The following is a 72,089-nucleotide window of genomic DNA, read 5'->3' on the forward strand; positions in this document are numbered from 1 at the left end:
CTAGAGGAGAAAAGCTCCGAAGTACTACAAAACATTTTAAGAACAATAATTTTAGTCTTTAAAAATAATACAAAAACCAAAGACATATAATACAAATAATTATACCAAATTAGACATAATATGAAAACACATAAATACAAGTCACATGACAATGATTTAATAGTTAGAGAAATTTTAGCCATTTTATACAGACATTAAAGGTAAGTTAGTACAATACGAACAGGAATTGCAATACAAAGAAGAGAAAAGCAGACTTATGGTATATTTAGAGAGAAAGCCAGGAGAGAGAGATTGATAAAAATAAGAACGTGAGTGAAGAAGGAAGAATAAGGAGATGTAAGGTATGAAGAGGTACTTGTCTACATAGAGGGATCTAGTTTATCCTGGTGTTGCAAGAACAGAGCCAACTTTTGGTTAGGAAGTCTATCACAGTGATTTTGAAGGATGGGAGGGTGGATATTGACCTGATATAAGGAGTTCTCCTTCACCTTGAAAAATCTTACTCACTTGTTATGCTACCAAAGTACACATCATTCAAATACTCATTTGTAATCTGTAAATACCACTTTCTGTATCAATTTTGGACCTGCACTTTCTCTTTTCATGTATACACAAATTTTTTCTTTACTAATCTTCACTGTCCTTCTCTCTCATCTCTGACATTCTTTGATGTCTTTTCTCAACCAGCCATTGTCTTTTTTATCTCTTTTGAATTAATGTATTTCCCTATTTATCTCACCTTTGCTTCTGTTTTTCTTTCTCTTCACCTCTCCTAATCTAAATAAATGAAATTTAGTTCTCTTACTAGACAATCTTTCTATTTCTAAGGTTACTCTGTATTATATTGTATTTTACTTGTAAAAAATGAGAACTATTACAATTTTGTTATATAATAGTGCAGTTATAAAAATGACAATCCATATCAAATGTTCATATTTGCTATATTATACTGTTTTGTTTTCATCTTAAAACGGGTTATTGCCCACTTGGACTTTCCTGGTAAATAAATGTCAGTAAATAAATAAATAATTTCTTCAACAAATTGGTTGTCACAGGATTGAATAACTCTCCAACAAGTTATCTAATACATGCCCACTTGGTCTGGTCAGAGGACAGGGGTGATATCGGATTACTTACACCCAGGAGACTCAATGTATCTGTCTTCCTATATTGCCTTTCCAACTGCCTCAAGCACATCAGCTCTGCCTGGAGTCTTTTATAATGTTTCTGCGCTAATTAAAAATATCTAATAAACAATAAAAACATTCCTGAACCAACCCAAGGCAGAACAAATACATCCACAAATCAGTCCAAAAGCATTTAAACGTTTATTGTGTGAGCGTTTTCACAGTTCCTTAAACCTGCTTCATCAGGCAACATTCTACTAATACTAATATTTAATATCCACCCTCCCATCCTTCATTAGTAGAACAATAGCCTATATAAAAGAAAAGTCAACCAATAAAAATACTTACACAATTAATCAATCTACAAATTACATCGCTAGTTCTCAATCTAAAAATAAACTTGCATCTAAAAATGTAGCATCAGAAAGTATTGAATGAAGATTTAAAACATCATAAAAACTGTGTATAAACACTTATAAAATTCCATCTTTACCTATCCTATTGCACTTCCAGATAAATATATATGAAGAATGTAAAAAAGTAAGTAAATAAATATACATGGGAAAACACACAAAGGCACATAAAAATAAAAAATATATGGTTAAAACATGTTGCATTCAGGATTTAGGTAGGGGCCTATTCTTAAGTACTGGCTTAATGTATATTTTATCATTTAGCCCTTTACCTTTATTGGCTCTCAGGACAAGTGAGGGGGAGATTTAAGAAATAAGGTAGATACTTGTGAGCTTAACTGGATCATATGCATTAAGCCAGTACTTAAGAATAGGCCCCTACCTAAATCCTGAATGCAACATGCTTTAACCATATATTTTGTGTGTTTTCATATGTATATTTTTTTACTTGCGTTTTACATTCTTCATCTATATATTTATCTGGAAGTGCAATAGGACAGGTAATGATGTATTTGTTCTGCCTTGGGTTGGTTCAGCAATTTTTTATTGTTTATTGGCTTATCCGTGTGTTAGCACTGTGTTTTGCAGCACTGCTTTTTGAACCACTTAGTGCTCTTGCCAAGTCTGTTTCTTGGGATTATCTGCATAAAAATATCTAATGATTGCATAAATGCAATCTGACCCCCCCCCCCCATCAATATAGTTGAAACTATGATTGATGTCATTGTCTCCCATAGGAGTAATTTGTGAATTATAATAGCATGAGACGTGAAGTTAAACTGGTATATCAGGCTCCAGATCCTGTTCCAGATCTTTCCTTTATTTACTTCAGTTTCATACCTGAAAACTGATTTGTACTAGATGTGTTAGTAACTACCATACAAAATTAAATCGATTATGTCCTTAACCCAGCACTCTGAGACTAGTATTTACTGCTTATATGGCTAACAGTGAAAGATGACATCAACCAAAATAAATCATCCAAATTGTTTATCTTTGGGTATGACCCCCCCCCCACACACACACACACACACACACACACACTCGTTAAACTAAGGAAACATTTGAAAACACACATTCCCCATTCCAAGATATTAATACTGCATTATATTACATCTTAATTAATCTTCACCTCAGAGAATGAATCATTCATGCCAAAACTAGTATTCTCTGAGTGATATCAATAGGGATGTTCAATGAATTTGAATCACAGCGATGTTCAGCTTAGCCTCTTGGACAAAATAAAAGCAACTCCTTGATCCAGGTGACCATATAAATTACACCACTAACAGAATCAAACAAAAAAATGGTCAAAGTAGCCATCTCTAATTTTCTGAACAAAAGTAATGCAACACTGTTACCAATCTCTGGAATCAAACTAACACCCTCCCTAGTAGGAAAAGCACCCATAACAAATGTATTGCTATTTTATTAAAAGCTCAGTGTATCAGTGATCCTTACTTGTCATACTATTATGGAAACCCAGCTTTGACATTCCCTCTGACATTAACTTCACAGACAATATACAGACTTAAACTGAGGACATAGTGGAACCACAACCAATAACTAGGGTTGCCACCTTTTCAAATGGGCAAAGTGGGACATTTGCAGGAAAAACATCAGATTTTATAGGCCAACACATACCCATGGCCAGTACAAAGGACATAACTTCACTTTTTTTGCCTAAATAAACACTTATTATTGTAGCATTTTAGTTGCTTATTCTGTTTCTTATAACATTTAGGTATTTTAGATACAGAATAACTGTTTTATGCAACTATTACATAGAATATAGGACATAATTATGTCCTACCATCTCAGGACATTTGCCATTTTTAATATTTTTTGTCAGAACACAACTGCCCAGAGAGGGACTGTCCCTCGCAAAGTGGGACAGGTGGTAACCCTACCAATAACAAAGTTAATATCCAGTACTTAAACTGGTATCTCAGTATTCAGTATACTAGATGAACTAAGGTTTCAAAATATTCTTAAATCTTAAGTAAATAATGTTTAATTATCCAGTCCATCCAATGCTAAGAAAAATAAGTTCTTTAATTTTAAATAAATATAGTTTAATTACTCAGCCAGTCTGGTGTTAAGAAAAACTAGGATAAAATCTATTATTTTCTCAAAGCAGCAAAGATGTAAGGGGGCAAATTACTGCTGTTGCCTGGGAAGGGGCAGGGTATGAAATTTAATAATAACCTTAGCTTTCTTTCACAATAATTTGAAGGTCTGCAGGTATAATCCAGGATGAGTAATCATGTATACATACAAAGGCAAAAATAAGCTAACCACACCGCTAAAGGAGGCTCACAAGCAAAACAACCAAACTGAGAAAATAATTGTGAGTCAACCAACACAGTCCAGGCAGGATAAACGTCTGTAGAACACCAAGAATGTATAAAAAAATGTTTTATTTAAGAAGGTTAACGCTTTTGCAGGGTTACCGCTTCATCAGACCAAATACAAAAGTATTTAAAAACACAGAAATATTTCAAACATAGCACAACCAATCAACTAAAACTAATTAAAAAAGACCAATCAAACAAAAGTGATGTAACCCATATCACTGCCTACTCAGTAGGGCTGGTTTAAGAAAGACACCACTATTAAGTCCTGGGTATTCATATGCATGCAAAGAAACAATCCATTTTAGCTCACACATTTCAACAACATTATTAAAATCACCTCTCCTAATATGGAAATGCAAACATTGTAAAACTGAATTTAAAAGAATTATGTCCTGGAAACAATAAGGCGTGATTAGCTAAAGCATTTGATGTTACATGGTTACATATGCTGCCTAGGTGCTCAAGTACCCTCTCTCTAAGTTGTTGTGTGGTTTTGCCCACATAGAAAGTATCACAGGAGCAGCAGGTAGCCAAATATACCAAACTGCTGCTCCTGCATGTCGCCACAAATCTGGGTGTAAATATGCGCCCTGTAATGGGATGTGTGAAACAAAGTTCAGTGGGTATGGAAGAGCATGCCTTGTAACTGTGGCAAGGAAGCATACCAACTTTCCCTGTAGGTATATTGGGTGGAGGCCTTGGTGCATAACATAAAAGTCTTTTGATAGGCATATTATTCCTATAGGTGAAGGAGGGGTACTCACCCACTATTTGTCTCACCTTATGATCAGCTAAAAGGACAGGCCAATTCTTTCTTATAATATTGCAGTAATGCTGTATATCACTAGAATATTTTAGAAATACCCTAGGGTGTTGGGCCTCTCCGAACCTTCGGTTACTGTTCACAGTCCTTCTACTAGAGGAAAAATATGGGGTCCCTCTGCCTTGTCATTGTTGCTGAGTGGTATTCCCAGCATTAACTATGTGTGCCTGTGAGTAATCTCTCTCAGAGAAACCATTGATCAATCTTTTAATTAAATTTCACAACATGTAAGTATGCCTTGAAATGCTAAAGTTCAGACAGAAAGTTGTAAACTAACACAAAAAGAAAGTGCATTAATAAATACAATGAAAGGTAAGGAGTTATGCTCTCAAAAACATAATATTAAAAAGGTAGAAGTACCTAAACAGTACGATTCCAGGGAAACATCTGAGCAAGCTGCTTATATAGTCTTGATTGCAATATTTCAGGAAGATTCATACAAATTGTCTGCTTTTTAGTGGCCATTGTTTCATTGAACAGCCAGGATGAAAGAACAGGAAGATCAAGGTAACATACCAAGGCATACCATGACCAACATGTTTAGTCTACCAGACAGATGAAGATGCTGGTTCAAGTAAGAAAAACCCTGTAAGGTACACTTTGGTGAAATGTGGTATACAAATACAATTCATTTAGTAAGTTATTTTCTATTAACAGAAAAAAAAAATACTAATATATGCTGCACAGCCAGCCTCAAAGACCTATAACTACAGGTGATCTCTCGAAAACTGCCCAGAGGTGACCTGTGTCTAACATGCATGGCATCCTCTGACCTAGTACCAATGGACTTACTTCACATCCTCATGTTAAATGGTATCAGAAATACTTGATCCAGGGACCTAAACCTTTTCTGCAGTATTAACATAACCATTTAGAGGGACAGAAGACAACAGTAGCATTGACCATTGAAATCGCCACACCCAGTGACTACAGTGCCCTACGCACAGAAAGACATAAAGTTATAAAATATTAGAATCTGCAAGCAGAAACAAGAGCAATGTGGAAGAAAGATAACAAAACAGTTTCAATAGTAGTAGGAGCAATGGGTCTTATAAAGAAAGAGTCTAAAATCTTATTTAGATACATTACCAGTACATGTAACTCCGTACGAACTGCAGAAGGAATCCTTACTGGGCACATTGCCGGTGCTGCGAGGAGCACGTTTGGCTGACATCAAAGACTGAAACAATACTAATTTCATGAACTTTAATCGCATTTTGACTTAGGAATGGGGTCCATTCCCATCATGGTACCCCCCCTCCCCCATATTACTAATGGGCAGAGGCAGCTCTAAAATGATTTTTATCCCAGCATGAGTCCCCTTCAAATATCTATGTTTTGATCCAGTAATTGTCACTAGAATGATATATAAATGTAGATCTTGGAAAGGGATAGATTAGTCTAAACTCCAATGGGATAGGTTAATTTTCAGCACCAAATGGGATAGTTTGCTAGGCTTAAGATGGTCTGCAAGAGCAGTTAGTCAAGTACTAACCTATGAACTTTTAAGAAGAAAATCATTGTGGATGAAGAAAATCCAATATTTATATGCATCCATCCAAACTAGTCATGATTTATAATAAAATAAAATTATTTTAAGTTTTTAAATGAAGTGATCTTGAACTTTCACACTTTAAAGAAAAGTTAGTGATATGAATAAGCATCTTTTCGTCTCGTAAAGTCCAGTGAAAATGATTACCATAATCAGACTAATCCTGTTTATACTGTTAATGTGTGCGGTTGTGTGTGTGTGTCTGTATATATGTGTGTGTGTGTGTGTGTGTGTGTGTGTGTGTGTGTGTGTGTGTGTGTGTGTGTGTGTGTGTGTGTGTGTGTGTGTGTGTGTGTGTGTGTGTGTGTGTGTGTGTGTTTCTAGGTGGGGGTGGGTGAAAATAACATTAAAAATAAACTGCGAGCAGCACAACCCTAATTCATTAAACTTCACTCTCTTTAACAAAATATCAATAGATTAAGTCACAATAATAAATGGATTTCCATCGAGGCATAATAAAACATGATATGACCTACTCCAATAACTTGAAATATAGCTGGCTGAAACACAATCACACACACTCAAATGAATGAAATGTAAGCGACAACAGAAACAATCTTCAGAGTACACTCAAATTAACCAAAAAGATGAAGAGCTGCTTTATTAAATTGTAACAAAAAGGTGCGGATATCCTCTAATATGGACCACCTTCGACATCCAGCAACGTCTGCCTCTTTTTGCAAACTATTTATTTATGTATGTATGTATGTATTTATGTATTTATTTATTGCCTTTTGTTTTTTGGGCTGGTCTGATGGGGCACTCAAGCCTATTTTTAGAGGAGGCCCAGGAGAAAAGCTCCATTAGAGTTACAAAAATTTACAAATAATTAAAAAGAAAAAAGCATCAGTTTTTAACAATAGAAATGGGGTTTTATAATCGTCTAATGAGTAATATGATCAAGACAGAGGTTATTACAATTTGATTTCTGTAGGAGTGTTATACAATAATAAACAGATTAAATTTACATATAAAGCAAAACAGAAATTTAATTTACAAAGGAGCGATGAAAAGCAGTATTGTAGCATTGCAAAGTATATTGTACTAAGGTGGAAAGTTTGTGCAGGTTGTTTCTGAATATATTGAAAAGTACTGGGCCTAGAATTGACCTTTGTGGTGCACCAACAGAAACATGGAGGAAGGAGGCTCGGTCCTGATTCCATTTTGTGACCTGTTATCTGTTGGAGAGAGAGCTACAGAACCAAGCAATAGCTAAATGGAACAGTGATAGGGACGACAGTTCATTGATTAGGAGTTGGTGGGATACCGTGTCAAATGTTTTTGACAGATCCAGGAAAGGGAGTATTGTTTCTGTTGGTATTTATGGTTTCTGAAAAACTAAGTAGAGCTGTTGCTGTGCTATGGTGTGGTTGAAAGGCATGATGTGTGAGGTAGAGTAGTTTGTTGTTTATGACATGGGCTAGGAGTTGGGAGTGTATGCATCTTATTAAGTGGTGAGTATGGTAGGATGCATTAGTGTTAAACAGTGTGTGAGTACGGTAGGATGCATTAGTGTTAAACAGTGTGTGAGTACTGTAGGATGCATTAGTGTTAAACAGTGTGTGAGTACGGAAGGATGCATTAGTGTTAAACAGTGTGTGAGTACGGTAGGATGCATTAGTGTTAAACAGTGTGTGAGTATGGTAGGATGCATTAGTGTTAAACAGTGTGTGAGTACGGTAGGATGCATTAGTGTTAAACTGTGTGAGTACGGTAGGATGCATTAGTGTTAAACAGTGTGTGAGTACGGTAGGATGCATTAGTGTTAAACAGTGTGTGAGTACGGTAGGATGCATTAGTGTTAAACAGTGTGTGAGTACGGTAGGATGCATTAGTGTTAAACAGTGTGTGAGTACGGTAGGATGCATTAGTGTTAAACAGAGTGTGAGTACGGTAGGATGCATTAGTGTTAAACAGTGTGTGTGTACGGTAGGATGCATTAGTGTTAAACAGTGTGTGAGTACGGTAGGATGCATTAGTGTTAGGCAGTGGTGGGTACAGTAGGATGTATTAGTGTTAAACAGTGGTGCATACAGTAAGATGCATTAGTGTTAAGCAGTGGTGTGTACGGTAGGATACATTAGTGTTAAACAGTGATGTGTACAGTAGGATACATTAGTGTTAAGCAGTGGTGCATATGGTAGGATACATTAGTGTTAAACAGTGGTGTGTAAGGTAGGATGCATTAGTGTTTAGCAGTGGTGTGTAAGGTAGGATGCATTAGGGTTAAACAGTGATGTGTAACAGGATACATTAGTGTTAAGCAGTGGTGGGTATGGTAGGATGCATTAGTGTTAAACAGTGGTGTGTACAATAGGATGCATTAGTGTTAAGCAGTGCTGTGTATGGTAGGATACATTAGTATTAAGCAGTTCAGTGGCGTGTACGTTAGGATGCATTAGTGTTAAACAGTGGTGTGTACAGTAGGCTGCATTAGTGTTTACCAGTGGTGTGTACAGTAGGATGCAGTGGTGGGTATTGTCGGATACATTAGTCTTAAGCAGTGGTGTGTACAGTAGGATGCATTAGTGTTAAAGAGTGGTATGTACAGTAGGATGCATTAGTGTTAAGCAGTGGTGTGTACAGTAGGATGTATTAGTGTTAAGCAGTGCTGGGTACGGTAGAATGCATTACTGTTAAGCAGGGATGTGTACAGTAGGATGCATTAGTGTTAAACAGTGGTGTGTATGGTAGGATGCATTAGTGTTAAACAGTGGTGTGTACATTAGGATGCATTAGAGTTAAACAGTGGTGTGTGTGGTAGGATGGATTAGTGTTAAGCAGTGCTGTGTATGGTAGGATACATTAGTGTTAAGCAGTAGTGTGGATGGTAGGATACATTAGTGTTGAGCAGTGTTCTGTACAGTAGGATACATTAATGTTAAGCAGTGGTGTGTATGGTAGGATGCATTATTGTTAAACAGTGGTGTGTATATTCAGATGCATTAGGGTTAAACAGTGGTGTGTAAGGTAGGATGCATTAGTGTTTAGCAGTGGTGTGTAAGGTAGAATGCATTAGGGTTAAACAGTGATGTGTAAGGCAGGATATATTAGTGTTAAACAGTGGAGTGTATGGTAGGATGCATTTGTGTTAAGCAGTGGTGTGTAGAGTAGGATGCATTAGTGTTAAACAGTGTGTGTGTGTGTGTGTGTGTGTGTGTGTGTGTGTGTGTGTGTGTGTGTGTGTGTGTGGAATGCATTAGTGTTAAGCAGTGGTGTGTACGGTAGGATGCATTAGTGTTAAGCAGTGCTGTGTATGGTAGCATGCATTTGCATTAAGCAGTGGTGTGTATTGTAGGATGCATTTGTGTTAAGCAGTGGTGTATACAGTAAGATACATTGGTGTTAAACAGTGGTGTGTACAGTAGGATGCATTAGAGTTAAACAGTGGTGTGTACAGTAGAATGCATTAGTGTTAGTGGTGTGTATGATAGGATGCATTTGTGTTAAACAGTGGAGTGCATGGTAGGATGCATTAGTGTTAAGCAGTGTTTGTATGGTGGGATGCATTAGTGTTAAGCAGTGGTGCATACATTAGAATGCATTAGTGTTACACAGTGGTGTGTACAGTAGGATTCATTAGTGTTAAGCAGTGGTGCATACATTAGGATGCATTAGTGTTAAACAGTGGTGGGTACAGTAGGATGCATTAGTTTTAAGCAGTGGTGTGTACAGTAGGATGTATTAGTGTTAAACAGTGGTGTGTACAGTAGGATGCATTAGTGTTAAACAGTGGTGTGTATGGTAGGATGCATTAGTGTTAAACAGTGGTGTGTACATTAGGATGCATTAGAGTTAAACAGTGGTGTGTGTGGTAGGATGGATTAGTGTTAAGCAGTGCTGTGTATGGTAGGATACATTAGTGTTAAGCAGTAGTGTGGATGGTAGGATACATTAGTGTTGAGCAGTGTTCTGTACAGTAGGATACATTAATGTTAAGCAGTGGTGTGTATGGTAGGATGCATTATTGTTAAACAGTGGTGTGTATATTCAGATGCATTAGGGTTAAACAGTGGTGTGTGCGGTAGGATGCATTAGTGTTTAGCAGTGGTGTGTAAGGTAGAATGCATTAGGGTTAAACAGTGATGTGTAAGGCAGGATATATTAGTGTTAAACAGTGGAGTGTATGGTAGGATGCATTTGTGTTAAGCAGTGGTGTGTAGAGTAGGATGCATTAGTGTTAAACAGTGTGTGTGTGTGTGTGTGTGTGTGTGTGTGTGTGTGTGTGTGTGTGTGTGTGTGTGTGTATGGTAGAATGCATTAGTGTTAAGCAGTGGTGTGTACGGTAGGATGCATTAGTGTTAAGCAGTGCTGTGTATGGTAGCATGCATTTGCATTAAGCAGTGGTGTGTATTGTAGGATGCATTTGTGTTAAGCAGTGGTGTATACAGTAAGATACATTAGTGTTAAACAGTGGTGTGTACAGTAGGATGCATTAGAGTTAAACAGTGGTGTGTACAGTAGAATGCATTAGTGTTAGTGGTGTGTATGATAGGATGCATTTGTGTTAAACAGTGGAGTGCATGGTAGGATGCATTAGTGTTAAGCAGTGTTTGTATGGTGGGATGCATTAGTGTTAAGCAGTGGTGCATACATTAGAATGCATTAGTGTTACACAGTGGTGTGTACAGTAGGATTCATTAGTGTTAAACAGTGTGTGTGTGTGTGTGTGTTTGTGTGTGTGTGTGTGTGTGTGTGTGTGTGTGTGTGTGTGTGTGTGTGTGTGTATGGTAGGATGCATTAGTGTTAAGCAGTGGTGCATACATTAGGATGCATTAGTGTTAAACAGTGGTGGGTACAGTAGGATGCATTAGCTTTAAGCAGTGGTGTGTACAGTAGGATGTATTAGTGTTAAACAGTGGTGTGTACAGTAGGATGCATTAGTGTTAAGCAGCGTGTGTGTACGGTAGGATGTATTAGTGTTAAGCAGTGCTGTGTGTGTGTAAGGTAAGATGCATTAGTGTTTAATAGTGGTGTGTAAGGTACTTTGCATTAAGGTTAAACAGTGACATATAGGCAGGAGGATCGTTTATTGGCAGTGGTGGGTATGGCAGGATGCATTAGTGTTAAACAGTGGTGTGTACAGTAGGATGCATTAGTGTTAAATGATGGTGTGTACAGTAGGATACATTAGTGTTACATTAGTGTTAAACAGTGGTGTGTGTGTTTAGTAGTGGTGTGTATTAGTGTTGTGCTGTGTATGGTAGGATACATTAGTATTAAGCAGTTCAGTGGCGTGTACATTAGGATGCATTAGTGTTAAACAGTGGTGTGTACAGTAGGGTGGTATGTACAGTAGGATGCATTAGTTTTAAGCAGTGGTGTGTACAGTAGGATGTATTAGTGTTAAACAGTGTGTGTGTACGGTAGGATGCATTAGTGTTAAGCAGTAGTGTGGATGGTAGGATACATTAGTGTTGAGCAGTGTTCTGTACAGTAGGATACATTAATGTTAAGCAGTGGTGTGTATGATAGGATGCATTATTGTTAAACAGTGGTGTGTATATTCAGATGCATTAGGGTTAAACAGTGGTGTGTGCGGTAGGATGCATTAGTGTTTAGCAGTGGTGTGTAAGATAGAATGCATTAGGGTTAAACAGTGATGTGTAAGGCAGGATATATTAATGTTAAACAGTGGAGTGTATGGTAGGATACATTTTTGTTAAGCAGTGGTGTGTAGAGTAGGATGCATTAGTGTTAAACAGTGTGTGTGTGTGTGTGTGTGTGTGTGTGTGTGTGTGTGTGTGTGTGTGTGTGTGTGTGTGTGTGTGTGTGTGTGTGTGTGTGTGTGTGTATGGTAGGATGCATTAGTGTTAATCAGTGGTGTGTACGGTAGGATGCATTAGTGTTAAGCAGTGGTGTGTATGGTAGCATGCATTTGTTTTAAGCAGTGGTGTGTATTGTAGGATGCATTTGTGTTAAGCAGTGGTGTATACAGTAAGATACATTAGTGTTAAACAGTGGTGTGTACTGTAGGATGCATTAGAGTTAAACAGTGGCATGTACAGTAGGATGCATTAGTGTTAAACTGTGGCGTGTACAGTAGGATGCATTACTTTTAAACAGTGGTGTGTACAGTATAATGCATTATTGTTAGTGGTGTGTATGATAGGATGCATTTGTGTTAAACAGTGGAGTGCATGGTAGGATGCATTAGTGTTAAGCAGTGTTTGTATGGTGGGATGCATTAGTGTTAAGCAGTGGTGCATACATTAGAATGCATTAGTGTTAAACAGTGGTGCGTACAGTAGGCTGCATTAGTGTTACACAGTGGTGTGTACAGTAGGATGCATTAGTGTTAAACAGTGTGTGTGTGTGTGTGTGTGTGTGTGTGTGTGTGTGTGTGTGTGTGTGTGTGTGTGTGTGTATGGTAGGATGCATTAGTGTTAAGCAGTGGTGCATACATTAGGATGCATTAGTGTTAAACAGTGGTGGGTACAGTAGGATGCATTAGTTTTAAGCAGTGGTGTGTACAGTAGGATGTATTAGTGTTAAACAGTGGTGTGTACAGTAGGATGCATTAGTGTTAAGCAGCGTGTGTGTACGGTAGGATGTATTAGTGTTAAGCAGTGCTGTGTACAGTAGAATACATTAGAGTTAAACAGTGGTGTGTAAGGTAGGATGCATTAGTGTTTAATAGTGGTGTGTAAGGTAGTATGCATTAAGGTTAAACAGTGACATGTAAGGCAGGATACGTTATTGTTAAGCAGTGGTGGGTATGGCAGGATGCATTAGTGTTAAACAGTGGTGTGTACAGTAGGATGCATTAGTGTTAAATGATGGTGTGTACGGTAGGATCCATTAACTACCAACAAGCTATTTTGTTAAAGCTATCTCTAATTTGTTTAGTTGAGTGGCTTGAACGTTGGTTAAAATGGGTGATTCATAGAGAAGGGGGAGGAGGTCAGATGATGCTAAGAATTTTATTGAGGAGTCTTGTGAGGTAGGGTTTATTTCAGTACAGGAATCCCAGTTTGGGGGGGAGGTTTCTTGATGGCCTGGGTGATAATCATGTCAGATTTTAGATTATTGTCTATTATGACTAGTCGTTTGGTATTTGTTACAGTTTCTATGGCAGTGGTGTTTGTTGAAGTAATATTAAAGGGTGTACAGGTTGTTGAAAGAGATCTGGGGGTGAAAAGCATTAATTTGGAGTTTTTTTACATTTAGGATTAGCTAATGAGCCTTTATCCATAATTCTATGGAATTGAAGGAGTCTTGAGTCCTTTGTTGAAGTAGTGGAAGGGCTGAGGCTGAAGAGATGATGGTGGCAACGTTGGCATATTGTACTAAGGTGGCAGGTTTGCTGGCTTTGTGCAGGTTGTTTGTGAATATATTGAAAAGTACTGGGCCTAGAATTAACCTTTGTGGTGCACCAACAGAAACATGGGGGAAGGAGGCTCGGTCCTGATTCCATTTTGTGACATGTTATCTGTTGGAGAGAGAGCTACAGAACCAAGCAATAGCTGAATAAAACAGTGATAGGGACTTGATAGGTTAATTGATTAGGAGTTGGTGGGATACTGTGTCAAATGTTTTTGACAGATCCAGGAAAGGGAGTATTGTTTCTGTTGATATTTATGGTTACTGTATAACTAAGCAGAGCTGTTGCTGTGCTGTGGTGTGGTTATGTGTGGGGCAGAGTAGTTTGTTGTTTATGAGATGGATTAGGAGTTGGGAGTGTATGCATCTTATTAAGATTTTGGACAGAGGAGAGAGAACTGCAGTGGAGCAGTAGCTGGAGAGGTCTGCGGCTGATCCACCTTTGTGAAGTGGTATAATATGTGATTTTTTCCAGATAGTAGGTACATAGTTTTCTGTAATAGATCTATTTATGAGTATTGAGTTGAGGTATGCCAGGACATCTGCAGCTAACTTAAGGTACTTGGTTGGGAGTTTGTCAACAGGTGGTGCAGTGGTTTTCAGTTTTTGGTAGCTAAGGTAGGTATTTGGTGTAAAGAAAACAGAGGGCTATTCTGTGTATTGATGGTGAGGACAGAGATACATTAGATTCTAGTAAAGAGAAGACAGATTGAAATAAGTGTTTATTGAATTGGGTGGCTATGGTGTCTGTGTCATTCTTAGTGGCAGGAGATGGGGTGATGGTTTGATAGGGGTATAGTAGGGTTTTTTATGGTTGTCCAGAACTGCTTGCAGTTGTGGTGATGTTTGCCTTGAAGTGAGTGAAAGAATGCAATTTTGTCTTGTTTGACTTGCTGTTTACATTGATTACCAAGTAGTCTAAATATTTGCCACTTTTGTTGTGTTCTATCTTTATGCCACATCTTCCAGGCTGTGTCTGTATTTAGCATGAGATGTTTGGGTTTTTGGTGAGGCGTGAAGCAGGGTTACTTTTGGTTCATTTTGTTTGCATGGGAGGTAACTCATTTCGTATGTTAAGGAATGTTTTATTAAAATGGGTAACACCACCTACTAGTGGTAGATTTTTTAGAGACAGATGTATTGGGAGAGGTAGATTATAAAGGTGTCTTTGTTAAAAGAGGAATGTCTACGAACTTGTTTTAATATTGTATGTTTGGGGTGTGACTAGTTTGTCTTGTAATAAATGTAGGGAGATGGTCACTGATGTCTGGGGACATCCAAAGGTGTTTATGTTTGAAAGTGAGGTGGTAAGGATCTAGTCTAGCACCTAGTGCCTGTTGTGTTTGCTAATTCAAGTGGGTGATGTGATTACTTGAATGAAACTAAATAGGCTAATAGAGAGGGTTGGGGAGTCAGTGTTTACAAGTAACTAGTCTATATTCACATCCCTAAGTATAACAGTTTCTTTATTTACATTAGAGGAAAAAAATTGAAAGAGGTCCTCGAGAACGGGAATGTTGTTGTCTGGGGAAATATATAAGGCAGCAATGTGCTTGCTCAGGTGTAGGGGGATAATATGTGTCCTGCACCCAAGGCATTTTCTTTCTTGCAATATACAACACTGTTATTTACAGTAGTTTGACATGTTTTCATACAGTTGCATAATATCATGTTAGTGTATGAAATGGAGAAGCTATGACCAAGTATGTGTGGATATCAATCAGAACAGAATAGTTCAAGGCAAGAAATGTCATTCATGCAATTGTCACAAAAGAATACTGTCACCGAATAATCCATTGCAACTCATTTTCAAAATATGATTAGTGTTGCTACCTGGAAAAGGTACATATTACTGTAAGAGAAGCAGGAATTACTAATGCATACCATTCACTTTCACTTGTCTGCCATTTTTAAAATTTAAATTAAATAGACAAGGGTGCAACCAGGTGTGTCTCATATATGTGATGGTATGCACATTTTAAAAATCACATTAATCTAAACTATTTTCATGAGCTGTAGACTCACTTTAATGTTACTCCGGCATTAACACAGATCTGAAGAAGTCTACAGCTTTTGAAAATAGTATATGAAGCCTGTAATTATTTATCTACCTACAAATATACCACCTTCACAAAGTATTTGGGAAACATTACATATCAAATTTTATTTTGGGGAACTTGGCAAGACTTAAAATAGCCCCTGGGGTTGTTAGTCTAGTATTATACTAGAATACAATGAATGTGCCATGTTTTCATTTTAGTGGCTTAATAAATTTCATCTAAGCTGTGCTATTTATTTTTAATGTTATCAGTAATAACGTAATTTCTCATTAACACCATAGATTTTGATGTCATGAAACTGATGTTACCTTGTTACGAGCTGTTGAGTTATTTCCTATTCATTAAGTCTTGGCAAGATAATAGTCACTAAACAAACCAAAAGGTTCCGAACCAGCAGGTGTAAAACTCCAAAGGTTTATTAGGAAATGTAAAAGTAAAGCGCTTTTCTTCTCCCTTAGTAGGAAGACTTCTTCAGACAAAGGAAAAAATCATCAAACACAATTTAAAACCCAAAAAAAGGGGTGTGTGTTACAAAATTACAAACAGCTGCCTTAATTGAACCCACTGACATACCTTCACATTTAAAGTTGTATTACATTAAAAGCATAAATAAATGTCCACTTAGTGTAGACAGGGTGTCAAACATAAAAAAGCTTTCAAAAAAGAAACATGAACTTGATAAAAGTAACCAAGAATGTCTTAGTGAAGATTCATGAACCTAATCAAGTGTAAATACTGTTTGTTTCCCTTAAAATACATTTTAGCAAACAACTTTTCATAGGGTAAAACAAAACTCATACAGAATCTTGTGATTAAAAAGAAAATAAAATGAGACAAGCAATTTCTGTGTTAGATTTTTAACACAGAAATAAACATATTCGGTTATTTAACATTAGAAATAACATTTCTTTTATTAGAAACACCTTTGAAATTCCGGTTATTGCAGACTCCTAGTTGAGTTGCACTGTTTATTTATTCATTTATTATTGATTCTTCATTATGCATTAGAGATGTATACTTCTTACTACATTTTCTGTTAAGGAATGGATATTATATTTGTAAATACTTAGTTGCAAGCATTACTTCATTTTATTTTCTTTTTAATCACAAGATTCTGTATGAGTTTTGTTTTACCCTATGAAAAGTTGTTTGCTAAATTGTATTTTAAGGGAAACAAACAGTATTTACACTTGATTAGGTTCATGAATCTTCACTAAGACATTCTTGGTTACTTTTATCAAGTTCATGTTTCTTTTTTGAAAGCTTTTTTATGTTTGACACCCTGTCTACACTAAGTGGACATTTATTCATGCTTTTAATGAAATACAACTTTAAATGTGAAGGTATGTCAGTGGGTTCAATTAAGGCAGCTGTTTGTAATTTTGTAACACACACCCCTTTTTTTGGGTTTTAAATTGTGTTTGATGATTTTTTCCTTTGTCTGAAGAAGTCTTCCTACTAAGGGAGACGAAAAGCACTTTACTTTTACATTTCCTAATAAACCTTTGGAGTTTTACACCTGCTAGTTTGGAACCTTTTGGTTTGTTTTTTGACAGTTTGTTTTTCTTCAGTTTTGGAAGATAATAGTTACTCTTTTTTTAGATCTGTCAAAGGCAATCAGCATAGTTAATAATGCCATGCATTTTGCCAGCTATTTATAAAACAGGCCATAATTTGTAGAAAAAATAATGCCGTTTTACTCCCTCATTTAATCACTATTGCAGTTCCCCAGGATTTTGGTCTGAGACTTTACTTTTTCACATTTTTGATAAATGATATTGCTGGCCAATGTGTAGGTGCAAAATGTGTGCAATATTGGGATGAAGCCACTGTTCTCCCTGTAAAGAATCTTTAGCACTGCTTAACACAAAATTACGGAACAATTCAATAACATTCAGATCTGGTTTGTTTTTGATGGTTTGTAGCACAATATTAGGAAATCAAATGCATGAAAACAGGAGATCGAGAAATGCCTGACGTTGGAAGGCAGACTACAGTGGTCACCATGGACATGAATATAACAGCTATTAAGCATCCATGTATCAGACAGGTTATATGGGAATCTGAACAGGTGCTAGGAAAGGGTAACAGGGTCAGGAAGACAACACAAGATCATACCCCTCAACTGCACAGATTTTTGCAGAATGTCCAGATTTTTGCCTCATATTTTTGGTTCGCTTTTCATAAAATTGTGGTTTTCTGGCAAATTAGTGGCAAATCATTGAAGACTGAAATTATAAAATAATGTCAAACATTTGAGCTTCAGACTTCATACCCTTCAGAAAATGGATGCTAATGCAAAACCTGTTATTCTATCAACTTTCTAAGTTTGTAGGATCAATATTTAAAAATTGCCCCTATTTTTTGGGCCTCTGTCCCACTTTTATTCATGGCTTTGTCCAGATTTCTTGCTCTAAGAGGTTGAGAGGTATGCACAAGATGCAGAAGGGGAGATGAAGAGTTGGTTAGGCAGTGGGGGCTAATGTGGACAGACTCAAAAGTTAAACAAAATGCAGAGGTCTTAACTGAGGAGGTCAGGAAACGTTAGGAGGGGAAACAGGAAGGCAGATGAAGTATCTGGAGTTTGAGAAAGATGTAATTTCACCAGGAAATGAGAGAGCATTTAATCAGGTTAGAAAGGCATGGAGTTTATAGGGTAGACTTTGGTTGCCATTGTATGCAGTTAGAGGAACGTGCAAGGTAAATCCAACAATGTCAGGAAAGTGAGCTTTGAAAGGTACAGGAAAATATAAAGACTAATAAGGAATGGTTTGGGTTAGAACAAGGGAATCATGGCATAATTTAAAAAAAGTTAAGACAAAATGTTTGAAGACAGTCCTTGGAGGCTGAAGGAGAGAGGCATTAAATAGGATCTGAGTTGCAGAAAGAGTCAGTACTGCAATGGGAATAGAACATATGGCACAGGAACAAGACTGCAGGTCTGGTTTATGAGCTTTGCAAAGAAGTACAATATAGGTGGAACAGAATATCCAGAAGAATGTTTAAGAACCCTGGGAAAGTAGAGGACATACTGGCTATGCAGTCAGTGGCAGTCAGGTGGACTAAGACGCACCATGGGAATGTGTTAAGATAAAATAGGTGTGGCAGTGTTTACACATGCATTGAATGACAGTATATGCAGTGTCACCAACTGAGGACTGGTTACGTGGTTAGGCTGGACACTTGGCTCTGTAAATGTTGCAGGGGAAAGAAAAAAACATAAAACACCTTTCTCTCCACTGCTCCATACTGCCCTTTCATTGCTCAGTCCCCACCACCCATTTGTTCCTGCCATGAGCAAAAGCCAAGAAATAATAGAGCAGGGCCATCACCCATCCAAGGCCAGGATCTTTTAGCCTAGTTTGTTGTGTATGTCTATAACTGCCCAAGGTTTTGCATGCATTGGGTATCAGCAAGGATGTGTCACTATGTTCTACAATAAATATAACCCCTCAGGACTACCCATCTCTCCTTATAGCAGGTGCACCCATAGAATCTCTATGAGGCATCCTATAATGAGAAAAAGCATCCAGATGTGGGGGGCTCCATCTCCACCCCAAAAACAGGCAACCCAAAAAAACTTGGGTCTATGTTCTGCTACCAAATGCTAAAAAACCTGAACCACACAACAGTGAAAATAAAACAGCAAAATTCACAAGTATCGAACGATGGCAACACTGAAAAATAAAACACCAAATGACCATAGTTGGCCAACATTCCACACACAACCAACCAAGGTGGGGGGCTGTGCCCCCCCACCCTCCCTAACTATATATACCAAATCTAAGATTGCACTACAGTACAGAAGAGCACAAACTGAAAAGGCCTACCTTCACTTACCTTATGCATCACGTTACTTCTTGGTTGCTGGACAACTATGGCCATTCAATGTATTTTTTTTGACACTGCAGTTGATCAAGAATTGTCCCTTTCACTCTTTTACATTCATTATTTCACAGTTTATGGCTTTTGTATTTAGTAGCCATATATGGACCCAAAAAACTTCATCACTCCTCTCTTTCCCCTTAATAGCTCCAAAAGGTGCCCAATGCACTTTCTGAATATGGGTCACCTAGGTCATAGTAAGGGCTCTGTTTCTCTTTGCAAAGATAACTGGCTGTGACATGGTAACCTTAGTGTAAACAGCTATGTGCTTTGGTGTAGATGAATGATTTTTATTCATTCAACTCTTTTGAATAATTAACACCTAAATAGTCACAGTTATTAATCAATATCATAATTTTGGATAAAATACCAGTATTTTGCTATATATGTTGCCCACAGAACTGTAATTCATACACTTGCATTAATTAGTCCTCTGTCTAGCACTGTAACCTCACTGGGTCTATTTTCCAACCCTTGTGTTCAAACAGATCCCATGCAGAAGATTAACTCGATGGAAAGTTGAACTTCATATGGTCAAGAGCATACGATCAACTTTCTGAAACCTTGAATGACAGAACACAACAAAAATCTGTTTTTGCAGGGGGGAATCCCCACACCTCCTCTGCATATTACATATACCAACACTGAGATCGCACTTAAGCAGGGAAAAGGGTAAATTCCCCAATCCCCACAGTACCACAATCTCCATTCAAAAGCTTCAACATTTCAAAAAGCCAATTATATGGTCTTGACCATATGAAATTCAACTTTCCATTGAGCTGATCTTCTGAATGGGACCCGTTTAACCTGCTTTAGTATTAATTAATTTGTATTAGTCAGAAATTGTGTTATTTGTACTGATGGCATATTATCCTTGATTTGTCATAGCACACTTGATTAGTAAGGGCGTCACCTCAAGAATAAAGGAGGTTATAACCCCTCTATACTCGGCACTATTCCAGCCCATAATTGAATATAATGGCCAACAGCAATTTGGGTGACTGCAGAGGTTTCTAACAAAGAAGATTAAGGGACTCCAGCATGTGCCTTACACAGACCGACTAAAGTCTCTGTCACTATACTCTGTATCATATATACTTCTTAAGGGAGACTTATCCCTGGCTTACAAAGCAATCTCAGACCCAAACCTAATGAACTTACTGCATATCTGTAAATCAAACGGGACCAGAGCTATCCATCCCAGGCACCTAAATATGGCCTGCGACTTAAATAGGACATGCTGGAGGAAGAGATTTGTTTCTGAGTGACTGCCACATCTTTGGAATAGGAATTCATGTGAAACAGAGGACCTCTATGACACTGTTCAAAAGGAACCTGGACAAGTGGATGGGGCACCATAAATTCTTACTGGGGATAGCACCCACAACCATCTTGGACATAGGCAGTTACTAAATGCAGTCTTGTGTGTTGACTAGCATTTTTATGGTATTACATTGGAAATGAAATGGCTAGGCTTGAAATGACCTTTGGGTTGATAGCCTAGTAATCGTCTTTGATCCTATATTCAATAAATGTAATTAATAAATAAATATCTTTTTTTTCCAAAATTTATTGCTGCCCAAACTTTTTTCTTCTTATGTCCATCATTTCGCGAGCTTTTTTACAGTATTGAAAAGTTATGCTGAGTGGAAATAAACACTAGCCAAGATGCTGGGGTGGAGAAAGGGGCTACATCTTGGATGACTGCAGTCTGAAACTTAATATATGCAACATCACATCTGCATGCACATGAGACCTGTACTGTAAATGTGACAGAGGTACTTCTTCCAACGTCTGTATATGGATCCTCTTTAGTGAAAGCAGGGTCCTCCCACAACTATAAAAGATAGTCTACACTGAACAAGATCAGTAGGTTTATGGTTAATAGATATAGGACTGACCATCAGTGAACCACCTTTTAAAAACTCTATGATCCTTCTCATTCAACTGAGGGCTGCATCAGTGAACCACGTTTAAAAACTCTATGATCCTTCCCATTTAACTGAGGGCTGCAATGCCCTCCTGTTGCCTAATTTACAAACTACTTCTTCTCAGATTAGTCCCTTTCTAATTCAGCAACACAAAATTATCGCAGTCAACCTGAAGAATTCTTGCTGCAACACTTTTACCCAGCTATCTCAACTGAACCCAGCTGATTGGTGTTCAGCTAATATTTTTTCAAGCATGTATAAAAGCGATTACTTTAACGGAACATCTGTTTACTGTTGCCCTTTTTTAAATGTCAGAGTTACATATTTAGACTGATTTTCATATTTTCTACACAGTTTTGTTAGCATGTTTTATATTTTTGAACAGATTAAAACTGAAAAGGGTCACTGACCCAGCCTATGCAACTGAATAAATATTTAAAATAAAATAAAAGACAGTACAGTACTGCAATTTCCTAATATAGACAAAGTGAGTATTTAAGAACATAATTTGTATATTGCAAACAGCATACCTTATCTTCTGTTTCTAGTTCTGTGTAATCGTATGACCATGTACGTTTTCACTTACACTACAAAGTAAGAAAGATGAAAGTATGTCGTGATTCTTTCTTCCAGGAATAAATGTTCCCGTCGTCCTTCATGGCTGCATAATCAATTTTGTTTTCCTTTCATCATGCAGAAGTAAAGGTACAGGTGGACCTTATAAGCTGTTTACAGGCTATTTGACCCACTCCATGTACTTTATTTTCCTTTTTTTCTGAAGTGGGACACAGGTTTATGTAGCTTCAGCTTTATAGGTATAAAAGCACTACACAATACATTTTAGAGGAAAACTACTTGTCTGGCAGACATTTTAAGTAAGGAAAAATAGACATATAACAAACAACACTACACTGCACGATCTCTGGCCAGCAGTTAATCGATAGGTGAAGGCTGTGGAATAAGCCACTTCAGTGGTTTGCAAAACTTTTAGCTGAAAGCCACATATCCATTTCTCAAAACCTGACATATATGAACACATACAAACAATGTCATGATAGCAATTCAAAAATGTAGGTGAAATTAATATGCATGTTCTCAGGCATTAACAGATGTGTTTCTAACAGAAATTATTACCTTTGTAATGTTGTTCTAAATAATTTATCCATGAAATCTGTTGTATAAATATGAATATGAATGCAACACGCAATAAATCATATTAAGAAAAAGAAATTGTATTACCTTGTTGCAAATGCCACCACAATTAAAATATATTGGGACAAAATATATATTTTTGTATAAATGTTCTCTGCATATTAATATAATAACACAGTGGTTTATACTAGTCAATAAATAGCCTGATGCTCAAATGAGGGCTGTTTTTAAGAAATAAGAACATTTCTTTGCAAATAAATATTCTGCGTTGTTGGAGTCAATGTATTTGCTTCATGACTGAATTTTCTGCTTTGGATGAGTAAATGCAGTAGTTCAAGAAATAGCAGGTAATTTATATTAAAACTATAATTTACCAAACCACAAGGTCACACACCATTACCAGTGTCACAGCATAAACCGCAAGCTATGCAACATCCCAGCAACCAAACACCACTTTTAAGACACTATAGTTCTGTGACAATCATGTAATACTACTAAACAAAACTAACTACAGTTGTATAAAAATACTTGCTCCATAAAGCACAGAACCAAGGGGAGAGTGTTACTGAGGCAACTCAGAATCAGCCTGTGAGCTGTGTGTTGAAAAAGCTAGGCAGGAATTGTGGAAATTGGTGTGCAATGCACCCATTTTTGGGGAGAGAGCCTGTCTGTACCATGTTCATGGCATCTGGCATACATCAGGGGAGCACAGGTTCAGGTGTATGCAAACTACTGGAATGCAACATCTTGTGTTGTGGCAGGCTGAACTTTACACACAAGTATGCATTGGTACAAGTAATACCAACACTTGTGTTGTAACAGGCCGAACTATATGCACAAGTATGCACTGGTACAAATAATACCAACAATTGTGTTGTAGCAGGCTGAACTATATGCACAAATATGCACTGGTACAAATAATACCAACACTTGTGTTGTAGCAGGCTGAACTATATGCACAAGTATGCACTGGTACAAATAATACCAACAATTGTGTTGTAGCAGGCTGAACTATATGCACAAGTATGCATTGGTACAAATAATACCAACACTTGTGTTGTAGCAGGCTGAACTATATGCACAAGTATGCACTGGTACAAATAATGCCAACAATTGTGTTGTAGCAGGCTGAACTATATGCACAAGTATGCATTGGTACAAATAATACCAACACTTGTGTTGTAGCAGGCTGAACTATATGCACAAGTATGCATTGGTACAAATAATGCCAACAATTGTGTTGTAGCAGGCTGAACTATATGCACAAATATGCACTGGTACAAATAATGCCAACAATTGTGTTGTGGCAGGCTGAACTATATGCACAAGTATGCACTGGTACAAATAATACCAACAATTGAGTTGTAGCAGGCTGAACTATATGCATAAGTATGCATTGGTACAAGTAATACTAACACTTGTGTTGTAGCAGGCCGAAATATATGCACAAGTATGCATTCATACAACTATTACCACCACTTCTGTTGTAGCAGGCTGAACTATATGCACAAGTATGCATTCATACAACTATTACCACCACTTCTGTTGTAGCAGGCTGAACTATATGCACAAGTATGCACTGGTACAAATAATACCAACAATTGTGTTGTAGCAGGCTGAACTATATGCACAAGTATGCACTGGTACAACTAATACCAACACTTGTGTTGTCTCAGGCTGAAAAAGGAGGAAATGACAGGCATAAACAGATGTGCGATGTGAAGCTTTTTGTACTTGGAATACCTCACGAGCACATTATGCTGTTTTATCTTGTACGCTTCATGAGCAGGACTTCAATAATGCTTGTGTTGCTATGACAATGGGAAATAGTGATGTTTGGCTTCACGGCTTGTGAAACTTTCTTTTTTTTTTTCAAACAGAAATTTTATTGATTTTACCAATTTTACCATACTCATATATCACAAACGATTGCAGATTAATCATGTACAGTAAAATAAAAGAGAGCACAAACATTACACATATATTGTACACATACAATATATACACTTGTGCTGCTTAAGACCAGTAAAATCGCTGTGAATTCACTTAATGTAAGTTTAGATGAAAGAGGATAAGTATAATGTCCACACAGCAGTTATAGGGGGAGAATTAGCATTAATCTTAAACTTGAACCACCTTTAACTTGGGATTAGGGTAACAGGGAGAGATAAAGGAAACAGATAAGCATATGGGTGAGTGGGAATAAGTAATAATGAAAAAGAAAAAATGTAGTTTATAATTGTTAGCTGTCGGACAAGAGTTCAAATATGAAGTTCTGGTAGTAGGCCTGCTTGTGGGGGTTAGTTATTAAAAGTTTTTGCGAAGTAATGTATTTGACAGCCAGCCCCCTAAAACCTCTCCAGGACATCTTAGAATGGTCTATCCAATGTCTGGCAATGTAAAATTTAACTAAAAGACAAAGTGTAACTAAGACATGTAATTTTAATTTAGGTATTTTAAGGCTGGTAACATGTAATAATGCTATTTCCAAGGAGAGGGTTGATTTATGATAACCTATCTTGTCAAGTGTCACCTTAAGAGAGCACCAAATACTGTGGTAATATCTACAGAACCATAAAATATGAATGATGTCTGCATGGGGATAGGAGAAGCAGGGACCTGAAGTGGACACATTTGAGTCAAATTTGTTTAAGTGGACTGGAGTGAAGTATAAGTTGTCGGCAACCATAAATTGTGTATAGGTAAGCTTTTTGATTGGGGAAAACAGAAGTATGGATTTAATGGCTGAAAGTTTCTGATCTACTGACAGATTTGTCCCTTGATAATCCCAATATTATACGGATACATTTTTTTCCTGATAGAGAATTCAGATAATAAGTTTACATGATGAGGACAGCATACTTTTCTTGCTGGCTAAATTTTGTAGCAACTTGGCCACCAGGATGCAGTTAGAATCAGTGATAGTATGGCCATGAAGTAGAGATATAATGATTGCCCTTATTTGCCTCAAAATAATGATGTATTTTTAGATAAATTTAAGAAGATCTGAAGTTCTGTTAGTGATGAGTGGCTATGTTTATGGATATCCCATAGTGCGTATTCTCTTACTAGGAGGTATTCAGTCAGATTGATCCTGCAACAGTTCAGTTTGAGATTTGGGTTAAGGTGGAAGGGCCGGAAATGGAGAAGTGCATTTTCTAGGTTCATGGATTTAAATAACTCCTGAAAGGTTTTGATTATCACTTTTAAGGTATGCTGTAGTTTCAGCTTTTTGAGAGTTAATGGACTTAAAAACAGGAGAGCTTTAGGGTTAAATTTGTTATTCAGGGTGTGATTATGCCATATTTTTACCCAGGGGGAGTCCATGTGTCATAATTTGGATGATGATTGGCAATTGTAATTATTCTATTTGCGTGCATAATTCTATAATATAGTTGCAGATCAGGCATAGCAAGACCTCCCTTGATTTTTAGAAGGATAAGTCTTTGATAAGATACTCTTACAGATTTGGGGTGCCATATAAATTTCACAAAGGCTTTATGTACTCTAGTGAAAAGAGCATTAGGAGTGAAGGAGAGGGATGCATGGAAATGATAGAGAAGCTTTGGGAGGATAGTAATTTTAATGATAGAAGTTTTAGCTAACATAAGGAGCTTCATCTGTTGCCATTTAGATATGTCTTGTGAGATAGCAGGAAGACTTGTAAAACTTTCTTGAGTGCAACTAAGCTGTTTATCTGGCTAATAAAAAAATTTGGATTATATCTGCTTGTATAACCAGATCATTGCATTCTGCACACTTGAAACACTTCTTCACTGTTCACTCTGCTTTTGGATTATTTATACATGCAGTGTTCAACTGTGGCTTTAACAGGTGAGAGAAATTATACAAAATGAATGACTTCTCAGTAGGATTATTGCGTTATTAGGTTGTTTAACCTTATATAGACCATATGATATTTAATTTGAGATCTTATTTAAGATCTATGTTATGGTATAGTTTGAACTGAGATGTTATTTGAACATGTTTTATGTAGTGGGATGTGCATCTTTTCACAATTATGGGCTCATTCAATATGGATAACTGATAGATACAAGTCTTGCATGATAAATACACTTAGGCAGCTATTTAACCTTCTTTTTAATATGGAACAGGTTATATTTTGCTTAAAATTGTGTAATACTCAGTTTTTTACTAGTAGTAAGATTATAAGTGTTATACTGACTGCCCTGAAAAGGGGGTGGATGGAGCAAATCTATTTTCCACTCAGGCTTCATTCTGCATTGTTTCCAGTTTTGAACTGCACAGACTTAATTAAATGTATGAATCACTGGCTATGTTATTTGGTAGGATAACAGCATATACTGGAGACTTTTGCTAAATACTCCCAAAGTGAAAATACATCTTGTCCTGGGAACGTAATATCAAAATGAAACATTTATCTTGAATTGCCTTATCTGTGCTGAAGATTCAGTTTTAATGATCAATTAATAAAGATGTAAATTGTATTATTAATAAGTAATGATTAAAAAAAACAAAAAAAGTGAAATGGCTTTACTATACATGTACACATTAATATATGGCCATTAACTGAAAGGTAAGGAAGCAATGTATTCATTGTAATATATTGATACGGGTTTGGTCTAAAAAAAAATACACATTCCTATCCTCTTTGCGCATGATTCGCCTGGAATGATATCAGAGTCTAGCTTGAAAAGGAAGAAGAGAAAAAGGGGAGAGAAAAGAGAAGTAAGGAAAGGGGGGAGAGTGGAAGGGAGGGGGAGGGAGAGAGGAGAAAAGATAAGAGAAAACGGCATCATATTAATATGCATGCTGACATGGCTACTTTCATACATAAACATTTATGCATGTTTATTAATTACTCATAATCTAGGATTTTTTAAGACAACATTATTAGAAAATGACTGCATTAATCCTCTTTTCATAGTCTTATGAGATTTCATTATTTGTGTAAGATTTCTCACTATAACATTTGAATAATGTAACCAGCAATAAGAAAGAGAGGAAATCAGGACATATGTCTCTCTTACAGTGTACCTGCTTAATCAAAATTAATATTCATATAGAAGACCCAAAGAAACTATATATTTCTTAATGAATACCTTTGAGGCACCCTTACTGAAAGTACTGACCCGTGGTTTATTATTGCTTATATGAATGACATAAGCATTATTAATTATATGATAACTATTTCAATATTACTTTTTACACTTAAACAATAACTTTCCATTAGATAACATGGAATATAGACTTTACACTATAATGTTTTTTTTAATAATATGACATCTTATGCATTCTCTTTTTGGTTGCATGTCACTTTATGGAATATTGATTTAATAAATCTGAATGATCATAGTTGATATATTAATGCAGACTGATACAAATATGACATGCAAAAATAATATGCTCCTGAAGGGACAAGGAAATGACATATATCTATGAAATTAGTTGAAGTATATACAGTATTTAAATCACAGACATAAAACCATTGCACTGTGCATTACTGTAAATTGTATACGTTTTTTGATTATTCCTTTTGAGCAACTGTCTTTTATAGGTAAATAAGCTCGGTTTAAAAATGTTATATCTTATAATACTCAGAGACAAAGTCTAGAAATTTGTCATAACATCTTCAGTTACTTATTATGTCTGTTATTTTATTTAAACATATAATCTCCAGACTGTATGAAATGAAATATAGACTGTAGTAATATGTATAGTTCTGAAACACTATAGAATGGGAAAGAACATCTATGTAAGTTTAAAGTATTCAAGATTATATCTTGCATATAAAACTTGCTAAGTAATTTATGTATATTGAGTTCAACTGCATAAAATTCTGGTGTTTATAATATATCTGATTGCAAAAGCCCTTTACCTAATGCTGACCAATAATTTATCTTAAAGAAAGGAAGGACCTTATTGAGAATACATATAACTTAATATGTTGTTTTGATTATGTTTATAGGTTCATAGGTAGGTACGAGGCTATCGGCCCTGGGGCCTATACAAGCCCAGCCAAAAAAATACCCTGGCTTTTGCCACCCAAAAAAAATATTTTCCTGTGCCACTGTTGAGCAGAGCCACAGAGGTGATCCCCGGAGTGAATTTCCTATAGCTTCATAGGTATTCCTATAGGTTCATAGGTTCATGCTTATTTATATCAGACTCTGAACACCACCAGGACTGTAATATGACATTTAACCTCATTTGATTACAATATTTGAATACTTTGATTGTTAAACAGATGTGATTACATGTAAAAAATTATTACTTGGGTCATAATAGAAAGATAGGTATCATATAACAATGAAAATGGCTTATAATGGTATAAAAAAGACAGGTACATTATTCATTGTAATATAGTTATTATTAATACTAAGTTGAACATAATTGTAATTTATTCTGACTTATATTTAAGTTATTACTACTTTGGAAGCTCACTTCTTATAACTTGGGGAATTCCACATAACTTTATTGCATGTCAGCTATACTTTAACTTAATAAGATTGCTGAATTGTATTCTGTAAGACAGTGTTTCCTGGTATGTTATGTACTTTAGAATATTATACTTCTTTTTTATAAATTACTCTCCATATTTATATTTATGAAGTTCAGATGTTTCAAATTACTGAAGTCGTGAGGGATAATCCAACAGACCTACATTTATCTGTTAGATTAGGAATGATTTGCATTCCATGTTTAGAGTGGGACATTGTACAATTTATAGTTGTTATTCTAATTATATTAATATTTAAAATTTCTTTTCTTTTCTCTATGCCTGACTTGATCTTTATCTTACTTCCATTCATGAAGGAAATAAGCTTGACTTTAGTGTCTAAAAAACTACAAACAACACATCTTTATTGTTATCAGAGAGGAATTGTTCAAAAGTAACAAATATCAAAGAGATCAAACTTTTAACAGTAATTTGATATGGATCTAAAGTTGCTATCTTTAAATAATAATGGCTTAAATAATCCAAGTAAAAGATCTAACCTACTGAGATTTCTAAGATTAAACAAAGCCCATGTAGTTTTTCTTCAAGAAACTCACTTTAAAACAAATGATAGGTATACATGGACCCCTAACAATACACAATTTTAGCTCAATCTTTTACAAGTCAAAGACCAGAGAAGTAACAATTTTATGGAAAAAGAACATTATTAATCCTGAAGTTATTTACAAATATGTAGATAAAGAGGGTCTTATAGCAATTGTTGTAGTAAAGGTTGTATAGTAAGGGTTTGTAAAAGACAGATCATGTCTCCTAAACCTGATAGACTTCTTTGAAGCAGTCACCAAAGCCATAGACAAGGGTAAGGTGGTTCACACAGCCTATCTAGATCTTGCCAAGGCTTTCAACACCACCCCCCACTCAGGAATTATAGATAAACTCACTAAACTAGGCATAAATCCCTATGTCACAAGATGGGTTGCCAAATGGCTCACTGAAAGAACCCACACTGTGAAAATAGCAGACTCCAAATCTGACTTCAGACCAGTGACAAGTGGAGTACCACAGGGTTCAGTCTTGGGTCCCCTCCTGTTTGGTATCTACTTCTCTGAAGTACAGGTTAACACAGAAGGTCTTTGGCTAATGAAGTTTGTAGATGACTGCAAACTAGGAGCCATAATCGAAACTCCTAATGATGTGGACATCCTACAAAAGGGCCTCACTGAGGCAGATGCCTGGTGTCAAAGCTATGGCCTCAAGCTCAATGCCAAAAAGTCCATTATCATTCCCTTTGGTAAAAACTCTGTACCCATGAACTACAACATAGGAGGAAGTAAACTTAACACCGAAAGTGTGATAAGAGTCCTTGGGACACAGGTGGACAGTGTCGATAATCACATCGCCACAGTAGTCAGGAAATCCTTCTACATGGCACACCTCATCACAAAAGGTTGCTCATCCAGAAAGAAAGAGGTCATTGTTCCCCTCGACTCATCACTCATTAGACCCATTATAGAGTACAATGCCCCTTTTGGTATGTACCTCACAAGACATCTACAACAACTGGAAAGGCTGCAGAAATACCTCACAAAGGATTACTGTCCTCAAACAGATGCCCTATGCAGACCGTATCAAAAAACTCCAGCTTTACTCTGTCACATATCGCCTACTCAGAGGTGATCTCTGCCTAACATACAAAGCTATGTCAAACCCAGAGCTGTTGGACATGCTCCACTTAAAGAAATCCCAATCCCTTTGAGCTACACGCTCTAGGGACCTAAACCTTGTCAACACAATAAACAGAACATGCCAGAGGGATAGATTCCTGTCCCAGAGACTTCCCATACTCTGGAATAAACTACTTATCTATATCAAACAAAGCTCCTCATTAGCACTCTTCAAGAAAAATCTTGATGATTGGATGGGAAATAGGAAATTCACCCCGGGGATCACCTCTGTGGCTCTGCTCGACAGTGGCACAGGAAAATAATTTTCTTGGGTGGCAAAAGCCAGGGTACCTTTTTGGCTGGGTTTGTATAGGCCCCAGGGCCGATAGCCTAGTACCTACCTATAAACCTAAAATTTAACTATAGAATATGGACACTAGTAAACCTATATTGGTTCCCTGATATTAGAGTAGGAACTGTTAAAAATCACTTAGGCTTCATTGTTAATAATTATAAAGGTAACTTAATAAGAGGAGGAGATTTTAATTGAATTTTAGATACTTCTGAAACTACTAATAAAATACATATTTGTATATCCTCCATCACAAAATCCTTAAAAAATGGACTGAATCATTGCATTTAATAGACAAGTTTAAATTGAAAGAAGACAAATCATTATTGTTTTCCCATCAAGACTATAGATTTGGTGCTCAAACTAGAACAGATAAAATATTTGTTGCTCAGGATCTGCTTACAAAAATTACTAATTTCTCAATAATTCCATGTCCATTCTCTGATCATAACTCTCCGATTTTAAATTTTCAAACTGAGTTTAAACCATTAACTTTTTCTTCTAGAATTCCATCATATATTACAAAAAATCAAAGAATTTAAACCTTGGTTGTTGTCAGGACTGCAGTTTTTCCTTGACATTAACTATACCACAGAAATTAACATAGTCATGGTATGTGATTTACTAAAAGCCTATATATTTGGTAAAACTCTTAGCTGGTATAAAAACAAACTTAGAGAATGGGATTCTGAATTACAAGAATTATTATCTCAACTTTCGTTAGTGAAGTCTGAAAAAGTCCCAAACTATCCAAAAAGCAAAAAGAAAATAGGGGAATTAAATAAGAAGTACTATTAAATTTTAACCCACAAAACTAATTTAGCACTAGAAAAATTAAAAGTAAATTCTTTGGCCACTTCCCCTAGATATTTACATAATTTATCCACAAGGATTAAAATATAATCCAAAGTTAATAATATTATCAATATTCATCATGAAGGAATGGGAAAGAGAGTGTCGGATATATGAGATATTCTTGATGCATTTAGACACCATTATATGGAACACTTTAAAATGGGAAAATATCTATTGATCAATTAAATTTGGAGATAATTTCTACTAACATAAAAGAATCCCTGAAAAACTAAAAGTAGATCTGCAAAGACCCATCTCTTATAAAGAAATAACTGATAGGATAACAGAAAGTAAAACTAATAAAGCCCCAGGATTAGATGGCATAATTATAGAGATATATAAACGTTTTTCTACATCCACAATCTCCCTTTTTCATGAAACATTATTAGAAATCCAATCACAAGCAATAATACCACCTTCTTGGAAATAAACTTTAATTACTCTGATCCTAAAAGAAAATAAGAAACCTGATCTTTGTTCTTCATATAGACCTATATCATTACTGAACAATGATTACAAGATATTTATGTCAATTATAGCAAATAGAATGAAAAGTCCATTATCTAAAATAATTCATAATGATCAAACAGGGTTTATACACAATAGACATACCCATGACAATATCAGAAGGATACTCACTCTTATTGATTATTTAAATAGGGAAAATCAAGAAGCACTGATAACTGGATTAGATATAGATTAGGCTTTTGACTCTGTAAGTTGGGAATTTCTATTCAAAATCCTAGTTTTATTTGACTTTCCCTCTCCCTTCATTTAATTCATAAAGAATGTATATATAAAATAATCTAGCATATGTCAAATTAGGCCATTTTATATCAAATTTATTTCTCTGACAAAAGGCACCAAATAAGGTTGTCCTTTGTCGCCTATTTTATTTGCACTGGCTATTGAAATTCTTGCAGTTTTAATATGTAACAATATAAAAAAAAAGAGGGGTGGACATTTATGATCAATATAAGTCTAAAATAATGCTATTTCATGACGATATACTACTAATATTATCTAACTTAAAGAAACTCTAGAGGAGTTAGATTTATTAATTGTTAAATCTTATGCAATCTCAGGTCTTCACTTTAATAGATCAAAATTTAAATTTCTATTACTAAACAAAATGAAAGAAATACAAGTAAAAAAAAATCATATCACAGGCAAACAAGTTCCTACTCTAAATTATTTAAGAATGGTTTTATGTAAAGATTTGAATCAGGAAATATCAATAAATTGCAATAATATTATTAACATAATTAAAACATCTGTGGAAAAGTGGAACAAAATATTTTTGACCTTTAAGATAGACTACAGATAATAAAAATGGTTTTACTTCCCAAGATTTTGTACATAGCACTAGCGATTCAGTTGTATCCAGAAAGACATTTCCTTAAAGAAATAAATACAACCTTACTAAAGTTTCTATGGTTTCCTAAAAGAAATAAAGTAGCCTTAAATCATCACATTAGACCATGAGAACAAGGAGGACTAAACTTTCCAGATATTGAATCCTATATAAAGACATCTGTATCTAAAACTGTTATGGAGTGGATAAATCCTAATTATTCAGCCAACTGGAAATTGTTACACACTGCTATATTAATAAATGAAACTGCTTCATTAAAAAAAGTCAATATCGGATAAAGTTAATTAATTATGGTATTTATTAAGTATTAATATGCAATACAACATAATGAGACCTACTAGATTATATTTAATTATCTTTTCAACTCCTTTAGGAAATTTATTAATGTAAATATGGATATAAAACTTTGGTTTGACAAAAATTACCCTCAAAAAATATACAGAGAAATATTTACTTCCTGAGAACACAAGAACATTATTTGTGGGCAACAATGCATCAAAGAACTAAAAGTTTTAGATATGCAAATGATAAAGATAAGTTATGAAATTCCATCTCAGGACTGGCTAACACTACAGAGCATCTTAACGTATTCCCAGAACTTATATAGTGTAATTAAAAATTCTTCCTATAAAGATAATCCAAAATTTATAAATTACTTATATGGAATTATATACAACAACCATAATATGAAGAAGGGTATCTCAAATTTACATAAAGAGTTAATAACTTACAAAACAATACCTAAAGAATCTTATTGGCAACAAATCTGTAAAGGTCACTCAATACATCTGTCAGTAGAAATCAAATCAAACATTCTGCAATCAGTAAAACATACATCTAATTCACAGTATTGGAAAATATTTAATTGGAAATATTTACATAGAGCATTTTTAACACCAGATAAAATTACTAAAATCAGCTCTTCCAGAAATGGATTATGTTGGAGATGTAAGCAAGTATCTAGAGCTGATTGGAATCGTATTTTTTATTATTCTGTTAACATTAACCCCTAATGGAATGCAATCAATAACTTCCTACAGGCTTTATTTAATTAACCTTTTGTTTTATCTAAAGCTTTGATTCTGATGAATGTAAATGAGGTCCTCATTTGAACAAAACAAGCTTGCATTTACTATGGACAATACTAGCAATTTCTAAAGAGTTATCCTAAGCCATTGGTTAACAACCCTTGAAAAAAAAGTATTATCATTGATTGATACTTTGCAACTAACACCAGATACACTCTGATAACTGTATATTGGTTTTATCTGTTTAGCATTTATGAACCATTTAGGGTGGCCGCAGTGGTGCAGCGGTTAGCGATGCTGCCTCACAGCAAGAGGTTCTCTGGTTCAATCCTTGGCTGGGGTGCCTTCTGTGCAAAGTCTGCATGTCCTCCCTGTGGTCACGTGGGTTTCTTCCAGGTTCTCCAGTTTCCTCCTACATCCCAAAGACATGCTGTAGGTGGATTGGACACTCTAAATTGACCCTAGGCATGAGTGCATGTGTGTGTGTGTGTGTGTGCCTTCTATGGAAGGTTGGGCACCGGGCTAGCAACACGACACTGTAAAACTCCACTGCCAATCATGAGTGGACAGGTGATCTGCTGTGGCACCCCTAACCGGGAAAAGCTGAAAGAAGATGAAGTATTTATGAACTATTTGATATCATTACTGATGTCAGGCTATTTGTAAATATTGTATATATTTGTTTAAAATGTTATACATAATATACCATGAATGTTTTCATAATATTATTTGAAAATAAAAACTATATGAGCAAAAGAAATGAGTTATTCAAAGAGCAGTTCACAGGATTTATCAATGAAGAAGGAACTACAATCTTTATTGACAATGCAATACTTATCCTTGAAATTTGATAAAATTGACAATAAATGAGATTCCTTAAGGGGAAATGTACAAAACAAATTAAGCAGTTACAAGAAATAATAATGCAAGAAAAAACTCAGATTGCCAGCATGGGAGATTCATTAAATGACATAGAAAACAGAATTATAGAACAAGAGTTTCAACTTAATTTTCTCACAAAACAAAATACTTCCCTACAAAGTAAAACTGATGACCTAGAAAATAGGTCCAGAAGAAATAACCTGCACATCTATGGATTACCTGAAAAGACTGAAGGAGTTAATATGGTAAATGTTCTTACTTCCTGGCTTCCAAGCATTTTACATGTACCTGAGTCTCTTGCTTATTGGATTGAAAGAGCTCATAGGTTGCTGGAAGTTCTTTCATCTCCTAGCAAAGTAAATAAAAAACAGAGATCAATAATAGTAAAATTTCTCTCTTCTCAAGATAAAGAATTAATATTAAAAACAGCATGGTCAAATTCACCAGTCAAATTAATGGACAATATAATAAGATTTGATAATGACTGCTCATCAACAGTAATCTCTAAGAGAAAAGAATATACTGTATACCCTTAATAAAAGAACAGACGAAAAGATGATTCAAAATTCATCTATTGTTTCCTGAAAGACTGAAAATCTTCCTTCCTGAAGGACCCAAAACATTTGATACATTGGCTATATCTTATCTAACAAAATACTAGGTCAAACAGAAGAAATGGACTGATGTGGACTTTAAAGTGTCAAGCAGAGAAAAATGAATGGAAAACATTAGACAAGAAGAAGAAGAGACTAAAAGACAACTTTTAAAACTTGCCCCAGGATTCAATAAACTCCATGTTGGAATAGTGCTATTCCTGCACAAAGTGAACAGTGTCCGTTCCTGCATAGCCTTAACAGCAGAACACCTTGCATGCTCATATAGACGTACTACTGCTAAGGCTAAGCAGACACAAACACTACTGAGAGCAGGGGCATGTTTTAGTAGTGCCCGCACATCCAACATGCCCCCTGCACTCTGAAAGTGTCATACAGCACAAAGTGCTTTCAGTGTCTGTGAACACTGAAAGCAAGAAATGTAGACAGGAAGCAATGCAGGGGGTGTGTGACAGGTACTGTCACACACACCCTGCAATGTCAAAGTGCAGTACGGCACTTTCTGAATACTTTCAGTGCCCATGGACACTGAAAGCAGATATTCAGATCGGAAGCAATGCAGGGGATGTGTGACAGGTACTGTCACACAAGCCCTGCATTATCAAAGTGCCATATGGCACTTTCTAAGTGCTTTCAGTGTCTGTGGACAATGAAAGCAGCTATTTAGATGGGAAGCAATGCACCTGTCACACACCTCCTGCAATGCAAAAGTGCTGTATGTCACCTTTAACATGTCCCAATCTGTCAGAGCAAAAAACTGGCTAAAGCCTAAGGATGGGGAGACAAGTAGGGACAGATCATAAATATTGCCCTTACAAACTTAGAACGTTGATAGGGGAACAGAGTTTGTATTAATATAACGACATGCAGGAAAGGATTAGAAGTCTGAAACTCAAATGTATGCCATTATGTAGTGACTTCAATCCTGATATGCCCCTTACAGTCATAGACAGTTGATAGAATGACAGGTAGTGCATTACCAAATATGCTTTACCAAATATACCAGAACTGCTTTTATTAATTTTTTTCCATTCTAAGTTAAGTTTAAGCATAGCTGAGTGGGTTTGTGCATTACGGCCCTCTGCTCAGCATTGCTTAAACATCTCATAGGAGCTACATAAAAATGTATAGCTAAAATCTTAACAGCAAGATAATGTAGTGGTTAGAGTCTCGGCTTGCATGCAGGAATTCACTGTTCGAGTACCAAGACAGGCACTTTTTATTTTTACATAGGAAAGCATTGTTAAAATTATTTTTTTATTTTAAATTATGTAGTAAGTGATATTTGTCACCCAGGGTAGTGTAGCTGGTACAAAATGGAAGTGTGAGTGCCTATAACATGTGAAATCACCCATGTATACACAAGTGTCCCATACAGTATAGTCACACCCCAAGGTAATGTAATGAAAGCACATAGGGGGATGTCATATAAAGTAAATCATATACACTTAATATGTCAGTAATGATGAATTAATCTACAATCCTGATATTTTATTAAAATGAAAACTGAGCAATGCTAAGCAGTGCAGAGCTCTGGTTAGCAAATTTAAGCATTGCTTATACGTAAATTCTAAGCAGCAGTCAGCTCAGCTAAGCAGAATTGTGCACCACTTAGCACTGCTCAGCATCTATCCCTTTAAACACAGCTCAACTCCACTTAGTGGGTTTACGCGTTACTAAGCTGTGCTCAGCATTTTTTAAATGGTCCAATGACAGCAAAGGGCAGGAATATGGCCTTATTTAAACCATTCAGGTGGTAATACAGACAGAACCTATTGTAGTTTGATCTATGCAGGAACTATGTCAGGTGCTGGAGAAGGCTCGTGCTTTCAGGCACAGTGCTGGGGCATTTTGGAGTTCAGGGTCATGGCTGGGCTCCTTGTATCAAATCATGATGATAGACTACTGCAGGGCCAGTACCAGGGCTCACAGTATAAAGCGGAGGCCTGTGACTGTCTGGCTCGTGACCTCACCAGTGCCACTGGTATTCCCCTGAACTGGTGAGCAGGTATGGCATCACTATGCTGACCTGGAGCAGAGGAAGGGGGCACTCTTGGACAAATGGATCCAATATGCTGGGGACAACCATGCTCCAGCAGTTTGCAAGTATCTTAGGTATAGCTGTACCAAATTCTAGCCTGAGTATGTGATAGGTATGCATAATGTTTGTTTCTCACCCCTATAGCTGCAGCAGAGAGGGCTAGCAATACTGAGGCCCATGCCGATAGACTGACATGGATGCGCTAACAGGCTGGTGAGTACAGATCTATCTTGAAGTATATAGTGCCATACAGTATAACGAGTACACTGTTTACTGCCAGTAGGTATAGTGTGTACTGTGTCTAATGAATAAATGATGTTTGTCAGACTAATATTGATCCACAGGATATCCATTAATAAAAGTGTCATTTCACTGTAATAAATATTTATACCACAAACTGTTGTGTTTACTCTGGTATGTTGTCGTAGAAACAGAATGTGTGCAAGTTCTTCACAGCAAATCTGGCATTGACAGCATGAATTAACTGACGCTGTTCTGAGAACCAGCTGGTAGGCAAAACAGTAGAATGTGGAGCTGTAAAACAAGATATAATGGAAATATGTAATATTGTATGCACTAAGATCTGAACACTGAAAAGTAATGTCTATGGTATTATAGTGTGCCCCCTACAGCATTGCATTCTTGTGTTCACCTTTGTATTATTTCAAAGGATTAATACACAGTACAATAACTATCTGCCATGCATGAATGTCAGGATTACAAAGTCAGACTATCTAACCCAGAGAGTATTAGGCAGAAATCAGTGAAGCAAGAGACATCAGTTTCCCAATAGCTCAGTGTGATGAAAAATAGCCCTGTTCATTTTAGCATACCCGGAAACAGTTCAAATCCAGGGAGTGATACTGAGATGTATGCATATATACACTAAAGAAGTCTTAAATATTTGTAGAAACAGTCAGAAAGTGTTAAAATATATTTTTTCCACAGGTCTTAGAGGTAAAGAAATGTGTGTAGTAGCTTTATGAAGGTTATACTAATACACCATGTACAACTGTTCCACTGTCCAAACCCATATGCCTGCAAATGACAACAGGATAGGTACATACACCATGCACTCTCCCCAATACACGTCCCTGAAGTGTCACACTGTCATGGCTAGTGGTCACTGCTGCCAATCACTTTGGACACATATAAAATCCAGGGAAGTATGCCAGTAGTAGACTCACACAACAACAGTGCAGGGTACCCCTTCTTTGTCAGATATGTACTGTAACCCTGACATGTACAAGCCCCCTCTAGTAATGTACCCACAGTTGTTGCAGTGTATCCTATACCATTACAGGTTGACAGTTTAACATATATGTATGTGCTGCAGAAGCTATGAGCCGTAGGTAGATGTAAAGTGAGGGCAGAGAGTATTGAGTAGTACTGTTGTGAAAAATAGAAGCCTATGCAGTTGTTAATGGACTGATTTCTCTCCACCCACCCCTCATCTGCATCACTAATTATTATTCATATACTACGGGTATGTTTTTTCTCAAAAGCTAATGTTGGAACTTGTGTTCTATTATTGTTCATATATTTCATTGTTTCCATATTAACATACCTTTTTCAAATACCAATGGCGGCCTGTTGCCGTCAATGTAACTGGCATGCTGTTACAATGCTTACTGTTGTTCCATTTATGCATGTGTTCTGTTTTCTATGCGACTGCTTCAAATCTGTTGGGTTGGGCTAATTGGAACACCCATGCATGCTGTTATGACTACTTCTGAAATGTTTTGTTCATGATTAACCAATACATCTTGGATAACCTCAACACCACAGCACATTTGGGAAGGCAGATCCTAGCAGATCCGACTGTCCCACCTCATCAGGCCATGGCACTGGGCCCCAGCATGTCTGGGACCCAACCTGGAACTTCCTCATCTGCTGGTCCTTCACCACCTTTGGATGGAACTGCCTCAGGGGATGGGGCCCTTCCCCCACTAGGCATGAGCACAGAGAAGAGCCTGTCACCCGCTGCAATGTTTTGGGTATGGTGCGCAGCATCTTCCACTCCAAGTTGGATGGACAGCTGCACCAGATGGAGGGCTGCCTGGTGCACCTGGAGGGCCAGGCTGTCCCTGTTGTCCAGCCCCCAGCAGAGCCATCTTTGGGGCCGAGAAGGTGCAGTGGTGACTGCCCATGGGTGGGAGCCTTAGTCCCACTGTATCCATTTGGGGGCTCATGGGCCTCTGATTCCCAACCACCCTCCCCGTCCAAGGTGTTTACCCCCTCATGTGTCATATACTGCCACGTCTGCTGTCTTGTGAGTCTTTTCTGTCTGCGAATGCAACCTATCCTACCCAACCTACCTCCCCAAACATACCTACAGCCCTTCCCCAACATCCCACTCTAACCTTAATAAAAAAGGGGCATCTGTCCCACAAAAAAATCATTGCCCCATACATAACTCTACATTTCACCCCCATGTCCAGTAACATAAATCAATCAGCAATCAAATTACTCTACAAATGTATGTTGCCAACACCCCTCCCTGTGGGGTGTGAGGATGTAAATTCCAAATTTTCCAAATTAATCACAGCTGTTGCTGCAGCAGAAATGTAGAGCTATGGTCCTTTCCTACACCCATCCTGCACATCCCTAGTTGGTTTTCCTAATGTTTTACCCTATGCTTGCCCCATTTCACCACTTTCCTATCACCCTTTATCCTTTTCTTTATTTAAAATTAGCGTGGGTGTAAGCGGGAATAAGCCCATTAAGCGGAGCTAAGAGGATTTAACTGTCGAAAAACACAAAATGTCCAGAAAGTCCAAGCCAAGGAAACCAGGCAAATGTGAGCTTTAACACAAGTTTTAATCTTGAAGAATAATATATAGCGTTTTCGCTACTGACACTTCAGTAGCTTCATCAGAATAAAAGCAAGTTGGTGCCAAAGTCCCTGTTTAAAAACCTTAAAAGTGACATCACAGTATAAATACAGGAACTGACGCAAATGCATTTACATAGCTAACTCAGAACCACAGCGCAATTTTCATAAAAATACAAATACTAAAGTTAAAAACCTCTACTGCCATAATTATGTTTATAGTTAACCTAATATGTAATTTTATTTGGTTTAATGCTTACATTTATAGGGCCATGAAAACATCTCTTGCGCTACCATAATTCGCGCACAGGTTTCAAAACCCTTAGATGGAAAACAGCAGTAAGCAGGTGGATCCTGCATAAAAAACTAATGTTTTTATAAAAAAACTAATATTTTTATAAAAAAATTCCTACCAAAATAATCTGGATTTAACTGTCTGTTAGCATCGCTTAGCTTCACGCAAAACTGCACAAACCCGCTTACAACTGCTTAAACGTGCCTTAATCACTCTGTCTCCATCAGCCCTTGTTCTGCCCAGCAACAAGATAATCAGCCCTGCCAAGTCTCAAACCCAGGACACTGTGCACTACAATCACAGCAATGTACCACTACACTATCTGAGCTGTAAGGATTTGTAGTACTTTTACAAACATATCATTCATTACGGTCATTTAACATTAATGAAAAAAAGTCATCACTACCAAGTCTTCAACCCAGGACCCTGTGCACACACACACACACACACACACACATATATATATATATATATATACATATATATATATATATATATATATATATATATATATATATATATATATATATATATATATATACTCAACCTCTTACTGCAAGACATCTGCAAAAAGCCTGACAAAGTGGGGGGACAAAGGGCAAACAATAGTGACATATTTGAAATATGGCTGTTATAAGTGTAGAAGTCTGCTAGAGTAGCATGATTTGTTCTAACATATATTTCCAGATAGATTTCAGGTCTGAAACACAAATGATTGTCATAATTTTCTGAATTCAATGCTCACATCATCCCAGTGATTTGTCAGAAACCCACAACTGTTATGGAGTACAGACCAAACATATGAGCCACACATCTGGACAGTGTATAGACATCTGGACAATGGAGAGGTATGACTGCAGTCATGTAACAGAAGGGAAAAAACACTGAGAGCTGCCAACCATTTCCCCCAGCACCTTCTGATCTACAGTCAGACCAACACGACACTACTCCAAATTAGCGCTGGGGAATTACCCATGCATTTGCAAATATATCATGCACTACAGGGATGTAACTGGAGGGAAAAGCAGACATCGGTGAGAAATTGTCCACCCACAACCATTAGCACCAAAGTCACAGCAACATATCAGTACCCCAACTGAACTCTAGAGTATAATGACTGTTTGAACAAACATATCCTGATTGCCAGTCACACACTACACCGACATATACTGCCCCAAGTCACAGTCTACTGGGAATCCTGAAGTGTTACAGGACATTTCTCAGTCTGCCCCTACACACATATACACACCTGATAGACCACCAGCAACTGTGGCAGCATGCATGGTCAGATAGAAAAGGATCTATGACATACATCTGCCACTCTCCCTACTAGCTCAATAAACATTTACACAATACACTGCTACACAATCTTGACAATCTGTTAATGATGACCAGACATGCATAACTCTCAACTGTACAGATTTCCACTGAATGTCCAGGGTGTGGGACCATATTTATGACCACTGCCGCATACCAGTTCCTGGAGTCTGCTAACTCACTTGGATGATATCAGGAGTGAAGTCACTAAATCATGATATATCATACCTCTGAACCTCTTACTGCAAGACATCTGGACAAAGTCTGACATACTTAGGAGACAGGGGGCCGAAAAGTGGGACATATCTCACATAATGGTGTTACAAACTGAAACAGTTGCTGGTGTCACAGGGTTTGCCGTAACATCATCCCCAAAGGATATGATATCTGAAACACAAATGAATGTCATCATGTACTGACTTCAATCCTCACATTATCCTACTGATTTCTCAAAAACAGAAATTGTCTGAGGAACACACCAAACATAAGTGGCAAAACTCTGGGCATTCTGCAGACATCTGGACAGTTGAGAGGTATGTCAGAGACATATCACTGTCAGATGTCAAGGCATGCAGAAAATGCATACCCAAACAAACCCTGTTAATCTAGCAATCTTCTATATGTATAACACCAATACTTACAATCTGTACTTAATTCTGGAACTTTGTCCCCCATTTTGTTGGGCTGTCTCCACATTTCTTGTTCTGAGAGGTATTTCCACCTACCTTCTGTGAAGCTGTAGCCCCCCTCACCACCATAATGTTCTCCTCACAGGCAAGGAAAAGGGGCAAGGCCCACATGAAGGGCTTAATTATAGCACTGTGTTGCTATGGCATTGGCTAATGGAAAGACAACACAGCAGCTCTGGATGCAAGTAGCAAATGGGAGGCACCATGTGGTGCACAGGCCATCACCTGCTCATGAACATTACCTACAAAAGGCAAGCTGCTGCCTATGCAAAACAGGTCTGAACGAGTCTATACAAAACAGACTGTGACTACACAAACCTAAACATTTGTATTATTGTGAGGAAACTCTTCAGCAGTATAACAGGTATGTTAATCAATTAAACATGTAATGGAATGTAGAAGGGGGATACAATAATGTGAAATAGGAAGTTAGACACTAGTTCTCAACAAGAATTGCTGGACTCACATGTTGCTGTCCGGCACTAATGGCCATTCCTGCTGGCCCTGTCTGCAGTGACATAGATCACAGCTCTGGCCCCTGAATCACCCTAGCAAAGGTCAGCTCATGTATGACTACTACTGGGGTGTCTGTTGTCTAATACTGACTGCGACACTGCTAGGCCAGCTACCTGGGATGTTGTAAATATTCATATGTCACCTGTGAATGCTACTGTATACATATGCTTGTCTTACAAATGTAAGAGACTTACATAGGGTATGTGCATAGTAAACAACTGGTGCAGAAGTGTGCGTTGAACTGTATGTTATATACTGAGCTCATACCTTTCAACTGTCCAGAGTGTTGCACACTGACCACATTTGCCTCATATTTGTAGTCAATGCCTCATACAGTTGTGTATTGTCTGGCAAATCACTAGCAACCCAGTAAAGACTGAAGCCATAACATAATAGCATACATTTGAATTTCAGATGGCATATCCTTCAGAGTATTCCTGTGAATGTGAAACCATCTTTATTAGCAGCTAAGTGTGTTTTGGCTGGATTCATAAAGTGCCATTATTTTCCAGCCTTTGCCCACCATTGATGTGTGCCATTGTGCAGATGTCCTGCTCTAACAGGAGCTAGGAGTCTTAGCATGAAACTCATGCCATTGCAAGCGTACCTTGTCCTGCAGGATGCTGACATTTGTGCAGTCACTGACACCTGGTTTGCAGCTGTGGGGAGCAGACTAACCTTGCCAGGTTACTCATCCCACCATACGTTTAGACCCCAAATGCAGAGCTGCAAAACCACAGGAGGTGGAGTTTTAAACATTATCATACACATACACACCTCCAGGCTGGCCAAACAGTATGACACATGGGAGACATCCCAAGTGCAGTACACTGTTGACAAAACACCTACTCAAATCTTAGCTAGCTACAGACCTCCAACCATGACTCTGGACACCCACTACACCTATCTGAACTTGCTTGAATCTGTCAAGATTCAATCATCTACCCTGCTCCTGGGTGACTTTAACTACCCAACCATAGTGTGCATGACCTATTCTACCTGAACATGAATGCACAGAGATCCCTTGGCTTTGACAATGGCAATGCATTGGATCAGCTGGCCAACACTCTGACAGGTGGAAATATCCTGTACCCGGTCCTAATCAACATGAGTAGCCACTGTAGCACTGCTACAGTGTCATCCTCCTTGGTAAGATCAGACAACATAGCCATCATTGTTGAGGTCACCATCTCCTCTGTCCCCCCACCCCCTTGTCAGTATCAAACAAAAATAACTTTCCAAAACTGACTACAAATCTACTCAGAGCAGGTAGAAGTAACTTTACAGCCACTGTCCCGTCAGTTGGAACTAGCAATAGTGTCCAAGCCTACACCACAATAGTACATGAGCACCTACATAGCTGTATGGACTCAGCAATACCTGACAGGACAAAATCATCTCCCTCAAGGTAGAGTAATCCTCCGTGGTGGACAGCAGAAATAAACAAATACTATAACAGGAGGAAATAATTGCTGGACAAAGCCAAGAAGGAGCAGGTGTCTAACTGGAAGCAATGTCACATTGGTCTGAACAAGCAAATATGGTCACAGGTGAATTGCCCTAAGGCTATTTTTGAGTGCAAATTGGACAAATCCACCAAGATTGATAACTAGGCCTTGTACACATATGTCTGCAATCCCAGAGGCAACGCCCAAATCTGCTCTGTAGTGGTGATCAATAACACCACATACACATATGGCACAGATATAGCTAACCTGCTGCAGACAGGTTAAGTGTAAACATCACCCCCCTGTCCCCCCATCGGTACATGTGGACATGCACAGCACTTGCCCCCCCCCCTCATCATCAGGAAGCAGGTCCATAATGCCCTCTCAAAGGCAACACACAGAAGTCTCCATAGGCCAGATACCATCCCTGGCTGCATCCTACATGAACTCAGGCATGAGCTGCTCTCAGCTCCATTACACACTGTAGTCAACCAAAGCCTGAGCACCAGTGTCATCCCATCTGCACAGAGAACAGCCACTGTCATCCCTATACACAAAGGTGGAGATATCCACTGACCCAGCCAATCATATACACATCAGCTTAACTAGCCTGCTCTGCAAGGGCATGGAAGGCATCATCAAGGACCTTATAAACAGGGACATTGGCAACCTCAAAATGCTTGAGCCCACACAGTGTGGTATGGTCAAAGGGAGATCAGGCCTGTTAAATCTGGTTGACTTCTCCAAAGTGGTCAATAAATACAGGAACAAGGGGAAGATGGTGCACACTGCCTACCTTCACCTAGCCCAAATCTCTTGCAATAATCCCCAGGTGGCCATGATACATAAGCCTACACAGCTAGGTATCAACCTGTGTGTTACCATATGGGTAGCTAACTGGCTCAATGATAGTACCCACTCGGTCAAAGTAGTGAAAGTCACCTCTAGTAGTAGACTTTTACAGAGCAGTGTACTGCAAGGATTGGTCTGGGGGCCTCTACTGTTTGGGATATACATTTCTGAGGTACAAGACAAAACCATTGGTCTGTGGCTGACCAGGTTTACAGATGATTGCAAGCTGACCACGGTCTTACATTCCCCTACTGATGTGAGCATCCTGCAAGAGGCCCTTACCCAAATTAATGACTGGTGCAAGAAGCATTGTCTCAAACTGAATGCCAGGAGATGCATCATTTCCCTGTTGTGGTAGATGTCATCCAAATTAATTAAGACAGTAATAACAATGTATTAAGCATGCAATCTGGTGTGAGGTGACTTGTGCACCAAGGTTGGTAGCAACCTGACAGTTTCCCACCGTGTGGGCACCATTGTATGGAAGGATGTCTACCTGGCCCACCTCACAAATACAGGTATAGGTTCATAGGTACATAGGTGTGTACTAGGCTAATTGCCCTGGAGCCTTTGTAAGCCTAGCCCACAGGATTACCCTGGCATCATGCCACCCAACCTTAGTTCCTAGTGCCTCTGTCAAGTAAAGCCACTGGAGTGATCCCTGGGGTGAATTTTCTATTTCTCACTGACTCATCAAGATTTCTTTTGAAGAGGGCCAGTGAGGTGCTCTATTTGACATGTATTGGAAGTCTGTTCCAGAGCATGGGCAGTCTCTGGGTTATAAACCTGTCCCTCCAGCATGTTCTGTTGACTGTGGTAATGAGGTTGAAGTCTCTGGAGAGTGTGGTGCGGAGGGATTGGGATTTCTTTAGATGTAGGATTTCTAACAGAGCTGGGTCAGACATGGCTTTGTAAGTCAAGTAGAGATCGCCTCTAAGTAGGCGATATAAGACAGACAATAGTTGGAGTTTTTTGAGTCTGCCCATATAGGACAAATGTTTAAGGCCTAGGATCCACTTTGTGAGGTACTTTTGTGGCCTCTCCAGTTGTTGAAGGTGTCTAGTGAGGTACATGCCAAATGGGGCACTGCACTTGATGATGGGCCTAATGAGAGAAGCATAGAGGGAGTCAATGACCTCTTTCTTCCTGGATGCAAAACCCTTAGTAATGTGATGTGCCACATAGAAGGACTTTCTGATGACAGTGGCAATGTGGTGGTCAAAAGAGAGGTTGCTGTCAACCTGTATTCTCAGATCTCTTATAACGCCTTCTGTCTTCAGTGGACTACCATTGATGTGGTAATTCATGGGAACCTGTTTTTTCCCAAAGGGGATGATGACAAATGTTTTGGCATTGAGCTTAAGGCCATGGTTCTGACACCAGTCGTTGGTCTCATTGAGGCTTTTCTTTAGTATGTCAACATCACTTGGGGAGTTAATAATAGCTCCCAACTTGTAATCATCTACAAACATTGTCAGCCAGAGTCTCTTCATGTTGGCCTGGACTTCACAGAAGTAGATACCAAACAGGAGAGGACCCAGGACTGAATGCTGTGAGAGTCCACTTGTGACTGGTCAGCAGTCTGACTTGGAGTCAGCTGCTTTTACACTGTGGGTTCTACCTGTGAGCCAGTTTGCAACCCACCTAGTGATATAGGGGTTGATGCCTTGCTTAGTGAGTTTTTCTATGATTCCTGAGTAGGTAATGGTATCAAAGGCCTTTGTCAGATCAAAGTAGACTGTATGAGGGATGACTGTAGCAGTGCACCATTTGGTAGGGACAAAGCCTGGGGTGAGACTGTGATAGAACAGGGCACACAGGTGAGGTGCCAGTTCACTCTGTAGTTCATGTAGAACACAGCCAGGGACAAGTATGTCATCCAGGAACCAGGAGGCCACAACATCCCTGTACTCCACCCTTATCAGACGCATTACCGAGTACAATGTCTCCATTGGCATGTACCTTGTCAAGCAAATGAAGCAGTTGCAGAGACCAAAGAGGTTCCTGACCTGGATAATACAGGGTCTGCAACACCAGTCCTATACAGATAGGCTGAAAGCCCTGTCCCTGTACTCAGTCTCAATACAGACTGCTCATAAGTGACCTGCGTCTGGCATTAAGCCCATTTCCAAATCAGCCCTGATGGTGTTTCTGCATATCCATAAGACAAACTCCACTCACACAACATACATGCAAGGCCCTCATCTGGTCTGTGACATGTATAGTACTTGTTGGCGGGATAGTGTAGTGTCCCACACAATACATTGTCTGCAAAATACACTCCCTCCCCGTGTCTAGCAGAGTACATGTATAGCCCTCTTGAAGAAGAAGCTGGATGACTGTATGGGAAATGGAAAAGACACCACTGGGATCCTGCGTGTGTCCCAGCTAGACAGGGGGTAAAGGTGATGGCTTTGAAGGGACATGGGGGAAAGTCTGTGCTAGGCTTATGAGGGTATCTGGGCCAATAACCTGGCATCATCTTATGAAGCTATACCCCTAGTACTTTACATGTTTCCTGTATGTATTGCAGGCTGTCCTGCAATATTGTCTGAAATGAATCCCTGTGAGTCTGAACTACATTGATACAGTATTATCTTGTTCCTTCATTAGTTATTATCACATATCGTTAAACCTTGTCATCATGTCTGGTCTGTATAGCAGTAAGTCAGCTCTTACAGTACTTGAATATGCACTTGGTGACACTGTACAGCTCACTCCAATAGCCTTGGTCCTGTTCACAATTACGATTCTGCTAATAGGCCCAACACATAGTAGGATTTGTCACCCTTTGTTGAGAGCCTTACAGTAGCAATTAAAGAGATGGATTGTGGTAGTAAGAACTATGGTAAGGTCTGGGCTGAAGGGCCCATAGGTGGCAAAGCTGTGCCAGACTTTACCAGGAGTGTGTGTGTGTGTGTGTGTGTGTGTGTGTGTGTGTGTGTGTGTGTGTGTGTGTGTGTGTGTGTGTGTGTATCAGCAAACATAATACTGCAGGGTATTCATTTACATATGTTGTCTTCCCCTTGCAGGTGAACATGGGGGTTGGTGTCTCTCCCCCTCACAACCTGATGTCAGTGACTTAGCAGACACTCAAGATGATGATGGTGGTTATAGTGAGGCACAGATGGGGTTGTTGAGGCCTGAATCTGTGCCATTGGTTGGTAGCCCACTTTCATCCACAATGTCCCCACACACAGTCAGTATGCCCACACATACCCAGTCTCCAGCAGCCACAGATAATGGATTGTTGGAGGGTGATGGCATGGAACAGGCTAGTGTGGTGACTATGGCAAGTGTGAGTGTAGACACTAGCCATAGCCAGAGAGCAGGTGAGGTCACACACAGGCAGATGGACAGGAGTGCTCGATGAAGGACTGCTGCCCATCAAGCCCCTGTCGCAAGTGCCACAGCAGGTGTTGCCAGATGTATGTTACAGTCCATCATGAAGGCACAGATGCATACTGACTGCAACACCAGACAGATGCTCAGGGTCATGAATGCAGCGCTTCCTGCCATGCATGACAACCTCCATGGTATTTGTGATGCCAGACATAATTTTGCCGATGTCATGGATAGATGGAGGTGTGAGACATTGTCACTGCTTGACCGTGTAATGTCTGTGCTTGAGCATGTGGTGGGAGTAGGGCATCAGCCAAGTGGACATAGATCAGCAACATGATCAGCTGAGAGCCCACTTGGCCATGCACATTCACAGTTCTGTAGTGGCAGTACCACCAGCACTACTAGGGGGAGGGTGCTGTCCACACCACACCAGAGCAAGCCATAGGCACGTGGTCCTGGCCAGTCCTATCAGGGACACAGATCCAGCACACAGCAGTCACCATCAGGGAGTAGTACTGCATCTGTCCTTGGGCCTGGTGGTACCAGTGAGACTCCTGGCAGAACCAGTTCCTGCATCCCTGCCAGAAGACAGTGAACTGTACATCCTGCAATGTATGGTCCACAGCTGTCCAACACAGCCCTGTGTTGGGCATCCACATGGCTTGATTTTGTGCAGACAAACACTCACACATCTGTATCACAGGCCGGTCACCAGAGACATGTACAGCTCCTCTGCATGGCCCAGTTGAACACCACCCCTCCAGACTCACACACACACACACACACACACACACACACACACACACACACACACACACACACACACACATGATGTCAACCCTATGGCCCAGCCTAGGCCTCTGGCAATCCCAAACCACACCCTCTGCATGTGATGATACTTGTGCCACAACCCTGTTATCCATACCATTGATTCAGGGACATGCTTATATGGGTCTGTTGCACAGGTTGACTATAGTACAGTGTAGTAATGTAATGCTGTGTAAGGTGCTCTCTGCTGGCAATAGTTATGGGTGCACATCGAGGTGTATGTACCTTGTCAGCCATGATGCACTATTGCTGTTAGTACTGCTGACTGACTGTACTGTCACATACTATATTCTGTTTGTGTTCCAGTTGTCTGTGTGTCTGCAGGCTGTGGGCCTGCTGACAGTAGCAATGATGAGTATGGCAGAGTGGAAACACAGTGACCTTTTCATAGCCAAGATACAGCTGTATATGCACATGTTTACCAGGTGTGTATGTATGCAACAGTGTGTGAGAGACAATTGCGGCAGACAGTGTGACCTTGCATACATACTCTTGACACAGCCAGCTAGCCTTCATACATGTCACCTGGGTGTTCTGTAGGACTGCAGGCTCATACATACAAAGGAGGTTACTTGAGTACTGGAAATAGGTCCCTCACAAGCTTAGCCATTACCTTAACTGCAACAGATTCAGCTATCAGCACCTGTTGCCCCTGCCATTTCTATCCCATCCACTCAAATTTCATGCAGTTGATGAGGGTATGCCTGGTACTGTGTATGACTGGTTTGGAGTATGTATTCCTGACACAGGCCAGCCTGGATTAGTCTAATCTGACAATCACCAGCATGTGTGTCTGCTAACTCATATGCATGTCTGGCCTCTCATGCTAGTAGTGCACACTGAGTCATAATCCTGTACATGGGGCAGCTGTCGAAGGGCTGAGCACAACCCCTACCTGCACAAATGATAGTGCTAGATATATAACACAAATAGCTCAGAGGTAATGTAGTGTTGCAGTGTCTGCCACTACTCTTCAAGTGGGTGACAAACTGCAGGGGCTGTTAGGATTGCCAATGGTGGGTAAAGAGGCCCTTAACATGGTAGAACCATCTGACACACACACACACACACACACACACACACACACACACACACACACACACACACACACACACACACACACACACACACACACACACACACACTGCTGCATGGGGACATGCATTGAAACACATATGTACCTGGAGTTGACACTTCTCAGAGTAGATTACCTACCCATCTATTTATGTACAAAATACAGTGATATAACCATTTCATGCACCACAGTGGTTTGGTGTTAGAAACTGTGCAACTGTGCCTGTATGGTGGATGACATCTGTATGGGCTGAAACTAGGTTGGCAATGGGGGAGTTCACAGGGTGGAAGTGGTACACAAAATGGTATAGCCATCACATACACACAGTAAAGACAGCCACTGGGGCTGTGTGTACAGAAACACATACACAGTTGCCAATAGACATATTAGTAACTCTACGTATCCACTTGTATGTACTATAGTGCTATGTACACATGACATGCTCCACATAGATTATATGCCTGGGACATAACAGATAAACTCTTACAACAAGTAATCTTGCAAATGCCTTCCTGGATGGTGGGATAACCCAGCGGAAATAGCAAATGGTCTCATCTACTGCTCCTACAAACCTCACAAGTATTAGAGTGACAGACTTTGTAGCAGTATGATGTGTCAGTCAGGTACAATGTCTGATGCTGGCATGTGTGTCAGTATGGTACCTCTGACATATTTCGCAATGACATCACAGGAATGCTCATTGTTAGGGGACACAGACCACGTATAGGTTGCAAACATGTGAATATTCCATGTACATCTGCACAAATGACTGGTATGGGCTGTATAGTGTTACATGTTTCATGTGAGGCAGATACCATTAACAGGCTCTTTAAAGTAATGTCATGGGTAGGGTTCAACAGGCCTTAAAATGGTATAACCTACACACACAAGAGCTACAGATGATATGGTCACACACACTACCATAGTTGTCAGTATTGACATTAGAACTCCTACCTATCTAATTATTTGTACTATAGTATTATGCAGTTATTGCACATGCCAAAGAGCTTACAGGGCTGACAAGTGTATACAGGTACATCTAAGGTTATTGACATCAGCAGGCCTTGTAAAGTAGGACAATGGGGAAGTGTACTGGGATGTACATGCCTCAAAATGGTAAAACCTACACCCCCAGAGGATGTGATTTTCACCCAAGCACACAAAACTCAGGGAGGATATTATTCACACACACAGACACACACACACACACACACACACACACACACACACACACACACACACACACACACACACACACACACACACACACACACACACACACACACACACACACACAGTATCACAGTTGCCAGTATAGAGTTTAGAACCCCTACCTATCTAGTTATGTGTACTACAGTGTTATGTAGTTATCACATGCCACATGGAGCTTATAGGATTTAACAGTGTCCCAAGGTACATCTAAAGTGAGTTACATCAACAGCCCTTGTAAAGTATGTCAATGGGAAATGTATTGGGTGGGAAGGGCATCAAAATACATTACTCTACAAACATACACACTTACAAACACCTTCATGCACACATTAGCTATGAAAATGCCTATCTAGTTATTTGTGTTATACTATTACTTAGTTATTGCAGATGCTACAGAGCTTATAGGGCTGAGGGCTGTCCAAAGGGCAATGACATCAGCAGGACTGCTAAAGTAGAGCACTGGTAAGTGTTTTGGGTGGGAATGTCTAGAATTTGGACTGAAGCTCCAAAGGGGGTGGTGTTTCCATATTCATAATGGATGTATACGCCTCCAGACTGGTAGCCCAACATAACACATCAGAGATACTTCAAGTGCAGCTAACATTGGGTAAGACAGTGATTCAGGTAGTAGCCTGCTATAGGTCCCAAACCATGTCCCAATGCTCACTCTCCACATTCCTAAGCACCCTGGAGGATATTAGGGTCCAACTTAAAACTCTCATACTGGGCGACTTCAACTACCCCTCCATTAACTGGGAAAGCTACTCATGTACCAATGCACTTGCTCAAGGTTTCCTGGAATTCATTAATTCCAATGCCCTGGACCAGCTCGTTCTCACCCCTACTAGACATAGTAATATCCTTGACCTGGTCATTACTAACATGGGCGACTGTTGCTCTACACAGTCAACTCCGCCCTGGTTAGATCCGACCACAAACTAATCACCTTGGAAATACACATCCCTCCCACCCGTACCCCCTTAAAGGTAACCACCATGAAAAACTTCTCCAAACCTAACTTTGGGGTCCTAAAAACAGAGGTGGCTAACTTCACCACACCCATGCAAATGGAGAATAGTTGCATGACCACCGAGTCATACACCAATGCACTGTATGAATACGTACACAAATGCATGGATCTCGCCATACCCAATAGAACCAAGATGCTCTCCTCCAAAAAAAGGAAGCCAATCTGGTGGTCCCCTGCCATAAACAAACTCTACAACAGAAGGAGGAAACTGATGTGGAATAAGTTGAAGTCCTAGGACTTGAAGTCCTAAGACTGGAAAAACTCCCTTAGCCTCAACAAAAAGTTGGGATCCCTCATCAAATCCTCTGAAGCTAGCTATGAAAACATAATTGCAGCAGACAGTAAACAAAATAACAAGGCCTTCTACAGTTACGTAAACAATCTCCACAACAATACCCATATTTGCATTGAGCTACTGCACAATGGTACCTCCTATACTGAGCCAACAGACATTGCCAATATATTGGCCGACAGATTCAGTGCCAACTTTCCTCCTCTCCCCCTCAAAGGACCAATCACAATACCAGTAGATTGTCAGGCAACCAGTATTACTGCTACACAGGTTAAAACAGCACTGTCCATGGCCAAGAATACAGCTTCTATGGGAGCTGACAATATCCCTGGCTGTGTTCTACATGAACTACAGAGAGAACAGGCACCTCACCTGTGTGCCCTGTTCAATCACAGCCTCACCTCAGGCTTTGTCCCTACCAAATGGAACACTGCTACAGTCATCCCTCTCCACAAAGGAGGAGCAGCTACAGACCCTGGGAACTATCACCACATTAGCCTGACAAGTCTGATATGCAAATCTATGGAACACATCATCATGGACCTAATAAACAAGGATACAGGCAATCTCCAAACTCTGGATCCCACACAGTTTGGTTTTGTGAAGGGTAGATCATGCCTGCTCAACCTTGTTGACTTCTTTGAGTTAGTCACCAGAGCTGTGTATGAAGGCAAGCTGGTTCATACAGCCTTGTTCTGGCCAAGGCCTTTGATACCATTCCCCACTCAGGAATCATAGTAAAACTCACTAAGCTAGGCATCAACCCCTATATCACTAGGTGGGTTGCAAACTGGCTCACAGAAAGAACCCACAGTGTGAAAGTAGCTGACTCCAAGTCAGACTGCTGACCAGTCATGAGTGGAGTCCCACAGGGTTCGGTCCTGGATCCTCTCCTGTTTGGTATCTACTTCTCTGAAGTCCAGGCAAACAGGAAGGGAGTTTGACTGACAAAGTTCACAGACAATTGCAAGTTGGGAGCTATTATTAACTCCCCAAGTGATGTTGACATCCTACAGAAAGGACTCACTGAAATCAACAACTGGTGTCAGAACCATGGCTTTAAGCTCAATGCCAAAAATGTTTTGTCATCCCCCTTGGGAAAAACCCATTTCCTATGAATTACCACATCGATGGTAGTCCACTGAACACAGAAGGCTTTATAAGAGATCTGTGAATTCAGGTTGACAGCAACCTCTCTTCTGACCACCACATTGCCACTGTGGTCAGAAAGTCCTTCCATGCGGCACATCTCATTACTAAGGGATTTGCATCCAGGAAGAAAGAGGTCATTGACTCCCTCTACTCTTCCCTCATTAGGTCAGTCATTGAGTACAATGTCCCATTTGGCATGTACCTCACTAGACACCAGCAACAACTTGGAAGGCTGCAAATGTACCTCACAAAGAGGATCCTAGGCATTAAACACTTGTCCAATATAGACAGACTCAAAAAACTCCAACAATTCTCTGTCTCATCACCTACTTAGAGGCAATCTCTACTTGACTTACAAAGCCATGTCTGACCCAGCTCTGTTAGAAATGCTACATCTAAAAAAATCTCAATCCCTCCGCACCACATGCTCCAGAGACCTCAACCTTATTACCACAATCAGCAGAACATGCTGGAGGGACAGGTTCATAACCCAAAGACTGCCCATGCTATGGAATAGACTTCCCATACATGTCAAACAGAGCACCTCACTGGCCTTCTTCAAGAGAAATCTTGATGAGTGGATGGGAAATAGAAAATTCACCCTGGGGATCACTCCAGTGGCTCTACTCGACAGAGGTATTGGGAACTAAGGTCAGGTGGCACGATGCCAGGGTAATCCTATGGGCTAGGCTTGTAAAGGCTCCAGGGCCATTAGCCTAGTAGACACCTATGAACCTAAAATACTTCATCCTACAAACATACACACTTACAAACACTTGTCCACACACACATTTGCCAGAAGTGAGAATAGAACTGCTGCCTATCTAGTTATTTGTATTACACTGTTACATAGTTATTGCACACGCCTCAGAGCTTATAGAGCTGGGGCTGTCCAAAGGTACTTTTAAGGGGAATGACATCAGCAGGACTGCTAAAGTACAGCACTGGGAAGTGTTCTGGGTGGAAATGGCCTAAAACTTTCACCTACAAACACACACACACACACACACACACACACACACACACACACACACACACACACACTTGCCAGGACTGAGATCAGAACCCCTATCTATCTAGTTATTTGTACTATAGTGTTACTCAGTTATCACACATGCTACAGAGTTTATAGGGCTGACAGGTGTCCAATGTTAGTTCTAAGGTGAATGACATCAGCAAATCTTGTGAAGTAGGGGAATGGGAAGTGTACTGAGTGGGAATGGCCTCTTAATACTTAAACCTACACACACACACACACACACACACACACACACACACACACACACACACACACACACACACACACACACACACACACACACACACACACACACACACACACACACACACACACACACACACACACACACACACACACACACACACACACACACACACACACACAAAGGTAGGTGATGTGATGTTATAACCCCCACCTCAGTACTATTACACAATGGAGCTCACCTTCATGCTGGCACATGTGACTGGTTATGACCGGTATGCCACTGTTTGCAGCAGGACACCACTCTATGCCACTCAGGGTATCCATGTGTATGACTCACTCTCTGTGTGTGTCTCCCTGTGTCTCTCTCTCTCTTACACTATCTGTCTCTCTCTTCCCTACGTCTATGTGTGTGTATGCTTGACATATCCTTATATGTTCCTATATATATGTCTGTGTATCTAGCCCATGTTAGGCAATGTCAGCACACATAGCCCCTGTCCAGCAAGGACACAGGTGGAATCACAGGACTGTATTTTGTGTTTCCCATGCATTTATACAGGCAGCACATCCCTAGGGGTATTGAGGCACTTAGCTTGATGTGGGCAGGGAGTGTATTCCACAGATGTGGGAGTGTGTGGGACATATATCTGTCATACTAACAAGCTGTGCTGATATCACAGACCAGGTTGATGCTGCAGCTACAGGTTGATTGAGTGGGCCTTGACCTCTAGATGTGCAACAGTCTCATCAAGGCAGGGTCTGGATTGCTTTGCATGCCAGACAGGGATCACCTCAGCAGAGTCTGTATTGAACTGGGTAGAGGAACTGTTGGGCAGGGGTTTGGGGTAAGGTCTTAGTGTTTGCAAGACCCTGGTGTGTGGAGTCTGCATGGTCTGTGATGTGTATGTTTGTGGAGTTCTCATGTATTTTTGTCTCTGAGGTGTCCTTTGGGTTTTTGTCTTGTTGCGAACCTCCACTTACATGGGTGTGTGTTGTGTATTTGCAGGAGATGTTTACTGACTCCATACACTGCATGGCACCTATGTTACTGCAGAATTTGTTCTGGTGTGCACATTCTCCATTTGTCTGGCCAGTGGTTCCCCTTCCCTTTATGTGTGTCTCTTTGTCCTTCTGTAGTCCAGTCACAGGCTTTGCCCTCAGTGGCTGCTGTTATGTATTTGTAATTCTGATGTGAGCAGGGTAAAAGCCATAACATCACACACAAGGTTGTGGACTTCACACCTCTGAGTGTACCTATTTAGCAGGTTGTCCATCATTGCACCACTACATTTGCTGTCATCCTCAGATGGTTTGTGTTGCTATATGTTATTATGAGGCTACATGTTGGCCTAGCTGTCAAACCATCACAGACTGACATCTGGACAGGCCCATATATGACATCAGACAAAGGCACACACATCTGGACAGGGTGTTAATACTGTTCTCCCAAACACAGACAGTTGAGATACCAGTTTGGTATTTCCTTGCTTTCTATTATGGGTATGACATCTACATCCCCACTGTCTGCCACTGTCTGATGTTTTGACAAGACCCTTTCTTGTTTTGCAAATATTTGGCAGGCAAATGCAATGTTAGGACAAGCAGAACAGATCTACAAGGCATACTTGTGCTCCTTCAGTGACAACCTGTCATTCCAGGGGTATGGATGTTGGCCAGTGACATGTTGTCAGTGCTGGCACAGTAAGTTGGAAGCCTTTTATGACCTGGCAGTACACTGACCTTCAGGTACCTGCTGTCCTACTAGGCACCATACCTCCCGGCTATTTAGAGCCAGACATCTGGACAAAGCCATAAGTAATTTGAGGACAAAGGCCTACATAAAGGGACCATTGGTAACTACTGGCCTTACTAATCTAGAAAGTAGATACAATAATAACAAATTTTGCATTAGCATCCATTTTCCTAAAGGGTATGGACTCTTTAACTGCAATCTGTTATTATTTTCTGACTTTAGTCTTTTGTGCTTTGCCAATGACTTGCTAGACAACCACAATTTCATGATAAAGAGACCATAAATATGATGCAAACCTCTGGACCTTCTGCAAAATGTCTGTACAATTGAGGGGTATGTTAGGCACTGTGTAGGTTACTCTGAGCTGTGTACTGTCCATATGTGTGGCCCCCTGTCCCTGACCTGTCCAGCTTTCCTGCAGTAACAGATATTGACATCTGGACAGTGTGTACAACTCCTACCATAGCTGTATTTGACATGCAGAATAGCTGGCACTGCAGTTCTTGGAACATGGACTCACTCAACCACAGTACTGTACCTAGGCCACTAAGACACGACAGCTAGGAGTAAGTGCAGGCCACATCCTGACAGTATTGACCACACATATACATAGCTCATTGACCCCTGCATATTGTGGACATGCAACAAGTTATCAAGTTGATTGGGGCAGCCCTGGGAATGTGTGTTCTGCTGCTTATACCCTAAAAACATTACTGTTACTGCATTTCTATGGGAACATGGATGGGGGGTACACCTGTCAGCTGTCCACATTTGCACAGAATGTGCTGATGTTCCTTTGCATTTTGGTTCCATTTAGCATAGCACGGTGACTGTCTTGGAGAATGCAGGCATATCACTATAGACCACAGGTTAGATTGTAAAGGCAGACATTTGGGTTTCAGACGTCTTACCTTTCAGAGCCTCACTGCAACTGCAAGACCTGCTGTGATATCACTGTGTAAGTCTGTAGGGGGGGTATTCCATCATTGTCTCAATTTGTGGGCCTTTGCCAGACATTTCTTTATGGTTTTCTATGGCTGACTTTCTGGGTGAGGCTGAGGGGTGAATATGGGACCACCACATTGAATCCATGCATGTGACCTATGACCCCTCCAGTTTGTTACCCCCCCCCCCCCCACATACACTGCAGTGAAATTTGTCACCAAGGGGACTACTACATTCTCTGGGGAAGCCAGTATTGAGCAGACATTTTTTGTTGTCCCACATAGCTGTCAGTTGTCTGCTGCTATCCTGGTAGGCCACCCCATTCCCTTGCATGCATGCAGCGATACCACAGCTATGCTACCACAACATATTATTCCATTCATTTATTGTTAAGAAGACTGACTTACCTTGTGCCTGCAGCATTTGTGAGGATGGTGCTTGAGGGCTGGCTCTGTTGGATGCATGCAGTACACAGCCTATACATGGTAAGATACAGGTAGTGTGATGTGTGTGGCATCCATTTTGCTGTGTGTGAGTCAGAGAGATGTGTCAGTCCCTGGATCCCTACAGTGTCAGTATGTCTGCTATGCATTGCCTCTTTGCCAAGGTCTGGGCATGCTGGGATCACCTCCGTCTGCCTACAGGAACAGGCTCAGGGGGTTCTTCCTCTGAGTCACCTGTGCCTGTGGGGGCTTTGGCAATGGTGGGGGCTGAGTGGGCCTTCTCTGTAATGTTCCTGCTAGAGCTGTTTCTGCAAGATCATATTGTGTAGCATGGCACATACTATGAACATGTGCACATGTGGCTGGAGAGTACTGCAGGGCTCCACCAGATATGTCAAGGCAGCAGAACTGTGACTTGAGCATCCCAAACACACATTTTATAATGTTCCTGGTTTGTGTGTGTGCCTCATTATGGCATTCTTCAGTGTGTGTGTGTGTGTGTGTGTGTGTGTGTGTGTGTGTGTGTGTGTGTGTGTGTGTGTGTGTGTGTGTGCATTTCTGATGGGTGTCATCATCCATGGCTCCAGTGCATAGCCAGCATCCCCCACCAGATGGCCATACGGGATGTCCCGCCTGTCAAATGCATGGTAGAGCTGTGAGGCATGCCAGATATGGGAGTCATGATAACCACCAGGGCTGCCAGCACATACATTCATGATAATGTCCTTGGCATTGCACACAACCTGGCAGTTGATGGAGTGATAGCCCTTGCGGTTGACATGGACTCTACCCTAGTCACTGGGTGGTGCCTTGTTGTAGATGTGCATGCAGTGTATGGCACCTAGTACCTCTGGGTAGTCTGCCACATGGTGGAAGAGAAGTATATTGCTGGTCCTCTCCTCATGGGTGCTGGAAAATACATGTACTCACCAGCATGTGTTCACATGGCATCCAGGAACTGGTAGAGGATCCCGGATGCAGATGCATGTGAGACCCCCATGATGTCCCCAGTAGGTCTTTGGAAGATAGCCGTAGCTAGTATTGTTAAGGCTACACATGCCTTGGTATCCACTGGGATGGGTTCCCCTCTGTTGGCTCTGGATCTGAGGTGTGGCCTGGCACAGCTGGCTGAGTTGATGAAGTATGTCCCTGTCCACCCTGTAGTGGTCTATTATCTCCAGCTCATGTAGCCCCTGGTAGGTTACCCTGTGTCTGAACACTCTTCTCTTCCTCCTCAGTCTGGGGTGGTTGTCAGCATTATTCTACTCACCACCTTAGCCTCTAACACATACTGATGTATCAAAGTGACAGCAGCCCGTAACATTTTGTCAGTTAAAATTCCCCCAAGTGTGTACACCAATTCTGCAGAGTTTGTGGGGAAAAAACAGACTGAAAGGTGTTTGCATAGTTTATACTGGCGTGCGGTGCTGCCTGTGTGATTAGCTGACAATGATACATTCCACCTGCCAGCTATATTATTTGTATTTGAGTGCCTTTATTCTGCTATTTCCCATTTTTTCTTTTTTTATTCCCATTTCCGCCCCTTCTAAGGCCCGTGCCGTGCTGCACAAACACGCTGCTCAAATGTAAACACTTTTGCTGGTTACTGTTGTTGTTTTTTTTTTTTTTATTTCCATTGTGTTTAAGCCCCGCACTGTGCCACTCAAACCCCTGCAGCTATAGTAAACAGTGTTGAGTAGAAAGGACCCTCCCAGGCAGATGAACATGCTCTGCATTTCTTGAACTAGCTCAGACACACCCCCTTGCTTAGCTGTGCTTAGCTGAGCACAAATAGAGGCAGCGGAGCTCCAATGTGCTTACACCAAGCATGACACACCCCCTTTTCATTTTTCATGTCAGCTGCTTCTCCTGCTTACACTACAGCATTATAGCTCCTACATGGTTAGGTCAGGCAGACACAGTCTCCCATTTTGCTATTCAATAAATTTAGCTAATATGCATACCTCACTGCCTTAGTCCCTTGTTACACCTTAGCTACTACTGTTACCTGTTATTGTTTTGGTTCTGGATGCTATCCACTATAATGGCAAAATTCATATTTCCCATAAAATTGTCTGTTTACATTATTTTTTCTTATTTTCTGCATGATCTCTTTTGCATGCCACTGAGCTATGCTTAAAAGGACGAAATTGGTAAAAAAATAAATAAATTAAAATTTTCATAGTTTTGCAATTGTTTTCCATGCCAATTACCATATATTTGGCCATTGGCATTCCTAATAGTCATAATACATGTTTTACTTTGAGCTGTCATGCCCCCCATTTTGAATTTTGCAGAAATGTACATGGTTAGTAACCGAGTAAATTTCTGCAATGGACACTGCTCTGACACAGATGCCTGCCTGCTTACTGAAGTGATAATTCACCTCATTTGCATGGTTTTCACCAGCAAATGAGGTAATTAGCATTATTCAGTGGTGTCCATGTCAGAATAGTGCTGGCAGGCTCGTGCACGCCCCCAGCCTTGTTTACTCGATCGCTCTGCAGCCATATTCCGTGCAGAAGCTGTTACACTATTCTGACATGGTGATTTGGCTTTATTGAATCCCAGCCTTAGTCTTTATGTATTTATTCTCCTCTTTTTTAATCACTCTCACAACATACATAAAGTTTTATAAATTAACCTATAAGACTACTTTAAATTAATAACAAACTGAAGCCTTTCATTCAAAGGAATACAATTCCAAAAGGAAATGAGGAAAACGCCTTTTATTCTTATTACTACTCTGTTGTTCTCACTGAATTGACTCTGATAAAGCTTGAAAAATGCTAGCAACAGTTTTACATAACTTGCAAAAACATTACAATACATTCATTATAATTATATAAATTCTGTTCAGATATTAAGCTTTATTTAATTCACAAAAAAGAAAAGAATTCACAAAAAATAATGAAGCTTTGTTTATAAGACATATCACACTGCACTCGCCTTAACATAATATTGGTGTGTAGACCTAAAGGTATATTGATTTAGCATAGGAATCTTGAAAAGATGTTTGTGTGTGTGTTTTTTTAAAGGATAGAAAGATGATGTGTTGCGAGCTTGTTTTACTAATATTTTAGTGTGGCTGTTCCATGATTTGAACTGTTTTGAATAAAGGAGAACCATACCCACAGACTCAAAAAACATGTTTATTTCATCATGAGTTGATGTTTCCTACATTTTATCATTAACAGGGGACTATTCCAGGTTTTTAAATATTTTTATACATAACTTCTGAGTCTGACCACATGGGGTCTGGCATCTTGAAGTAAGTATGATTGTTTAGTCTGCTTCTAGGTATCCCACAATGTAGTGCTCATCTGTAAAAAAGTTACATCACATAGGCTTCTTTCTCCCTAAAGCTCCTGTCACTGCATAGATTTTACATGCATACACTGCTGTCTTTCAGTCAGTTTTAAGTAACATTTCATGCTGTTCAATGACTACTTAAAACACAAACAGTCCAAATGCCATAGAACAGACTTTCAACATGCTTTTTACTGCTGCTTCTTTTTAGAATGGCTAAACTGAAATGTCTTTGTGAAGCCTGAATTGTATTATATTGACTCATCTCCCATCCCCTTCACATCTAACTTTCCTAGCTGTCAAAGTGCTAAGAGTAATTTGAGCTGTTACCTGCTGTGATTCACAGCTCACAGCAGGAGACTTGACTCATGCACTGTTTCCTTGTTCTAGCCTTTACTTTCTGTATGGGTAGGAGAAGGACCAGGGTTGTTTTTTAGGATGGTCATGGTGATGTCAGTTTGGGGAGGGAATTGGCCAGAAACCTACCTGTATTCAGTGGCCTTGATGACCTCAATGAATTGGAGACTTTTCCAGGGTGGCACAAACGTTTTTTGAAAGTGAAACCACCACAGTACAGTAAGGTACTGTTCTAGTGGATCGAAACAGTCAATTTAAAATATTTTAAATGCTGTATTGTTGTTCATGCATAGCAGGGACAATAAATAGGGAGAAAAAAGACAAGAGAAGTTGAGCATTTAATAACATAATCCTGTAATTGTTCTTTAATGAAATATATTTAATGTGCAAAAGGAAGCTTTTAATTAGATATATAACAAACTTAAAAATCATTTTCTTTACAGTAAACTCCTTTTATGTATACAGAGACAATGTTTCAAAATGCTTGTGATGCATTTAAACAGTTTTTTTTTGCTTGTTTCTCGACTTCCCATCATTTCTGAGCTGTTTGGTTTCTTTTAAGGTATTCACATGTTTGTGAGGGGCTTCCAAGCTTCCCAAGGGATTAAATCTGCAAAATGTCCATCTTTACAGCAGGTAGCAATGTGTTTTAGCTCACAACCTTAGTGGGAATTATTATAAGTACATATGGTAGATCGGGGATGTTTTGTCTAGTGATGATATAATTAAACGGGAAGGTATATACACTTGTTGTTGTGTCTTTCGGCTTTTCCCGGTTAGGGGTTGCCACAGCGGAACTCCAGTCTGCTAATGATTGGCAGTAGATTTATACATGCCGAGTTGCCAGCCCTGATGCACAACCTTCAACAAAAGTACGCCCATTCACGCATGTCTCCACACAGAAGACGCTCTAGCTGGGAATTGAACAGGACAACATCTTACTGTGAGGTGACAATGCTACCACAGCACCACCACCATATTGGATACCTGGACTAGGTGTCAAAGTAGCAAAGCCACACTTTGAACACAGTATTTATCACTCCAAAGGAAATGTACTAATAGCAGAATACTTTAACTGTGTAAGGAATGATTGTGACACTGAATACATAAAACACACGTAAGAAAATGACAATGTCAGAGGTACTATCTGATTTCACTGACACCTTTAACATTGTAGACATTAAAACTATGCTAATCCAAATTCATTATTTTTCATACACTATTCCCACAGACATGGTACACAATCAAGATTAGACAGAGTATGCATATCAAGAGATCTAACTGTAAAACTGGATAAAGTCAAAGTAACCACATGTCCATTGTCAGACCATAATGCAATTACTTTTGACTTAGATCTGAATACAAAACAAAGAATAAATATAATCAGAATACCATCATACATAATGAATCTAAAATATTTTAAGGAATTTTATGTTAAAGAGATACAGAACTTTTTAGAGATTAATCTCACTGAAGATGTATCTGACATTTATGCATGGGACTCACTGAAGTCATACTTATATAGGTTCATAGGTGTGTACTAGGCTAAAGACCCAGGAGCTTATATAAGCCTTGCCCAAGAAGATTCCCTGGCATCATGTCACCCAAAGTTAGTTCCAAGTGCCCCTGCCAAGTAAGACCACTGAAGTGATCCCTGTGGTGAACTTCCTATTGCCCATCCACTCGTCAAGATTTCTCTTAAAGAGGGTCAGTGAGGTGCTCTGCTTCACGTGAATGGGAAGTTTGTTCCAGAGTATGGGAAGTCTCTGGGTTAGGAACCTGTCCCTCCAGCATGTTCTGTTTATTGTGGTAATGAGGTTTAGTTCCCTGGAGCGTGTGGCATGGAGGGATTGGAATTTCTTTAGGCAGGGCCGGTGTTAGCATTTTGGGGGCCCCCAGCAGATGTCAAGTTGGGGGCCCCCTGGGCACTTCAAGTCTACGTATCACCTTCTCATTGCCACCACATTTTAGGAATATTGCATACATACTGATCTGTAGCTACAATACTCTTATATTACAACAGGCCTATGTACCACACTATGTTAGACCATCTCACTATGGGATATTCACAGTTACTGGCATTTAGTTGCAGCAATGATACATTGCATCAACTTTATATACAGGTCTGGATTTAGGTGAAATAGTACCCTAGACCTACTGTTTCAGCACCCTCCCATATACACACATACCTTCCCCTGATTTCCCCTAATCTTGGGCTCCCCATACTATGCACACTAATTATTTCTTCATTTTCTCTCATTCTGCTTTACTCTTCAGCTTTTTCAAGAAGCCATAACTCCCTATATACTCTGAAGTGCATTTTAAAGATTTTTTTTTCTTTTTACACAATCTTTTCAACCAATGATGAGTTGAACAGAAATTATGATTGAGGAAAGAAATTGTGTTGCTGTACAACTTTAATTTTCCTTGCATCCTTTCAACGCATCTTTCCTGACCAACTCAGCACAGTAATAACCATTTAAGAAATAACTCAAGTAAGCCAGGGCCCAAGAAGCCATCGGGTCATAGTTGTTCTGGGATATATTTTAGAGCATTTTCTCAGCTGTTTAAACCAGTGGTAACCTAAATAAAAAAACATGAGTAAGAAAAGAATTTCAGTCTTATTTTTTTCTTTCAAGAAAAACATAAGTTGTACCCAAGACTTAATGTTCAAAGATGACAAAATTATAGCAACAATAAACTAACAAACTAGTTGTTTGGATACATAAGTCCTATATGGGGAACTACCTGCCTCCCTATCCCCCCCCCCCCCAAAAAATAAAAAAAAAATGCCTAAGCATTGCTCTGGTGTTAGGCTGGGATGGAAGCAGGGGCTCAAACTGCTACAGTCATGTATTTCAAGTGACTGCAGACATACATATACATAGTGTGCCTCCTCACTCCTCAACCCAAACTGTCACAGGCAGCTACTTGTATGCATTCCTGAAGTGTGATTTGTGAAGAAAGTGAAACAAAAAATAACTGCAGTGATATATTCTGCTTTGTTGTTCCTAGACAGTACCCTGCCCCTACACAAGCCATAGTAACCTTCTTTCTACACCTCTGAGCTCTATGAGAAAAGTAAAAAAAATGATGACCATACTTCAGGAATGCATACAAGTAGATGCCTTTGACAGTTTGGATTGACGAGATGTAATAACCAGACAATCCCACACACACACACACACACACACACACACACACACACACACACACACACACACACACACACACACACACACACACACACACAACAAGTATAAGCCGTAGCAATACTACTTTTGTACTACTGGTACTGGCACACCAGATCAGTGACTGCTGTTTAGCAGTTAACAAACAGTGGCAGGTGTAAGGCACTTTTATTTACCTCAATGAGGAGTAATGCAAACCTGTCACTGTCCCTGACTTCACACACCTTCCCTGATTTTGCTCATACTTTTATTCTGTCCTTCATAAAAAGTTTGATTTGCTTGTGAATCATTCAGGACTACAGTCAGTCAATAAATCCAGACATAGGTTCATAGGTAGGTACTAGGCTATTGGCCCTGGGGCCTATACAAGCCCAGCCAAAAAGGTACCCTGGCTTTTGCCACACAAGAAAATTATTTTCCTGTGCCACTGTCAAACAGAGCCACAGAGGTGATCCCCAGGGTGAATTTCCTATTTCCCATCCAATCATCAAGATTCTTTTTGAAGAGTGGTAATGAGGAGCTTTCTTTGATATAGATAGGTAGTTTATTCCAGAGTATGGGAAGTCTCTGGGACAGGAATCTATCCCTCTGGCATGTTCTGTTTATTGTGGTGACAAGGTTTAGGTCCCTAGAGCATGTAGCTCGGAGTGACTGGGATTTCTTTAAGTGGAGCATGTCCAACAGCTCTGGGTTTGACATAGCTTTGTATGTTACGCAGAGGTCACCTCTGAGTAGGCAATATGCAATGGAGTAAAGCTGGGGATTTTTGAGACGGTCTGCGTAGGGCATCTGTTTGAGACCAGTAATCCTCTTTGAGAGGTATTTTTGCGGCCTTTCCAGTTGTTGTAGATGTCTTTTGAGGTACATACCAAAAGGGGTGTTGTACTCTATAATGGGTCTAATGAGTGATGAGTAGGGGGGAACAATGACCTCTTTTTTTCTGGATGATAAACCTTTTGTGATGAGGTGTGCCATGTAGAAGGATTTCCTGACTACTGTGGCGATGTGATTATCAAAGGAGAGACTACTGTCCACCTGTGATCCAAGGTCTCATCACACTTTCGGTGTTAAGTATACTACCGCCTATGTTGTAGTTCATGGGTACAGAGTTTTCACCAAATGGAATGACAATGCACTTTTTGGCATTGAGCTTGAGGCCATGGCTTTGACACCAGGCATCTGTCTCAGTGAGGCCCTTTTGTAGGATGTCCACATCGTTAGGTATTTGGATTATGGCTCCTAGTTTGCAGTCATCTGCAAACTTTGTTAGCCAAAGACCTTCTGTGTTAGCCTGTACTTCAGAGAAGTAGATAGCAAACAGGAGAGGACCCAGGACTGAACCGTGTGGTACTCCACTTGTCACAGGTCTGAAGTTGGATTTGGAGTCTGCTACTTTCACAGTGTGAGTTCTATCAGTGAGCCAGTTGGCAACCCATCTTGTGACATAGGGATTTATACCTAGTTTAGTGAGTTTATCTATAATTCCAGAGTGGGAGATGGTGTCAAAAGCCTTGGCAAGATCTAGATAAGCTGCGTGAACCACCCTACCCTTGTCTACGGCTTTGGTGACTACTTCAAAGAAGTCTATCAGGTTTAGGAGACATGATCTGCCATTTACAAACCCGAACTGGTTGGGGTCCAGAGTTTGGAGATTACCAATGTCTTTGTTTATAAGTTCCATGATGATACATTCCATGGCGTTGCAGACCAGGCTCATCAGGCTAATGGGGCGATAGTTCCCGAGGTCCGTGGTGGCTCCCCCCTTGTGGATAACTGTTGCTGTGTGCCATTCAGCAGGCACAAAGCCTGAGGTGAAGCTATGATTGAACATGGTACTTAGGTGGGGTGCCAGTTCGTTCTGTAGCTCATGTAGAATGCAGCCTGGGATGTTGTCTGGTCCCATGGATGTTGTGTTCTTGGGTTTGGAGAGTGTGGTTTTTACCTGTGCAGCCGTGATTACAGGACATTTGCATTCTTCCGGTATAGAGATGGGCTCTTTAGGGGTCAGTTTTATACTTATTGTGCAAACAAAATGTATGTTGATGCAAAATGTATTATTCTATTAACTTTTTAATTGAATTAGAGTAATATTTAAAACTTGTTCCTGATTTTGAGTCTTTATTCTGGTATTACTGGTATTGCGCTGAACTCTTCATCAAAGAAGTTGGGAGTTATAGTATCTGCTCTTCTGCCATTCTTTATAAAACTTCCTGTACAGGAAAACCATCCCTGAAGATCAGAATCATCATCTGTTCTTATGGGCTGATGATCTCTCTAGTGCTTACCTTGCCTATATTCATTACCATCTTTATTATAACAGAGTCATATCACAGCCCTGTTCAGGTTAAACAACCTAATTGGGAAATTAATACATTTTTCCCCAGTCAGCCACAGCTTTTGTGGGGCTCCCACACAGTCAAGGATGATTAGGAGGGCCCTTGCAGCTGTGGGTATTGCAGGTACCTAAAGCTGGATATGTTAGTGTTAGTGGAGAGAATGTCCACCAGCATGGTGTAACTAAGCCAAGGGCACTATGTCAGTGGTAAAATATTTAATGGAATTGTGAAAGCTGTTGCTTGATAAAACACTGTTACTATAACCTGCAATATCTTTGAATTCTAAAGGAGATATAAATAAGACTTATTACCCACCTGGTTTATTAATTATGCAATATTCCTGTACTAGCTTTTGTTTTTTCACAGACATGTTACAAAATAGCAAGATAAGATAACTTGCAGTGGTTGGGGGCTCTCAGCGACCCCAGGGTTCGCTGGTGCCTAAAGCCGGCTATTCTTTAGGTGTAGCATATCCACCAGGTATGGGTCAGACATGGCTTTGTAGGTCAAGCAGAGATCGTCTCTAAGTAGGCGATAAGAGACAAAGTATAGCTGGAATTGTTTTAGTCTGTCCATATAGGACATGTGTCTAAGGCCTAAGATCCTCTTAGTGGGGTATTTTTCTGGCCTTTCCAGTTGTTGCAGGTGTCTAGTGAGGTACATACAAAATTGGGCATTGTATTCTATAATAGGTGTAATGAGGGACGAGTAGAGAGGGATTATGACATCTTTCTTTCTGGATGAGAAACCTTTTGTAATGAGATGTGCTATATGGTAAAGTTTTAGCATTGTTTAATAATAAGAAAAAGCAATAGACCAAAGACTTATTGGACTTACAGACAAAAATTGATAAGTTATAAATGGATATTCAAAAAGGGAAAAAATACTTAACAAGTGATCTCGATGAAATGAATAAAAATACCTAGAGACACTACACCATGAGAAAATGATCAATCTAGAGAAAATTAAGCTACCTATTCAATGAACTCTTGAAATCAAAAAAGAATAGCAAATAGAACTAAAAAAAAAAATAAAAGCAAATCAAATAAAGGAAATGTATATTCCAGACCCTAAGAAGAAAGTATCAGACTTAGCGGAGATACTAAAAGACTTTAAATAATATTTTCATAAACTAAATGTGCAAAGTGAAAAAATAGAACCACAAAACATATTGAAAGCCTTCTTTAGGAAACATATCAAAACAAAATTATTAGATGATCATATAAAGATAATACATAAACAAATCACAATGACTGAACTTAAATCCGAAATTAATAAATTAAAGTTTAATAAAGTTCCGGGTATAGATAATATAATACCAGAAATGTTCAAATTACTAATGCTGCACTAACAATACTATTAATAGTGTTCTCTTTATAAAAGATGACAAGAACATTCTTCCTTCATGGAAATACACAGTGATAACACCAGTTCTGAAACCAGATAAAAATACAAGTAAATGTTCAGCATACAGACTACATATCCTTATTGAATGTAGATTGCAAGATGTTCATGCCAATACATGCAGCCAGAAATAAAAAGTTACTTCCATTACTATTATCAAACTGACTTTATAGATTGCAGAAACACAAAGTAATATAAAGAGAATCTTAACTTTAATTGATTGTATTAACCTTACAAAGAATAATATGACTATGGACCTATACACACTGAGCAGAGTGGATGAGAGTTGCTGACCACAACTGTTAGCTGAGATATATAAGTATCTTGTTTTTTTTTCGATTATTTATACAGATAATTGTTTCTAACAATTAATATATAGCGCTTTTATTGCCTGCTTTTTGGTCTTTGAGTGTATTTTATTGCTATTAACTAATCTGCACAAGTAACTGATTTGTTTGCAGTTTAAAGCATTCTGTATCTTTACAAATCTTTATCTGTTTAAAAACTTTCATTTGTGGCTTTCCCTAGTGCTTACTGTCTGTAGGCTATTGTTTTTAGCTGAAGCCTTTCTTTAACTTGGCTAGATTGTGTTAATTGTCTGCTGGCTAGTGAAGGCTGGTTCTTTTGTGTTTTTGTAAAAAAAAAAAAAAAAAAAAAAAGTTGTTCTTCTGGTATTTAAGCCCTAACTTTGATAGGGTTTCTGTCTATACACACTGAGCAGAGTGGATAAGAGCTGCTGACCACAACTGTTAGCTGAGATATATAAGTATCCTGTTTTTTTTTTAATTATTTATACAGATTATTGTTTCTAACAATTAATATATAGCACTTTTATTGCCTGCTTTTTAGTCTTTGAGTGTATTTTATTGCTATTAACTAATCTGCACAAGTAACTGATTTTTTTGCAGTTAAAAGCATTCTGTATCTTTACAAATCTTTATCTGTTTAAAAACTTTCATTTGTGGCTTTCTCTAGTGCTTACTGTCTGTAGGCTATTGTTTTTGCCCCCCCCCACCTCCCAATTGGTGTCTTGCTGTTATACTTGGTGGCTTTGCAGTTGCCCGCCCCTACTGTAAATCTGATCTTTGACACTCCTCCCAGTCTAGTGTCATTAGCTCATTCTACCTAATACAGAGAGAACATTGGATAAGGCCTTCTGTTTCTCCTTTTTCCCTTTCAAAAAATTTTTTTTTTTTTGCCTGAATCTCCTTGTGTTCTGACTGTGCTTCTCAAACATTTTGGAAATATAGAGTATATTTCAGAGCATTTACTATAACTGTAATTTCCTTAATATTGCTACAACTCAAGTGCTCTAGGTTGCACTGCATCTGAAGTGTTTGTGTGTTTTAGCTGATTTTCTGTATATATAGACTTCTCTGTTTCTTTAACTAAATAAGCTCTGCAAAGTTGTTTTATTGCATTCCTGCCTGTATTTCTGAGTTTTTTGCACTTTTAAAGTTTGTTTTTGCTTAGTTTAACTGGTAGGCTACACACTCAAGTGTGCTAACCGAATTAAAGCATTTACTGTGTTTCTGTACCTAATTTCTGCTACTTTGTAAAAAGAAAAAAAGAAAAAAATATATATCCTTGTTTCCCGCCTTTACTGAACTAGAATAGTCCAGTCTTCAGATATTGCTGATCTCTGGGCTGTGTCATAGTTCCTGTGTTGCCCATATCCTTATTTGGATAGGAGGAAGCTTCTTTGTTCACCAGTGAGAGTGGGGAGCTCTGAGCAGCCTATATGTCCCTTGAGGAGCGGTTCCAGCCCAGTGACTTGTAGCTTATTGGCCGTTTTGGGTCATTTCCTCTCTCTTTCTAACCCCCTGCTTTAAAGCCAGCTTTAGTGCGCTTTTGTGCTTGTAATTTAAAGTTTGTCCTGTTTGTTACATTTACCTGTTGAGGCTACACACTCAAGTGCGCTAGCCTGTGTTACATATTTATTGCATTTTCCTGATGTTTGTTGCAAAAAAGAAAAAAAATTATCGTTGTTTGGTCCTGCACACTTTTAAAGTTTGTCCTGTTTGTTGCATTTACCTGTTGAGGCTACACACTCAAGTGTGCTAGCCTGTGTTACATATTTATTGCATTTTCCTGCTGTTTGTTGCAAAAAAGAAAAAAAAACAAAAACAATGATCCTTGTTTCCCATCTTTCCTGACCTAGAGTAGTCCAAATACAGGCTTTGCTGTATTCTGGACTTTTGGAAAGTTCCTGTGTTGCCCATTTCATTTCTTGGATAAAGGGAGGCTTCTTTGTTCACCAGTGGCAGTGGGGAGCTTAAAGCAGCCTATCTATCCCTGGAGGAGTGTTCCCAGCACAAGAATCTGGTAGTCTACTGGCTGTTTTGGGCCAATTTCTAGCTCTTTCA

The sequence above is a fragment of the Protopterus annectens genome, chromosome 11.part0 (genome assembly GCF_019279795.1).
Source record: "Protopterus annectens isolate FY-2018-M chromosome 11.part0, PAN1.0, whole genome shotgun sequence".
NCBI classification, from domain to species: domain Eukaryota; kingdom Metazoa; phylum Chordata; order Ceratodontiformes; family Protopteridae; genus Protopterus; species Protopterus annectens.